The 51,971-nt window shown below is 37.0% G+C and overlaps 1 protein-coding gene and 1 long non-coding RNA gene across 3 annotated transcripts; one reads left to right on the forward strand and one right to left on the reverse strand.

Annotated features, from left to right (window-relative positions):
* Positions 1-13,740: 13,740 nt before the first annotated feature.
* On the reverse strand, positions 13,741-25,304 carry LOC130636146 (3'-5' ssDNA/RNA exonuclease TatD-like). Of its 2 annotated transcripts, XM_057445775.1 has the most exons (6): positions 25,145-25,292; positions 21,755-21,946; positions 16,060-16,519; positions 15,027-15,336; positions 14,512-14,710; positions 13,741-14,440 (listed from the first exon to the last, which is right to left on the reverse strand). In XM_057445775.1, the coding sequence occupies exons 1-6, from the start codon at positions 25,191-25,193 to the stop codon at positions 14,139-14,141; spliced, it is 1,512 nt and encodes a 503-aa protein (XP_057301758.1). In that variant the 5' UTR covers positions 25,194-25,292; the 3' UTR covers positions 13,741-14,138. The 2 variants fall into 2 exon arrangements, with proteins under 2 accessions (XP_057301758.1, XP_057301759.1); XM_057445776.1 differs by lacking the exon at positions 21,755-21,946 and having other exon boundaries at positions 25,145-25,304.
* Positions 22,284-23,982, forward strand: LOC130636148 (uncharacterized). Its single transcript, XR_008982223.1, has 2 exons — positions 22,284-23,164; positions 23,409-23,982. It is a non-coding gene; the product is annotated as an uncharacterized LOC130636148 (long non-coding RNA).
* Positions 25,305-51,971: the final 26,667 nt, after the last annotated feature.

Consider the following 51,971-nt stretch of genomic DNA (forward strand, 5'->3'; position numbering starts at 1 on the left):
TATAAGCAAATAAGCAAAAAAAGGCAAGGTAGACAGAATTTCTTAACCGTAACAAGATGAATGCAAACAGTCCACGTTGTTCGTGTTTATAACCAATCAACCAAAGATGGACGGTAGAGGTAGTGTGAACTTTTAGGTTTCTGGATGTCTTTTTTACTATTTCTTATGAATTTCAAGTACCCAGTGTATAGTTTATTCCCTAAGCTAAATTATCAGATTTTTTTTTGGCTTGAGAAAATTATTTTAAAGTAGCTAGCTAGCTAGCTAGGTTTCTCTGCAAAAATATCTATATATAGTGAATGAGATACTTATTTATTATTCACTATAGTAGCTGAGAATGTGTGTACACTAAGTTCTTTCACTGATCCTGTTCTGTATGAAACTTCTGGTGCTATATTTTTTCAACAAAATGAGTTTGTAGCTACTGCTTTGTCTTAATAATAAACAAATCAAAAGAAAAATACACTCAAAATAATTCTGAAGTGTTCATGTGGTGCTTTATTTGTTATTTTATACCTAGTAAGATACACTAGTGGTTGTATTTTGAGAGAATATTGAGTCAGTATGATGAGTAGAAACAGAGCTGTATTAAGGATGGAAAACGTATCCATCAATTTTCAAGCCAGGTCACCGTAGTGGTGGACCAAGACTACTTGACATATGTTATATAGCTATAACAATATGGACAGAAAAAATCTTACCAATCTTACTAATATTTTTTATTTCATAACTACCTTTCTATCTGATGTATTTTTTTGTTATGCAGTGTCAGTGGAGATGGTAACTCTCTTTACAGATCTATTTCTGTGTTGCTGATTTGCGATGAAACCCTGGCTTTAAGAATTTTGATCAACCGCTTGACAATATTTTTGTGCAATGTTTATCGGATGGTTGTGATGTGTATACAAAGACCAAGTCAAGAGAACTGGCCATAATTGAGTAAGCAAAATGTGTTTCAAAGTCCTTCATTTGGTCATCATTTAATGTGTGTTTTATCAATTTTTAATGTAGTTGAGGTATATTAATTTTACTAAATGCCTAAACTCCCGTGATCAAATGGTATGATGTTTATGATACAATTTCGTAAAAGGTTCAGGTTCGATTCCTGACAGGAGTAAACTATATGTGATGCAGGCAGTACCTTTAAAATTTGTGTCACTCTATATATTTTTTTAATTTTGTAGCATCCTATTAAAACCACCTATCAAAGCTTATGATATAAACAAATGGACAATTTATTCAACACAATTGTTGAGCCAAGGAGAGGTGTTGCTGGTGTTTCTGTGAAGGTATTTTGATTTAACTAGAAGGTTAAGTTTAAAGAATTCCTGCAATTGTTTGCGAGTGATATTTCGGCCCATAGTAACATGTGACTAGTTAGATATGTGGGGGATATTTTGGAAAAACTATCAAGGTGCTCTACCAACAGATATCACCTCTTCTTAAAACCACAAATAGGTACACATTTCCATCAATCTGTGAAGTTTTGAGAATTTTGGCTACAATTCCTGGAACCTCATGCACTTGTGAGAAAAGTATCTCTGCGAAACACAATGTTGGAGGAAAGGTTGAGCAGCCTAGCAGTTATCATGTTTAACAGGTCAATCACTGTGATCTCTAATGAAGTGATAGATGAGTTTGCTGAACAGAATAAGAGATAAAGGCTTTTTGAAATATATATACTTGCTGATTGATTTATACATAGTTTACATGTTTTATATATTTTAGCTATATATTTTTTATGTATATTGTTACTTATTGTACTTTTTAACGCTGGAAAAAGCCTGAACAAGGTGATAAATTTTGTTACTATTAGGTCCGCCCATTTGGCGTATTTTAACGCCCATTCTGGGCGGTAATCTCCCAAAAATTTTTTTTGCTTAGTTACATATAAAACCTCGATCCGACCCTGACACCCTAGAACAAGCTAGAACAACCTGGAACGATCTAGAACAAGCTAGAACAAGCTAGAACAACCTAGAACAATCTAAGAAATATACCAACCAAAAATATAAGACTCTAATCTCTGTATCGATTCTGTAAATAAATCTGGGTTTTTTACAAGAATATTTCCGCCATGTTTCCCGCTCGCTAAGTTATGGGAGATTCTCTTAGTTTAGTACAACAACAGCATAAACCGTCCCGGTATTTCTACCCCAAAAGTCCAATATCAGCATTTAGCTAGAACAATGGCTAGTTATTGCATTTCTTTATTATATTGAATTTCACCATTTTATGTGAACCCCCGGTCTTACGACGATACAGTTCGCTGCGTCAAGGAAATCGACTTCTTTTTGTCTTGCCACATTCGAAATGTTTGAAATGAATTAAAAGAAGGAAAAATATTATATTTTTTTCTTTATTTAAATCAGTTTTCAAAACACAGAGCGTTTACGCTATTCCGCACAGAATTCCCATTTCATTCGCTGCCGGTTCTCCGGTTGTTCTCTTCGTTTACTGTCGGCCCTCTGATTTTTCTGTGAAACTGGTGGTTATACCTGGTTTTGTCTTTGAGTAAAAAAACCTTCAAAAACGCCTGTCGTTTAAAAAAAACAACAATTAATGGAAACCAGGTCACCCATTTTGTAGCGAGATGTCGGAAATTTAACAAGCATCCAAGAAGGTTTTTTAAAACAGTTTTAGTTAAATGGCGTCTTCTAATGATGAAGATTTGAAGCCATTTCAAAGGTTTGTTTTTATTTTTACCGCTTCTTTTATCAAAGTTTCATTTTCTTTCTGTCTTATTCTTTCATTCGTGACTTTAACTCGGAAAAACTTTCGGCAGATTTTTTTTCAACCTCAAATGTTCTAATTTGTTTTTTCCACAAAAAAGGCGAATTTATGGTCAGATTTATGGATAATGATGAATACAGGATTGGCAGAAGTATGTCGAAGTTATTTAATTGTAAAAAATTATGTCTGGTACACTTTTTTTATAAGAACAATGAGGCCGAGATTTGCTGAAAAATAAGAACAAAATAAGAACAATGACAATGCTGAAATTATACTGATATTCTATTTTTCCCTGAAAAAACAGAAAACATGGGTAAATCTGTCAAAAAGCAGAAATTTTCACAAAATTTATTATTGTGACTATGCGAAACTTTTACTACTCAAAAAAGTGTAGTAGCTAAAAAGAAAAAATAATTTTTCCAAAATAGTAGTAGTTTTAGAAATTCTATACTCGCGTTACACTTTCTTTTTTTGTAAGAACCAGGAAATTTGGCTTCAGCCTGAAGTGTTTTTATTTTTTTCACTTATTCAACCTTGCTATACTCTTATTTTTCAGCAATTCTCAGTCTCATTGTTCTTATAAAATTGTTCTTATAATTTAAAAGGGAATTCAGGTTGAGTACGTTCTTAATATAATCTTAATTTTGCAAAATCGCAGCCTCGAACTTCTTATAAACTATAGGTTCTTATAAAAAGAACTTGTAGATCTTTTTAAGTAAGTTGATTGCTCTTTCATTCTTCAAGGTAAGTCATAAAAACGTTATATGCTCATTCTACATATGTCGTTTGTGCTAATTTTTTTATTTACTTATAGCCTTATTGCGCATGCAGCAATATTAGTAATTGACAGTGATGAAGAAAATCAAAATTGGTGTGACATGAAGGCTGCTCCCGATGCCATTAGTAATGGAGACCTCTCTGCTGAAACCATATAAACATTCTTTCAATTAATCCCCAGGATTATGAACCGAAAGAGCGACCACGTGGTATCCGCAAGAACTATGTATGCACACTAGATGTGAACAAAGTGTCAATTGCAGTTGCGAAGAGTGATAATAACGTAACTTATAATAAAAGAGGATCTCCAAAACGGTTGTATCATGTCAAGGTTACTGGTAACGAAATTTCATTCGCACAAGTAAAAATTTGCAATGATGATGCAAGGATTGCCCTAAGGCTGTGAAAAGGTGTTACAGCTGAAAGACTGAAGGTATATACGGACAAAAATGGGAAGAAAGTAGCATACTCAGGCAATGTTTATATTTATTGACTCACTAGTTGCTTGAAGGAGTATGATCAAAATTTTCGTTTGAAAGTTTTGACGTACCCGCAAGAACTTTAGTTTTATTGCCATCCAGTGCTGAGAAGAGTTTGAGGGACAAAGGTTGTAACATTGTTCATTAACGGAATTTTCACAGATGATTTTTTGGCGTTGAAAATTTCTTCCCTCTATTTTTAACGTATTTAATTTAATATACATTGTTTCCCGAATTAGTTTTCTTTGATGCTGCCGGATTTTTTTCTCAACTTGTTGAAAGAAAATGGATGTGAAACTTCCTTACCGGATAAAGTTGCAATTTTATACATTCATTATCAAAATCAAAATTCCAAAATTTTAAAAATCATCTAATTCGGGAAATGTAGAAAGAGAAAATTTATTTTTGTGTTTTTTTAATCGCTGATTTTTTGTTACCTGTTGTGTTCTAGTAGAAGACACTTCTGTTTAATTCTGATAAAGGATACATTTGGCAGAATTTTCGCGAGTCTTTAATTTCGTTAAAGCTTTTCGTGTTTTTAAGAATTTTAGATTGATAATTAGTACAGTTTTTTTAAACAAAATAGGGAGCAAAAGGCATACAAAATGTTGTTAAAAAGAAGGATTTTTTCGCAGTTTTTATTTTTGCAAAAATGCTAAAAAATCGCAAAATCTCGAAAACTTTTGCCTTTAGGGTATATTTAGGATTTAAGTCATATTTTTTTCGAAATCTGTTGGAAGGTGGCCTTGTGGAGTTTCCAGGAAAGGGGTTGGTAGTAACTCAATTTTTTTGTCAGACTTGCAAGCATTGGAGTACATAAAAAGTGCAGTAGTATTGGAGGAATATTAACAGCTGATATTCAGTTTGTATGCAAGCGTTGCAAAGGTGAGATTATGGAGAATGAAGTATTTCCAGCTTCAATGATGTACAACAGTGGCTCGTTAGAGATAGTTGCGAACTTCTGTTACTTCGGTGATATGTTGGGCAGTGAAGGGGGTGTTGGAAGAAATGTTACTTGCAGGATAGGTTCTGCTTGGAAAAAGTTCAGAGAGTTACTTCCTTTGTTGACTAGCAGAGTCTTGTCAATTGAGTTAAAAGGTAAGTTGTATGAGGCCTGTGTAAGAAGTGTTATGTTGTACGGTAGTGAGACATGGGCAGTGAAGCAGGAAGATCTTGACCGTTTAGAAAGGAATGATATAGAATGGTTAGGTGGATGTGTAACGCCAGTCTTAGAGACAGAAAGAGTTCAGATGAGCTAAGAAGCAGGCTAAGTCTCCGTAGAATTAAAGATGTTATCCAGATAAGAAGATAGAATTGGCTGGGGCACTTGGAAAGAATGGAGGGGGGTAATTGGGTAAGAAAGTGTATAGTCTTGATAGTTCCTGGGGCAAAGCCCAAAGGCAGAGCGAGAAAGACTTGGCAGGAGGTTATAAGGACAGACTTGATGCAGAGGAAGTTGAGTTTAGATCTAACACAGTCTAGATCAGATTGGAAGAGGGTCATTAATATACCCTGTCCAACCCATGCTGGCATGGAAAACGGACGTTAAGCCGAGAATGATGATGATGATGATGATGATGATGATGATGATGATGATATTACGTTGTTTATTGCCTATCTAATTTGCATTTGTTATGTAGCGATAAGGGTAATATGCAATATTATGCGATATTACTTTGCTTATGGCTTATCTACAGGGAAATATGCTTGTGTTGTGACGATGTCGGATAATGAGCGTTCATGTGTCAGGTCCATTTGGTTGGAGTAATTCAAAGAACGTTTGTGGGACTTTTTATTTCGATAGGGTATCAAGCGGTATTATGTTCACTTAGCCCGGTGCTAAATAAAGTCATTTTTAGCAGAAAGGTCAAATACACCCTCGTCCCCAGGGATATTTGCCTTTTTGATATGATAGAAGCTGCCAAACTTTCCCAGGGAGAAGAATGAGTCAAAAACACAAAAATTTTGCTCCGTACCAGAATTTTTGGTCGCATATGCGACCGGCGCTGTAATTGATCAGCACTGTAATTGCACTTATCTTTACTTTTAACGACATGTTTCGACAATTCTGATTGTCATTATCAGGTTGCAAAGTTTATAAAAGCTAGATAGATAATACTGAGATAATAAAAATCTAAAGGTCATACCTACAAATATCAAAGAAAAATAGTGTTAATTATAATAATTACAAAAATAATAAATATCTTTACAGTAAGATGGTAATATACACTAGAGGAGTGATGAAAGCAATAAACAGGTAAAAAGAAAGGGGAAAGATAAAAGGAAAGAAAAAAAAAATAAAACATAGAAACAACAATTAGAAGGTTAATGTTTTGTTAACATACTTTACCTGATTATTTAAGTTAGGGTTCTCATATCCTATGTGCAAACCTTCCTTAAGCTTTAGTTGCCATTTTGTTGAGACTATATCTAGAATAGAAAAACAGTTCTCGTTAGCTTGTTCCTAGCACATGGGTTTTCCATGGATATGTGAGATCTTTTGTCCTTCCTAAGGTGTTCCTTAAAATGTGATGATAACAATCAGAATTGTCGAATTATGTCGTTAAAATTTAAAAAATGTGTTTTATTGAGTTTTTACGGTGGCCCATACGGTGGCCTACGGTGGCCCACAAGTGTCACGGCGCAACAAAATGTTCACGGCGCAATCAAGAAGCTCACGGCGCACACAAGAAGCTCACGGCGCAAACAAGCAAATCAAAGAAGTAGTAATATTTCTCTGATCGCGTGGTTACTTTTGTTTGTATGTTGTCATTTGGTTTTAGCAAGGATTATCATTCTTATTCATTATGTTTGAAGGTCAGATTTGTTAATTTACACTTGGTATCCTGTTATATTTGTTATTATCATTATTTCGGTAGCAGCTTTAAGCGAATACGATATTAGTTTTGCTGTGGGGTAGCCACTCCTCCTCCGGATTTTTTGTTACATTTTTGTTTAATAACAGTTACAATAGTTAATGTAGTTATTACTCTCTTGTCTCCTTTAGTTCTTGATCAGACAAACTCAGTTGCAGAAGGTGACGATGAAATTGAAAGTGATGAGGCCTTGATAAAGTACTATTTTAGACAGGGATATGACATAGAAAACATTCTTATCGTTCTCGAAAAAAAACATGACCTCAAAATGAGCCGTAGCACCATATTACGGAGGTTGAAGGACAATGGGCTTGGGTGACGCGCGAAATTAAATTCTTCCATATTTAACAAAGCACTAGCAAGACAAAAAATCGAATTGTTTATTAACGGGCCTGGTTCTTCAAGTGGGTATCGTTCAATATGGCATACACTAAAACTTGAAGGAGTAAATGTTCCACGAAGCTTTGTCGAGGTGACACTTCGAGACCTAGATCCGAGTGGTTGCAGGGAAGAAGCATTGTTTAAAAAGACGCGAATACACTATTAGGGGCCCTAATCATTCCTGACACATGGATGGATATGATAAGTTAAAACCGTTTGGTTCCCCAATTCATGGAGCTATTGATGGGTTTAGTCGTAAAGTGCTCTGGCTCGAAGTTACACGATCTAATAATTCTCTTGCTAATATAGCAAAAATGTACACTGATTGCGTAGGAGAATTTAAAGGGTGTGCTATCCTGCTTATCACAGATCTCGGAACAGAAAATGGTTTTGCTGCATCTATTCAATGCTATTTCATGATTAGATGATATCAATGCTCACAGATATGTGCCCTCACCTAGAAATCAGCGCATCGAATCTTGGTGGTCCTACTTATTTAAAACTAGATGTGGATGGTGGAGAAACTTTTTTAAAGATATGGAATCTCAAGTTTTTCTTAACATGACATTGGAAACACAGAGAGAATGTCTTTGGTATTGTTTTTAAGAAATTCTACAAGAAGATTTAACCTTTGTAAAAGAACATTGGAATTCCCTTCGTATCAGGAAATCAGGATTTAATACAATGCGGGTAGACCAGATGTGTTATACGAAATACCTGAAAGGTATTGTGGAGAGAAAGACCTTATTCTTTCAATCTGGGGGATTTCAAGACATAAAGATTAATATTGTCCAAAAGAGTGAAGGTAGCGAATACAAAGCATACTTTAAATATTTACAGGATGAATTGATGATACCTACACCGAGAAACTGGACTGATGCTTTTAAAATGTATAAAAAGCTAATTATTCATGCTTAGACTTTTGTTAAGTTATTTTGTTAGAGATATATTAAAAGGAGAAAAAAAAAGAATAAACTTTTTTATTGATAAATGTGAAAACTTCTTTAAAAATTAACAAAAAGAAGAAAATTTTGAAACAAAATATAAACAAGAATCCCGATGGCTTTAAGATTTCTGCCATCAACAGAGATAATAAGTATGGCATTGAAATATGTCATATAGTGTGAGATTATTCTCAGAGAACAAAAACGCGATCCATGTTATCTGCAACTAAAAACAGAAAAAACAAAGTAAGCCCAACGTAAATATCTTTTGTTCTGAGGACGAAACAAAGTATATAAGAACATAAGTATAAAAATCTAAGGACATGTTAGGATTATTCTAAGGCTTTGTGAAGCTTGACTACAAATTTTTTTAATAAAGATATTAAAAAATATAAAAATTCCAAGTGCTACATTCTGTAGAAATTATCATCAAAGTATGGTAACACCGTAAATTACAGAATAATCACCCCCTTGCTGAGTAAGCACTACTACTTAATTAACTGCCCTGCCAATTAAGCGACCCCTGTAATGGGGGAAATTAAATAAGCTCCTCTCCACGTGCTTATTCATCATTTACGGTAAATTAAGAACATCTCAAGAATATTTATAGGCTGCATTTCAAACGTTAAAAACATTGCAAGGGCTTTCTTCCATATTCATGTTCTTAGAAAAAAAGAATGTCTATATATAAATAAAAAAAATTAAATATTTTACATATAGTATTCTCTAAAAAAATAAAAGCTTTAACTTGATGTCTTTGAAATTAATCTAGAAAATTTTGGACATTTTATGATATATACAAATTCTTTTATGTAACATTGAACTTTTGAATGTTTCAGAATTTAGGCGTTATTCTTACTCTCTCGCTCAATTTGAAAATGTCGACGGTGGATGTTTTGATAAAGGCTGATCTGAAAAAGAAAAACATTCAAAAAATGAGGAAAATAATACAATTGGATACTTTTCAATACACAATTATCCCTCATTTTTACCCCCCATCTAATTTTAAAACCATCAGGAAAGATAACTTATATACATGACAGATATATACATGATTTTATTCACAGTGTTCACAACATATTTCACATGTAAGAAAGACTAATACAAAAGTTATTATTAATTGTGATTGATTTTTTTAGTTATACTTCTTCAAAAATACAACATCGGTAAACCGCAATTTCAGTGAAATATCACCAGAAGGACGAAAAAACATTTTTTTTGCAAGTTTAAAGCTGCTTTCATTTTAATAGGGTCAGGTTTTTTATAGTAACTTCTAAATTTCAGCAGATTTTCCGCTTTTTCACCCTCAAGTATTCTTTAATTGTATTTTATAGCAATTGTAGACTCATAATTTTGTTCTTATAGTCTATGAAAGTATATAAACATTAGCCTTTCTAATTCAATTCATTTTATTTTCTAATTCAATTTATTTTATTTTCTAATTCAATTGATTGTATGCTCCTATACACAAATCGTAGTTACAATTAGAGAGAAATTTATAAGGAAATGAAAATAAAACTTACATATGTAAATTAAGTCACACCAACTGCAATGAAACTCGCGCGTATAACTTTTAGAAATCTTTACTTTTGTATGTCCCTTTATAATGTTAAAAAATGTTAACAAAAATAAGGTATATATCTTAATATCATGCTCTTGCAAATGACTGTCCTTTACAGAAACCTATGTACAGAGTTCTACAAAAACTTTCAGGACTTTTCATGTGAGCGACTGGAAGAGTTATTGACCGACTGCATGAGTGAAGAACAGGAAAACAAATCGTATCACCAACAGAATTCGAGAAACAGTCATGGTCAAAATATACTACGATTTTCAAATTGTATGGTCAATAGGTTTACGTTTTTGTCTAGTTAGCCAAAACAACATATTAGGAGAGATACTGTCTCCATACGTTTTGTATCAATTTCATAGAGAAAATGCTCAAACATATCTGCGATTGTTTCTTCAACTTGACGTCTAGTAGATTGTCAGGTAGCTGAGAGCATCGATTTACTGGAAAACTTTAGGACAATTTGAAATGCTGTTTAACGTGACGACTATGGACGTGTGTTGTTGAAAAAAGTTACCGGCATTGAAAATTATATTTATTGTGGCCTATTGAGACTTTAATTTATAATGATGACGTCACACAATAGGAAAATAAATGAAAATCATCAATTTTATTCTTCAAGTACATGAAACGATAGATTTTGTGTTGGAGAGCAAAAGTTAAAAAAACAGTGAATGGTAATTCGCTACACAAAACGAACAAACACCCTGTAAAGCTTAGTTAATGACGTCACATGTCTTAACAATGTTACGTCGTACAAAAACCTAAAGCACAACTATACCTACAGACAAGAAATAATTACATGGCTAAAATTAATTTTATTTAGAAAGAATCGGATCCTTCGTCAGAACAAGCAGAACTGTCTTCATAATTTACGTCAATGTTATCACAATCCACGCAACGACACAAGTCGGTGCAGCTTAAAGTATGCGATTTGCAAATACAAATTCTTGTTTTGTACTTTGATTTTTTACAGTTGCAAGATATAAGTTGCAGAACTCCTTCTGGTGCTGGAGGACGAATCATCCATTCAATTTCCAAAATACCATCTTGAAAGATCCAACCATGCCCGGTTGCGTTGGGAATCGTTTTTCAATCAATCAATCCAGGAATGTGCACGACGTATGGAACCGCCCATTCTCAAAACAATAAACCTTTTCAAATCCGTATGAGTGGAATTCATAAGAATTTCGGTTGCTTTAGCGTAGATAGCTTGATCCAGCATGACGTCAGTTTCTGTAAGAACAAGCGCCTCCGCTTTACACTTTGGTTGTAGAAGTAATATTTATCGCTGGTAGGTAAGTAACAGTATGAACGTTTTCCTCATTATCAGGATATGTCAAGTAATTAAACCCAGTCATTGGGTATGGAGTTGCAACTTTGCCGTAGTAATACCCAACGGAAGTCATAAGCTTTTGACATACTAAGATCTCCGTCGATTTTTGTTCTTGTATCTAGGTTTATATTTCTCAGATGAAGCGGCTTGGCTCTTTTTGTACCTGTGTAACGTGGCATGATAGTTGGCAAAGGCTTAAAAGTTTTTTTTCTCTCCCTGTAATCTATTCTTGGAATACGCTCAGACTCGCTCACATGAATGGTTCCTGTTTGAAGCTGGATTAATATGCCGTTTGTAACATGCATAGAAATACCTGACAGTGACTCGGGATTTATGTCATTATTATCCCAAACAAATGTTACAAATTGTGATGGCTGAAGTGATGTTGGACAATACGATGCAAGTGTTTGCATCGCAACTGCATGATTAGCCAGAGACGTTTCTACGTGGTTGACTTCATTGTACGATATCCCATGACCAAAACGATTAAGCCATTTTATCATATCTTTGGAACCCGTTTTACGTTTAGTACATAAGGATAACAACACATGTTTTGTACAACGCTGCCGCCCATTAGTTACGTTATAAATGATATCTTGACATATGGAATTTATTATCGATTTCTTTCTTTTTCCTATCCGCGATAAACTCTGCAAACTAGATAAGATGGAGGTTAGCAAACTTTGAAGCAATGGCGGTATAACAGTTTTCAGTGAAGCTTCTTAAAGGAAGGATGTTGCTGTATCTTCCGATATGAATTATACAATTATCACTATTATTTTTACTTTTTTTCTTTGGCGTTAATAACAGTTTGCGAGACATGTTTAATACTCATCTACATTTCAAACTATTCCCGGAAAGTCTACTTTTTCCGCTTAAGTTACGCCTCTTTTGTAATGTACAGGTAGAACGGGGGGGGTCCCTTTTTCTTTTAAATATATAGACAGTTTTTTAATGACTTTTATCTAAAATTTGAAACTATTTATTAATTTATACGAAATAAATAAATAATTTTTACGTATTGGGATATTTTGGTTTTAATTTTTGTTTAAAATCAATTACTTTTGAAAAGTATACACCCATTTACATTGGAATGCGTGTGTTCGATATCAAAATTCGAAATGCGTTAAATATGGCGTCTTAAAGTAGTGTAAAAAGTTTGTAAGAATTATTTATTATTTGTCCAATGAAATAAACTTATTGTGTCCGGTAGAGATTTTTTTGTTTATTCTTATCTATAGTTTAATTTTATGTAGGTTAGAAATTGTCCTAAAGTATTGCATAGTTTTCCATTTATTTATGCTCTCAGCTACCTGACTAAGACTCCTGCTCTGAATAATGTGGCAATGTATAGGTTCCATCCACATCTATATACTCAGTGTTATCAATGTCAAAAAAAGGTGCAAATAACTGTGGATAAGACTTTACATAAGTACTAACATCAAACACCTGAAGGCCTTTTCTGAATTCGTTAAAGTAGTAAAGACGACGTGTTACAATTCTAGCGAGTAGAGTTTTGATAATTTCACAAATATTTTTCTCATGAATCAAACCAGTATACCCATGTTAGATAATCAAATCAGTATATTCCATTGAATTTTCAGTTATTTCTTCCACAACCGGAGCAAAGTTTCGATTTATGAGGTATTTGCGCACCACAATGGTTGCAGAACATCAAGGTAGTTAGTCTGAGTCAAAAAGTGTGGTCATAAAACGTAAACAAAACGCAAATCGAAAAACGCTACCATTTTGGGGATGCCATTTGGAACGTAAAGATATATGGCGAGTCGAAACCTCTAAAGAAAGTTTTTAATTTGCCGTGGAAATTTTATTTCTCCGTAGAATTTTTAATTTGCCGTGGAAAAATATTAATTTGCCTTGACACTTGTGGGCCACCGTAAGTTTTATTTTATTGTTTTAATGAGTTTTTGTAAGAATAAACACTGAATATTGCGTTCTGATTGGTTTAAAATTTACAGCGAAATATTTTGCCGCTAAAAAATTGGATCTGTTTCTACTTTTTGGCGAAGGGATTTTTTCGAAGCAAAATAAAAAATACAAGAAACCGCGGTCGGTTTGAAATCACACATAACGAAAAAATCGTTTTAGTCTACGCGTTCCTGCAAAGAATATGTTGATTGATACGATACCGATCGAGATTTAACAAAAAAGCCGCTCGGCGTTTTGTTTTCTTTTGCTAACTTTGTTGAGCATAATTATTTGAAATTTTGTTTGCAAATCTAGCAATTTAAATGAAGCACCTGTTGTTTTTCAAGATGTTTTGATAGAAAAATAAAAAGAGAAAAACTTCATAATCCATTTAAAACACGTAGCTAGATTCCCTTAACTTCCTTAGTTAAGATGCTTTCGAATGACAAAAAAAAATGATGCGCATTTTAGCCACTGAAGAAAACGATACTTGTGTGTTCACCCAAATCTAAGATGAGCATAAATATTTTTTTAGCATAACTGTAAGAACCACTGTAAATGGATATTTACAGTGGTTCTTACATACAGTGATAAGAAGTTAAAACAAGAAACCCATTTCGTTTCATCTGAAAAATTTTTGATTTTAGTAAATCCAGTAAAGCTACAGTTAATTTCATGACCACATGTGTCGACAAGGAAAAAAATAACAGCTGTATCCATTTTGGTCTGTATTATATCACATCAATGACACAAATGCATATGTGTTCGATAAATTACAATATATAAAAACTGCTCACATTTTCAAGCAGTATTTAAGTATACCTTACTAATGTCAGTGCGATTACTGACATCAAAAAGGCGCCATTTAAAGCGGTTACATGTAAAATGATGCAGCAGCGCCAAATATGGAAATGTTATTACTACAAGCAAACATATAAAGAAGTCTAGAAGTAATACGGAACACAACTACTAGCACGAAAAAATTAGAAGTGAACTCGTTAAACAAATAAAAAACACCACACATTTTTTTTGCAAGCAACCTTAGCTTCTGATTCACATTTAGAATGGCTGCATCAGTTTGCCCTGCCACCTGCATTTCTTTAAGAATAAAAATTATTCAAAATTGTTCGCCTCGGTTTTCTGGAATCTGAAAACCTTCATAGCTGTTTCTGTGCACGCATCTGCGACATCACGTGGTTCTTGAGATAAACATTTCGCTATACATCGAATTATAATCGACAATGTGCAAGGCTCGTTGTCAACGTAACAATGTTCCAATAAAGTTTGGCTTACAGGATCGATCTCTTCGCGAGGTGTATTTGGTGTCATGTATGGAGCATTAGTTTGAACTATAATTCGACTAAGAGGCAGCGTACCATCTTTAATAGCTTGGCGTAGAGACTGTCCGTGTTTTTCTAAAAAAAAGGATGGCATACAAGCTTCTGAAAAAAGACATCACTGCGAATAAAACTTTTATAACGACTACCTTTACAAACGTATCCCGTTACACCAATGTAAAATCCTTTCTCTACATAAGTTGCAATTTCTTCAGGGGTGCCAGTGAAACAATGGATAATTACTGGTGGAAGTGACGATTCGAAATCTTTCAATACATTTAAGATACCTTCGTGGGAGTCACGTTCGTGGACCAATAAAGCCTTTTGGTAACGAACTGCAAGTTGAACCTGAAAACAATGCATATGTGGATGATACAGAATTTATAACTGAACGAATGATCTCAGAACTTACATAACTATATTACAATAACAAGAGAAATAAATATAGTTGAAATACACAACTGAATGGGTAAAAAACATGTACATATATCGAACACATAAGTAACGTAAGTTAATTTTTTAAAAATAAAAATTTATAGACAACGTTTAAGCTTTTCCATATGAAAGACATCAACTATTTTTTTGTGGAAAGGCAAGCTTGCACGTTTTGTAATTTAATGCTTTAAACCAACTCAACCTACACACTAAACAACTTATTCAGTACCTGCTTCTTAAAAGCTGTTTCTTGAATATCTCTGGGTGAGTAGTCTCTTTTAAAATCTAAACCACATTCGCCTACAGCAACGACCTCGGGCAGCTTAACCAATTCTTCTAATTGATCTAGAGATTTATCTGTCCAATCGTCTTTCACGAAATGAGGATGAATACCAGCAGCTGCATATAAAATGTTTGGGCGTGTCTTAGCCATCACAACGGCAGTTTTACTCCCGTTTAATTTTAAACCTGTGATCACCATCTTTTGCACACCTGCAGCCAGAGCACGAGCAATGACATAATCAGTGAAATTTCCAAACCTTGAAGTCAAAAGTAAATGTCATTTTATTGATGTCACAAGTCTTTAAAAAATACAAATTAAGACTTGCAACGTGATATTACTCTGTAGTAGGCAATGTGCTTTAGGCTTGTTAGAAACTTTAAATGACTTTGGTAAATATATGACCACATATGCCAACTTAAAACCCCTTTAACATCCTGGCTTACACTCCATTTATACATGTTTTTGCACTTGAGCCAAAACATCACTGCGTCATTGGAGTCAAATGGGGTGCAACGTTTACCTTATTGAGAAAAACAAATGTTACGTTAGCCAGGAAAATTAAAAATCGTTACCAATGACCCTTCTCCCTGAAGTTTGATCTTCTTGTTCACTCAAGTTCACTTTTTGCATACCACTCACCCCTTTCCACAAAACAAAATCCATAACACAAACAAAGTAATTTGCATTAACAAATACCTGAAATATTAATGCAAAATCAGGTGGTCATTATTTTTTTGAACCCAGTGATTTATAACTACTTACCCAAATTAACCAATGCAGATCACACAACCATATATAATTAATTAAAAGCATAATACCCTCCAGTTGTTGTAGCTTGGGATGTACTTGTCAATTTAGAATTAAATTTTGTGAGCCAATTTTTACTGCAAATTAGCAAATTAATTGTACGTTAAAGGGAAATCAACAATGATATGTTGATTTTCACTTTTTCTAAATTAAGCAGTAGATATCTTGTTACCTTAAATTGGTTAAATTTACTCCACAATCAACAAGATGAAACACTTGATCAGGTTCCAGTGTTGGCAACCAAAATCTGTTCTTTTGCTGACTAGGTGATCGATTTCCTCCTGGCCGATAGCCTCCACGCCTGTAATTACCACCACCACCACGTCTGTAGTTACCATTGTTATTATTATATCTTCGTCTCTCCTTATTCTCTTTCTCATCTCCATCATCTTCGTGCTTGTTTGTTTTTGCTTCTTCAATTACTATCATTTTTCCATAAAATTCTATACCATTTAATTTCATAAGTTCACTGTGTACATGCTCTGGTACATTAACAAAAGCAAAATTTTTCGATTTTCCAGTCTTTTCACATGTTGCTAATTCAACACTACAATTTTGTCTCAGGTAAGGTGTTGTTCCCAGGCCAAATAATTGAGTTAAATCTTCTGTAGTAACATTAGAGCCAAGATTGCCTGAAGAAAATAAACAGAAAGTACAAATAATTAGGTAAGTGCACTGCAAAACGTATTACAACAATTAAAATAATATTTTTCCATGGCAGTCATCACGACCACCAAGAATTTCATATGGCCAGTTCTGCCAATAACATAATGTATGTACTTAATTAAAATTTGCATCTACAAATTTTAAGCTGCAAATTATCTAGTTAAAAAGGTTATTTGCCATGTTATAGTGTCAAAATTTAATATTTATAATTTGCTACTAAATTTGAGAAGTTCGCAAATATTTGTGCTAAAATATAATTTTCTTAATGAAATATAAAATTTCATCCTTTGGCTACCCAATAATTTTATAGCTTTTTCTTAAATTTGTTTAATGATATCAACCTTTTATCAGGGATCTGTAATAAAAAAATGTAACTTTATAAAAAAGATTTATTTAAAAAAAAGAAGAAATGTTTAATTCAACCATTGGCGAGAAAAAAAACATACTAATTAAAAAAAATTTTTGTTTTAGAATTTAATGCACCCACAAGTGATATGAAACTGTTTTAAATGATCCAGTTGACGCTTGATGCCAATATTTATTGATTATTCGGTCAGTGTTTTGATAGTTATACACTTTATACTTGTACAGCTATGCTCTTGATAAACAATATTATTTTCGTTGCTTAAATTTCAGAAATATGTTTTTGCTTTAGGCACAATTAGTTGCCAGTCAATTTGACCATTTATTTTTGTATTCCGACAGTCAAATGTTTAAATTTTAACCGTCACTGACCGTTGACATGCCGTTAGTTTTACTTACTACAAACCATTTATCAATTATTTCTTAAGAAAATAAGAAATATATTGTAGGTCTTAAGGTAGCAGTATGGTAAATACTTTTTTTTACATTTTTTTTAAGGAACATTTTTTTAACACTGCTCTTTCCAATGAACTAATTCTTATTCCAAAATGTTTCCTCAAAATTGAAGGATTTAGTGTTACAAAATGTTCCACTCCATATGTCTTTGTTCTGGCTAGTTAGGATTCACATTTACTAAAAATGATATGACCTTCAGCATTGAGAATTTTCTTTTTACAAAGAATTTTTATATTCTTATTTTAACGAATATTTTTATTTCACAAAACAAAAATGAAAGTTGAACGAATCATTTTCTGGATTATTACATTTCTTGTTTTTTGAACATTCATATCCATATTTGACCCTGAAACCCCCTAACGCGAGAAAAAATATTATCATATTAGAAACAAATGCTTTGAGAATTATTTATTTTGCTTTATTATGAGAGGGCATTCTTATGCAAAAAAAATGTTGAATAAGAGTTCCACAAGTTCACTTTAAATAACTAATGAATAATTAAATATTCTCTTTTCAATTTCTTGTAAACAATCACAGGTCGAGAGAAAAAACTTCGTTAACGAATATCTCTGAATAATTTTTTCGTAAAATTTTTAGTTGCCTACTCTTCTAAGGGATCTGTCTCAAAAATACATTAGATGACGTCATTAAACTTTCGTTTTCGGCTTCACGAGTGTTTGATCTCTACTTGCGTGTCACATCTTAATTTTTGGTCAGCAGATTTGGATGCAAATGTGATTGAAAGAAAAAGGAAAAAATTAAGTGTTATTTTTATGATCTTATAGATGTTTTACGGCATATTTTCAAAACTATTATCAGACAAAGCTTGTAGAGACACAATGTTGTTTGTATATAAGCCAGAGGTAGAGGCGATCATGGCTTGTCTGGGGAGTGGTTGTTACCTTCAGAATCTTGATCCATGGTCCTATAGGTTCCAGGTGGCATAATAAATAGTGACAGACGTTTTCTCATCTTTTTGGAAGGACACACAGGAATGTCAAATCTTTAAAAGAAAATGTTTTCGTTGTTTTAAAAGAAAGTAAGGTGACTGGGAAGCTTCCTAAGTTCGTTTTTCATCATTTTAGAGCAAACTACAGGGATTTCCAGCGATTATTACGCATCTTGATAAAAAAATAAAAAAATTGTTTTGCTACATAAAATGTGATTAAACATATTTTATTCAAATCTATGTGAACAGGAACATGCGGCTTAAACCACACCATATTGTTCTAAATCATCAAAACGCGAATTTAAGGAGCCTAAACAATGCTTAGTTTGTTCTAAAACTACCAAATGCAATTGTATTAGGTTGTTTAATGCAAACTTTGTGGGCGAAAAAAAATGAAATATATTTTAATTTTTGTAGAACAATTTTAAAGTTCAATTCAAACCCTAATGCATCAATTTGGTTTTAGATCATAACATGGTCTTCCACCAGCATGGGGTTTGCTTCTTTGAATATTAAGACAACCTCTTAGAAATTGCCTTGTATTGTTAATTATCCTTATCAGACGCCGCTCAACTTTCCATAATTTAACTTACATTAAATATTGTTTATTCCACAATTTTAATTATTGACTTTATTCACAATTTTTTCGTACCTGGGTTTATATTTTTGACCATGAACTTTGATGGTAATTGCTCTTGGTACATTCCCTATGCAAAACAATACTCTATGGGATCAATTTTGGCGGGGATTATATTTAGCGGTTATGCTCTTCCACGAAATTTTAGCATTTCACGGGACTTATTTTCGCAGATAATGGAAGTTTAAATTTTTTTGCGGGAGCTTAATTTCGCGGATGAGGTCATAGTAGCAATTTTTGAAAAAATAAGTTGTCAATAGGATTCGGGGCCAAATGGCACTGTCTCATCGACCCTTGTTACACCTGTCATTTCTACACTGACCGAGACAAAATGTAGTTTTGCATTTTAGTTCAAATCTCTTTTAACACAACTATAACATCAGGTAGAACATTTCAACTATGGGTAGAATAAACACAACTAGATTAAAAACGAAATAATTGAATTCAAAAATGCTGATTTTTCATCCGTTACATCCACTGCAACTATTTTATTTTGTGGGGAATGTAAGGAACTTTCAATTGTTTATCTTTGAGGCTGGAAAGAGAACTCAAATTCGGTTGATCATCTACATTAGAAGCTAGGAGCAAAGGATCGATATCCTTGACAGGGTCAACTGATTCGAAACCTTTGTCAGTTTTCTCTTATCTTTTCATCTTCAGTACTCGGTTGAAAAATTAGGCCTACAAAAAGGAAGCCTCAGGGGCTTTGAAAACTGAGAAAAATTATCAAGCAATTTTTCAAAATTTTCGCGGGGACAAAAATCTGCGAAATGCATGAAATTTAATCCCCACAAAAATTTATCACAATAAAGTACTCTCTATGCAATGTAGAAGGGTAAAGCAGGGAATTCCATGAGTAGCATGCGATTGCACATGCATGCGTTCTCACACGCACATGCCCACAAACGCAAAACAGCTATCCAGGTGAGAGGTTAATCTTTACTCGCATAAAAAAAAAAAACAAACAAAAAAAATAACGAAAATATAAGAGGTTGATTTTCTAGAGCGTAGTTAATTTGCCACTTATGGCAATGCATAAAGCATTTAACTAATAAAAACAATATTTGAAAAATCAATTGTCTAACACTGTCAGTTTTAACTGTACCATAAAAAACAGTTAATAAAATATTTTAAAAACGTTAATTAAATGCTGTGTTTTTTTTCTGTGTGTGTTAAATTAAATGTGTGTTAAACATTTTATTTTAAAATTCTGAACTGTATAAAAGAAGATGGTCCTAATAAATAATGACCGCGATTTTACCATCGCTGCGAATAAAAGATAACCTATGGAGAAAATATAACCCTACGAACAAAATGGCAAACAAAATTTTTTCTAATATTTTAATTTTTATATCAGGTCACGACATATCGATCAAGGCAGTGGACACAAAATTGTTATCCAAATAGAACAAAATAAACCAGCAACCGATCGTATAGCAATAAAGGACTCTTCATTGGGAACATCAACCCAAAAAAATATAGTAAACATGTGCGAAACTAATTCAAGAGAAGGTTACAAAAAATTGTTTCGAACAGCCTATGATTGGCGAGGAATCCGACTTTACCCACGGCTCAATTTAAAACTTTAGTTAAATTTCAAAAGCAAAATGGAGTCAGATTAATTAAAGGTACATTCAAAGTGTATACATTTTTTGATAGCGAATGATTGGTAATTTAAACCCTCGTTGTTTTGCTTTTGTTCTTAGCGCGACTTTTTTAATTTTATCCTCAGATCCTTTTATACTGTTCTTAAAATATTTTCACTTATAAGTGATTCATTTGTTTTAGTTTTGAAGATTGATCTTTCTGTAAATATTTTGACACAACATACAACTTACTTTATGATGTCTTTTTTACCTTGTCTATTCCCAAATGTTTCTGAAATGGTAATGAAAAGCAGCAGAACAAGTCCTTGTTACGCACAAGGCTATTTTAGGTCTTCGCGAGTTTCATATTTTAAATATCTGTTTGCCCCACAAGTAATAACAAAGTTTAATTAACGAGTCTGCTTACGACTTCTTCGTATATGGGTTGAAATTCCTTGCCGTACATTGTTGGAACTTGCACTTTGTTTGTTCCTTACGCCAAAACAGCAGCCCCTGTGCGGTGTACAGGGGTAAAGGAAATGTTTTTGTAAAAAAATTTTTTTTTTGATCGCACGTACAGAATTTTGAGGCGTGTGATCTACCGCATGCCTGCCTAAAATCTTACAAAATGGCCTGTTATATGGTATTTACTTTTATAACTTACTCCCTACAACAAACCAAGGTGTTTTGTTAATATCTTCAGCACTTTTACACCACATACAGGACAGGAGTGAAATAAACCAAAATAAAAAAAACAAAAAAAACGCACACACAAATTCTCTAAAATAGATTTTCATGTGCGATGTGTAGCACACGGCTTCTTTTCTTCGTGGAATTTCCTGTAAAGGAATTTTTTACTTTTAATTTTTTATTGCCTGCCTAAAATCTTACAAAATGTATCTTGCTTGTGTGAGTGGCTATGGCTGTCTATGGCATAAAAGTCATGGGTCGTTTTACATTGTATTGTTTTACAGAGCGGGAAGGACCTTCTTTTTTTCTCCTTCGAACAAACTTTTTGGTCCCTCGCAAGGGACCAAACAATTTGTTCGAAATAGAGAACGTTCGAGATAACTATACACTATGTTGTTTGATACTCAAATTTTATTTTAGCAGACATTACCTTTAAATTTGGACCTGCTATGATTTGCAATTGTTTTGTCAAATAAAGAAATTATCTACAATTAAATCCATGATAAAATGTCTATTCCACCTGTAAGTGCATATTTGCAGACTTGCTTCATCAGTGCTCTGTCAGCGTTCACCTCTGCAATAGTTAAGAACCGTATGGCTGGATTTCTTGTGTAAGACCTGGTTACCAATGTGCGATTAGACGTGCGATTAATCACATGCCTGAAACGATTTAAGCGCGCACGTGCGATGCACGCCTCTCCTGAAAAAGATGCTAAATAAGGTATTAATTCTATTGTTTATCAGTTGTTCACTGGAATGAGCTGTTCTTAGGCGGACATCACAAATAACTGGTGTTAAGAGTCACCCGACCGACCCTAATTTTTGATTGAAATTTTTGATATACTGAGTGGGAAAAACTAAAATGAGTGACAAAAAAATATTATACGTTTGTTGTCTCACCACAGCCATTACCCACAATTATTGTTGTGCTTCGCTTTATAAATGTGAAAAGGGTTCTGAGAACTAGTTGAAAACAGCGCGATGAGAAACTCTATTTAAATATTGGCGATTTAATGGCGCGAGTTAATGGCTGAATGGTTGGATACAATTTTTTGAATTTTTGAGTTATCATTCATCGACCAACTGACTCTATTTTTGTGTTCAAATGACTCAACACCAGATATTTTTGACGTCTGCCTTACGGAGATACATTTGTGAGGCTAGCCATGTAAAATACGCACATCTAGCTATCTATCTATTTGATGACACGGCTGTTTCGCTACGGTCAAACCGCGGACAAAATTAAAATGGCTTCCACAATTTTTTTTGAAATTTTGTATTTTTATCATTTTTTAAGTTTTTGAAACTTTTTTTGTATTGTTTTAATTTTATTGAAATAAAAAGTATTAAAACGACCTACTTTTCTACTTTTTTAATATATAAATATGTTATACATGTGTGTTATGGATTTCGAGTTATTTCGTCGAATAAAACACACAAAATTAAAAAAAACATTATTTTTGGCGAAAGTATACCATCTTTCCAACCTCGTGGCAACGCCGCGCTACTAGCTACGGACTTGACAGTTGGTATGGGGGGCCTGGAAACAAGGTTCTATCGCCCAGTACCGTGCACCGTTCGTCTCACAAACTATAAACTACTTAAATTTTAAGTTAAAGTCTTCTTCAGGCGCTAAAAAAGAGAAGAAAAAGTTTCCAAAGTGGTGCACGGGAATTTGGTTAGTGTGATCCCTTTTCTGTCTAATTAAATAAGTATCTAAACTTCTAAGAGAGTCATAGCGATGCCATTTAATGTTTTGTTAGGTATGGTTTTTCTCAAAAAAATTACGGCGGCGTGGTGTTTACCTTGGACTTGATTGCTCGACCCGGGAATCCTGGTTCGAAACCGGAATTTTTCGAAAATGTTGGAATAAGCGAGACAACGGTGTCTTTGCAATTTTTTAGCTAGCTAAAGTTTGGCAGAGCACGAGGTAAGGGACAAAACAGGAAACTACTTTATTTTGCAGGGATTTTATTATTATTTTTGTGCTATTAGAGCATCCTTAAGTTTAAGAAATTGTTTTAAAGCTTGTAAAACTTTAAGCGTGGATAATTGTTATCTTTTTTAATCTTGCTTCTCCTGTTTTATATTTTTCTGTAAAGAGTAGCTATTTTTTGGTCCTACAGTTTTGCATTTTGTAGCTAAGTAACTTAATACTTTTTTTTTTTATTTAGTTAAGACTTTGGTGGGCTTTCTCAAGATGAAATTGTTGAATTCAAAGATGTTTTTAGCTACCTAGCTAGCTAATCTTGGCTTTAACACAAGATTGGGTGCTATTTTATACAGTTTATAAAGAAACACAAAATGATTGCTTTGTATATATATAATAAATAAAATATTTATGCACAACTTGAGGTATTTTCTTCTAGCATGATAAACTAAAATGTTGAAACCGTCGACTCTGAATGATGTTTTATTTAATATATAGATGTCACATATTTGGCCTGAAAAACCTTAGGACCAAAAGTGACCCTTTGGACAATTTCGGACAGTTTAATATTTCATCTACATCATCTTTAATGGCCTCAGAATCCAAAGTAATGTCTTTTATTTAGTTAATAAACAAACTTTAAGCATACATTAAGGCTCCATAGGCTGTTTTTCACATATTTCACACATTTGGCCCAAAAATAACCCTTTGGACAATTTCGGACAGACTAATATTTCATCTACATCATCCTTAATGGTCTTAGAATCCAAAGCAATGTTTTTTATTCAGTTAATAAATAAACTTTAAGCATATATTAAGGCTCTTAAGGCCGTTTTTCACATAGTTCTCACATTTGGCCCAAATATAACCCTTTGGACAATTTCGGACAGTAATAAAATTAAGTAATTTTCATTCCAGATATTTAACCTAACCTGTGGACCATAAAAAACATGTTTTTTTAACTTTATTCTAGAAATTTTGTGGAAGACATTTATCTAAATGATAATTTTTAAGTCATTTTTAGACATTTTGGCCTAAATTTACCAATTTCGGACAGGTGTCCAAAAAAAAATTTCTTTTAATAATATGGACAATTTATCTAAGATTATTATTCTTTTTACAGAATATAAAAATCTTATTTTGTTCTTGAGATATCCTATTTTAACTGAGAGGGTAAATCGAATTATTTTTTCGTAGCATTTTTGTCCGCTCCGAAACAGCTGTGATGAGTATAATCTTAAAAAAAATTTCTTGTATTATATATAAAAGATTATTTTGAAACCAATAAGTGGTGTTTTTAGGTCGTTGTAGATAATTTCTAGTTTCTTGTAGGTTGATGAAGATTGTTGTACGTGGTTTTAGGTTGTTGCAGATTGATTGTTTGTGGCGCCATAGATTAGTGGTTATAGCTCTCATACTCTGTGCGGGAGACAGGGGTTCGATTCCTCTTGACGGCGATTCAACATGGGCGAGTGAATGTTACTATAGCCCCGGGTTAACTCAAGCCATGTGAGGGAAATTGGGGAGATGGCACACTGTGTCGGCCGTTGTCGGGAGTTGTCCAGTAGAGCGCATGGCTCCTCCTGGAATTAATAGACAGGGTATATCCCTCGATATTTGTGAGGCTAGCCATGTAAAATATGCACGTCTATCTATCTATCTATCTATCTATCTATCTATCTATCTATCTATCTCTTAAGGTGATTTAAAGTCGTAGCAGGTGGTTCCTCACTTTAGTAAGTACTGATAGCTAGGTTTCTGGGCATTTTGTGGGACTGTTACTATTACACGTACCTACATAGTCAATTTAGAACAATAGTTCTGGTTACATACAATAAATTGAACTGAATATTTTATAATATGCCAGCTAGCTAGCTAGCTAGGTAGCGACACTTTTGTAAATGATTTCTAGTTAATTGCAAAAGCTAAAAACAACAGTTTCAATGAAAATAAAGAATAGGAAATAATTTGATATCTTACCGACGTATATTCTTTTTTTCGGAGGTTCCGCAGGAACGCCTGTAGACATGGCTACAAACAGAACAGAGCTCAGACGAAATGCAGATGGCAAGAGAGAAGAGAGTCAAGGCCCTACGAAGTTTATCACAGAAAACACACGTGCAAAACAAAGACCAGGAGAACTAGATCTAGGGTTGCAATTGGCTTATATACAATGTCTATGACGTCATGCACGTTGCATTGCAGCCGTATTTGCTTATTAGCTGCAAAACACTCCGCAAATAATCAGTTGAAGTATGGAGTTATATGTGGGACAATATTCGTGTATGGTTTTCGTCGCGTCGTAATGCTTTTCGTCGTGTCGTATCTTTCTTCGTCGTGCGGTTTTCTTCGCAGCGTAATGGTTTTCGTCGTGGCGTATTACTCATGTTGGTGTGATTTTATGTTTTATCGTGTCGTATGTCACTTCGTGGGGTATTTCAGTTTGAGGCGAAATAGTTATGCTTTTTTTACACGGAATTACTAATTTCGTGAAACTTTTACACAATATATTTCACTTTCTTTCTAGTTGCTATTATTTTTGTAATTTTCTTTTAATAAACGATACATTCTTGGCTATAGCTAGCTAGCTAGCTATACATTATAAGCATGCTACACTGTATAATCTATTATCTATTTTGTAGTTTAAATGGATTCTGATGAAAATATCAAAAATCAAGTAAACTAACTACATAAACATAAATTATTACATAAAACTCTTACACAACACATAGTATTTCTTCATAATCACAAATGTAAAACTAACTTAAAATAAAATATAATTTTTAGTACTAAACTGAAGGTTTTTTTATTTTACTGCACTTTATTCCTGTGACTTGGATTTCTTGTAAGCACTACACGAATTTAGTAATTTCGTGTTAAAAAAGCATGAAAATTTTCACTACGAAGTAAAATACGCCATAAAGTGAAATACGCCGCGAAGTGAAATACGCCACGACGAACACAAATGCGACTCGACGAAACGTTAAACCACTCCACAAAGAAAGATACGACGCGATAAAAACCACACCACGAAGAAAGATACGACACAACGAAAATTATTTACGACGCGACGAAAACCATACACGAATATTGTCCCATATATAACTCCATATTGAAGCACGTCGTTTCGTCCTGCCGTGGTCTTGTCTAAACGAAAAAGCAAAGAAAATGCCGTCATTTAAAATACCAACACCAGGTAATTTTTGCGATAAAAAATCTCTATACAATAAACCTATGTTCAGGTCCATATGCTCAATTTATTACGATGACCCCTATAGCTCACTTTTCTTCCAATTTAAAAGCACTTCTCTTCAAACTCGTTCCCGGCGTCTTTCTTTTTTTATTTTATATCGCCGTCCGATGAGAAAAGATAAAAGATGCCCGGTTGACGAGTTCAATAACTTCTGGATTGTTATTCGAATGTACTGCTCTGAGCCATATGATTATTCGGCTATATCCGTCAATGCAACCATGAATTTGGTAATCGATAAGGCTCTAACTTATCGTAACCATTTTCTACGTGCGAAATATCGTTCGGTCCTCGTACTTTATAACGCCTTCTCACTAATCTATGTTTCCCACGTTCTATGCAACTTTGGGGGTCAAGTTATTTCAGTTAAATCATTACAGCATCTCTTGAGCCAAATACATTTATTCTGATACTATTTCGTTTTTCAATCTTGTTATATTGTTTAATGGTCACAGGAATTTCAATCCAGGGGCCGGATCTAGGGTTAGGCAGCCTAGGCAATTGCCTAAGCCTAGTTTTGTGAACTAGAAAAAAAATTCTCTATAGATAGAATAATCTATAAAAAAAACTAAATTATTTTTATCAATTTATTTTTGGCATCCGCCGATTTCGACTATGACGATGCGCGGCGTGCGTGTTTTATTTTACTCAAATAAGCAAACCCGGGGCGATCTTAGGCAAAATGTCTATTCGCCTAAAACGTCCGCGGGTTTTAAAGTTCCGAATGAATGAAAATCACAGATGGAAGAAAAAACGCCTAAAACGTCCGCGGGTTTTCAAGTTCCAATGAATGAAATTCTGGAATGTGAAGAAAAAACGCCTAAAACGTCCGTGGGTTTTAAAGTTTAAACGCCTAAAACGACCACGGGTACGGTTACATGGAGTGGATGTTTCTTTTTCAACATGGTTTACCTGGATCAGGTCCAATTGCAGGGAGCACTTCAAATGTCTAGAATATTAAAGCAATTGTATGCCACCTAAGTTAAATAAAGAAGTTTTGAATTTGGAAACCTTTTCAGATATTGAAAGGATTGGAAATGCTGGAGAGAAGTATTTTGGCCACGTGTGCCGTGTTGTTGTCTCAAACCAAACCTTTATCTTCCTCTGCAAGAGACAATAAATTCAGTAATACTTGAAATATTTTAGTTTTAGCTGCTCCTGAATTTTAGGCACTTTTGTGTCAAGAACTATTCTTAAAAGTGGTAAACCACCAGATGTTCTTACAAAACGTGTAATTTAAATCTTTTTCTTATCAAAACAAAAGGTTTTAACTTGGCCTTGATCAAATGCATTGTTTATAAACATAAAAGCCCAATGCTAAACGAGATAGCTAACTGAGGCAATTTATGTCAACACTGTCTTGGCGGTCGAGAGATGTTTTGATGTGTATGTTAAATTCGGTATAGAGTATTACTAGCTACCTGTATGTGTATTAGTTGGAATTTTGTTAGTTTTTTTTCTTTAACGTCTTAAGGGTCACTGGCTTCGTGTAGGCTTTGTGTAGCCGTTTATGCAACTGTGTATCTTTGTTTCTGTTAGGGAGAGAATACATTCTTGTAAGATAACTAAGGGACAGCTCTTTCATGAACGCAAAAGTCCAAGCTAAATGTTAATAGATCTGCTGATCCCCTTTCCCTCCCCTAAACATCAAATCAGAAAAGGTAATCTTTGAATGTTGTCAGTCCTTGAAACCATAAGCACTCGGCCATGTGTCCCTGCTAAGCAGGTAGACACTAAAAGTTATTAATACTTTCTGTTCTCTAAGAAATCGATGTATACAGTATGAGATATAATTAAACGGCAAAGGATTCTACCTCGTCCCACCGCCAAATTTATACGCTTAGCATATACTTTTTTATTGTGATTGTCCCTAAGAACTTTGACTTTGTGGGAACTTTTAAACAGTGCATTTTATATGCAACATCCCACTGCTCATTTTAAAACTTTTAAGAACACGAGAAGATCTCTTTGACTTTCCCATGTTACTTTTAATTGTAATAAAATTGCTAAAAACAAAAGAATGAAGCAATACCTAATCTAAGAATAGTCCAAGTTTGTTTTATAATATTTCTTATTCTCATCTTGCTGAGCAATACAACGTATATAATTTTGTTTTAGGATAAGATATTTTGATGTCACCCTGGTACCTAAGATGAATATTCTTCTAACAACGAAAATCACCATCAATTAAAAGAACACAGATTTGTTAATCCTTATAATATTGGAAAACTGTAAACAATGGATATATATCTGGTATAATCCACAAAGTTGTGTTTCATAAGAGGAACTAAGAAGGTGAAAAAAATCAATCAAAATAACTTGTATTTTGATGTCACCCTGGTACCTATGATGAATATTCAAGTAAATAACACAGAAGATTTGTTCTGAATCCTTATAATATTGGAAAACTGTAAACAATAGATATATATCTGGTATAATCCACAAAGTTGTGTTTCATAAGAGGAACTAAGAAGGTGAAAAAAATCAATCAAAATAACTTGTATTTTGATGTCACCCTGGTACCTATGATGAATATTCAAGTAAATAACACAGAAGATTTGTTCTGAATCCTTATAATATTGGAAAACTGTAAACAATGGATATATATTTGGTATAATCCACAAAGTTGGTGAAAAAAATCAATCAAAATAGCTTGTGAATATTCAAGTAAATCATAGAAATGATTTTCACGTAAAACATATACAGATCGAAACAAGAATTGCATGTTAAAAAACGTTCTGTTACAGACTGTAAACTAACAAAATGTCATGTCAACTTATGGGTATGAGTAGGATTTGTATATATGTTGCTTTTTATATGAGAATCTTCATAATTGGCTTATAGTTACTAAAACTTTCTTAAAGATTTTACAGTATTAAAATATTTTTTAAACATAGTTGACAGGGACATGTAAGGGTAAATAATATGAGACATGTTAAATGTTTTGATGTTATTTTTCTAATTTCTAACTCTTTTCTGGCTTAATAAACTGCCTTTCTCTTGTGGGAATTTCATAGCATTAAAATTAATGCTTAATAGAAATTGGTGCAAAACTACACCAGTAACCCTAATGCTAAACTGTATTAACTTCTTGAAGAGGTGATTACTATATACTTTTTGTACACGTTTATTATATGTTGCGATCTTACACTGTAAGTCTAACTGGAAATCTTTCATTCTTTTATATGCTGGTTTTCTTTGTGCATTTGCAGGTTCTTAACACAGACTATAATTTTCCAAACAATATTTCTACGTTGCACTACTGTTGACTATCTATTCCTAAAATTGTCTTGTAATGTAATTTTTTGTTGTATTGTTAGTTATTAGACTTATTGCATGTTTTGAAATGAAGCAAATCCCCAACTTATTACTTGTTCTCGTGTTATGTGCGTAAAACGAAAAAAGATGCTAAGATACTTAATACCAGTATGTGATTCAAAGAAATTATGGAAACGCTAACCCTGTTTTAAATCGAATTTGCTAACCGGACGCATTTTCCATCCGCATGTTTTAACAAGGATAAAGTGGTAAAACTACGGGGGTTACTGTTATTTGTTTGGCTATAAAGAAACTTTCGTTTCTAATCTAGAAGGATTCTTAATAACTAAAAACCTTACTTTTGGGAAAATTTTAGTTCCTTTTACAGCAAAAACACAAAACGGTCGATTTACCTCGTACAACACCACAACCCTTGACATTACTTTGCCAAAAAATCTATGAAATTTTGCCTAACCAAAAAAAATTCCTAGATCCGCCCCTGCAATCCCAGAGTATTCTTCACTTTTCTTTATCCGCTGAGAATCTTTCTTCTGTTGGCTCATGTGTCTGATATCACCATCTAAAACGTTCATTCTCTTGGTTCATCATATTGATTAGTCCCTTTGAACTGTTTTTTAATTCTTCCGGTAGTTCGATATAACTGGAACCATGTAGTGGGTTATATTTGGTCAAGTCAAGATAATTTGCATCCACTGATTAAATAGTCCATCCAGATCCTTCAGAAATCCATTGGGCTATACTATTTCCTATTTGTTGGCAAGGTGAATTAACAGCATCATTAATCTCATTTTCATGAATTATTGTAATCACTTTATTGCTGAAGTATGCTGTTTTATATCATCATTACAAATGATATTTTTAATGTCCCCACATATTTGAAACCAGATCCGCCCACCCCCCCCCCCCCCCCCCCCCCCCCCCGCCACAATAACTTTTCATAGGCTTGTTCAATTGAATCAAATATGGCACAATATAGCACGTCACAAAAGGAACAAAATGGCGGCAATATATATTTTTGCTTGCGTCGGCACATTTTCTGTGACGTCATCAAAAGCTTGAAATTTGTTCAAAATGCCACAATCTGCTTAAAATTCAATTACTTTAGTTCTAGAGCGAATTTTAACATTCTGTTTAAAGTTTCTGAAAGCTACATAAAAGTTATTTAAAGTATCTTCCGTTTTTTACATAGATCGCATGAAAAGTTGCCAAAAATTGCCAGAAAATCCGTTTTTTCTGATTTTTGGGTAAAATCCGAAAAAATCGGGAAATCAAATCAATCACGTGTCCAAAACATGGAAAATGATTCTTCTTAATGAAACAAAGTTGTGTTGTAAGTTTCAAGTTCTAAGGATAATCGTAACAAGAGTAATTATATTTTTCCCATTATAAGGGTTTCATAGAGATTTTTAGGGGTTGTTTCGATTAATAGCCAATATCAAAGCCACTGAAAGGCATGGGACCTAAAAATTTGGCATACAGGTGTCTAAAGGTAAATATTGAAACTCGGTAAGTCAATTAGCCATGCAGCATAGCGTTTAGGAGTTCTTAACAAAAAACCCGTCAGAGGGGCGTAATCTGCCCCCCCCCCCCCCCGCCCCCTGGACCAAATAGGGTTAATCATTTATAAAAGACTTCTTTTCCTCTTGCCCAAAAAGCATTTTAATGAGTTCGGATTTACTAAGTTTTTGAAGATAGCTCTCGTTCATTAATATAGGTTTATAATTTATTTGATTTGTTTTATACTTTAATGAAGTATTATCTTTTTATGTATGTGGTCTTAAGTACTATACGGTTTTTTGTAAGTAGGTGCGTTTAAATATAAATATATATTTAAATATATGTATATCTTAGACATGGTTCCCTTTAATTTCAGCAATTCTTATTCTCAATAATCTTATAACATTTGCTCTACTTCTTTGATGATGTTTTAATATATTAAGATGTTGGCGTTTTTCATTTAATTTATAGTTTTTACCATTCTTACACATTTTACAATACCAATCAGTCATAGTAATAACTAATATTGGTATTTATTTAGATGTTTATGTATGTGTCCTAACTGGTTATCCAACGTTTCTGATGATTTGAATTTTCTAAAACAGTATCCACATCTGACTCTCACCCCATAAAAATAATGAATGATTTCCGTTATAATTTCATCATAATACCAGCAGCGAGAAAAGAAATTGTAAAGTATGGGTGCTTTGGTCTTGAGAAATCTTCATTCTCCTGGTTTCCGAAGTTAAACGGCAAAAAACGAGTTTAAAGTTGTTTTTTTTTTGGAAAATCATTCCCTGCGGATCGGGAAAAAGACTACGGCAGCAATATTTTAACCTGCAAAGCGCAAAACACCAAGTCTAAGTTTAATTGATGACAAGTAAACTCTGATGAGGGTGCAACATTAAGGCAGCTTTTTGACTGCTTGTTGAACACGACATTTAAAATTCAGAGCTGTCATATATCGTCTTAGGAGGCCCTAAAGTATCATCTAGCAATTGGAAAGCACTAAACATTGACGGAGGGCCAAAAAAACTGTCTAAAAATGCGAAAATGGTTGCTATGGTCGTTGCTATGCAGTTATATTTGCGGTTGGTTGGAAAACGTGCCAGATGGCGCAAAAAAAACCCGGAAATTTGTCATAAGCATTACTTGCCACGGTATTCTAAGATGAATTTGTTGTCTGAAAAACGGGTAAAACAAAATTATTGAAATTCGGCCATTTATTTCTATAGTAACCACCTTACACACACAACGCGTCATATAATTCTTGTCGCCGTCAACAATAGTTCAAAAAATTTTAAATCCAGCTTGTTGCCATCTACAAGGCAGATCTTCAGGACCAAATATTTTGCGACATTTTTATTAAGGAAGCAAATTTGCGAAAACTTTCAAACATTAAGCTTGTATTTACCTTTTTAAGATATTCAGGTTCCACACAAGAGAAGAGATAGGAAAATGTTCCTTCTGGCACAGTCGCGCATACGCGCACGCGCACGCTACAGTCAAGCACAACAAATCCCTGATAATCCAATACCATTCAGTACCATGCGGTGTTGAGTCATAGAATTCAAGGGTAAGTCCCTATAGAGTGATGACGTCATAAAAGTATGCTGCAAATGAGTAAATTTCTAGCAAAATTCCCCCAGTAGTCTACGCGCACATCAAGTCATACAAAAATAAGTAGAAAGGGGAATTTACTTCATGATAATCATCAAAAAATCAACGCATGCGCAATAAAGATGTGTAAAACGTCCAGCCTGTAGAGGTGAGAATATGTGAAAACGATGATAATAAGGATAAGTCGGTTCAAGACCCAAGAGATGTGCAACAAAGCCGTTCAGAATATGCCTTGGTCGCTCATGCATGTACCAGATCAATTCAAGACGCAGAAAATGTGCAATAAGGCTGTAGGAAAGATGCTTGACATGCTAGCTTGGGTACCATACCACTTCAAGACATGGGACATGTGCCTCAGGGCTTTTGAGAATGATCCCAACATATTCTGGTTTATTCCGGATCAATTTAAAACGCAGCACATGTGCAACAAGGCCGTTGAATATAATGCCTGTTTGCTAAGGCTTGTGCCAAGCAAGTTCAAAACACAGGACATGCGCGTCAACATGTGTCCAATATGTAGGTGAAATCCTTAGATGTTGTTGGAATATATATAAAATAGTACTCTGTTACTGGTGCTCTGTAGAACTGTGCTTTATCGTCAGGTACCCCATGAGATACAATCCGCCGCAGGTTAGTACAAAACATAAGACGGAATCTGGATTTTTTCATGTGATGGAAAGTACTCTGTTACTGGTACTCTATAGAACTGTGCGATATCGTCAGGTGCCCCATGAGATACAATCCGCCGCAGGTTAGTACAAAACATAAGACGGAATCTGGAATTTTTCATGTGATGGAAAGCATGGCTGCTCATATGGGCGAACATGACGACGACGGGTACATATACGAGGGCTACTTTTGTAGTAATGCGTGCTGCCTGGCCTACGTGGGGGAGCAAAAGTTGTATGACAGCGCGTACGAAATTTCGATGTGGTTGTTGAAAAGACGTTATAAAGGAAGACCTGCACCAGATTGGAGACGCTTCGAAAGATTTGGGGGCGCTTTGACACAAAATGAGTTCCTGGCATTAGTTGACAGTTAATAAAGATGTGTATCAACTGTCAATATGGTTTGAAAAATATGTTATTTATGACCTTCATTACCACCAGCGGTCTCTCCCTACCACTTATAACCCTGGCATGTGTACAAGAATCGTAGAAGGAGAAGCACAAGAATCAGAGAATTCAGGACCTAGAGGATCGTCTTGATGACTTGGAAATAAATGGATGAAGAACAATATAAGGACTGCGAACGTATACTGGATGAATATGACCGATGTAGATGTGGGAGAAGGTTTGAAGTGGGCTGTAAAATCTTATGCTGGCACTGCGATCAGGACTATATCACTTACAACGGGGGTGGCTGCGTATGTACAATGACATGCAATTCTCTGAAGTCGTTTGAACTAAAATAAAGCAATGCAATTTGAAAACGAACTTGTAGATAGCAAGACATTCCATTTCAATGCATCAACATTTACAAAAATACACGATATTAATATTAAAAACCTGACTGTGTCTAATCCAATCACGACCAGTGGCGGTAAAGATAGGTCATAGGTTATTATACACGGGACCTAGTTGTCCCACTGAGGGTAAAAACGCCATCTAAGATTTGGTCACCGAACGGCGTCACAAGATATAATGCCAGTGTCGTACCAGCAATGGGTCTCGATCTAGACAAGCATCCGGAATGGATTGTGAAGTACCGTCAGATCTGCTCCAGGATAGAGGAGCTAATTTCCCAGAAATTGACTACGGCTCCGATTAAAAAACCTTAATGCAAAGCTTAAATCTCATAAGGATGTTACAACAAAATTTCATGGTATGCCGGTGCCATACAACCTGCCATGCCATGCCACTGCAATTATTGGAATATTATCCATATACATGCAGGGTAATAATTATTATCCACAGGTGTATATACATGAATGTAAATATCGGCAGCACTCGGAAGGTGAGCCCCTGCTAGGTGAAGATGATTAAAAAAGTCCTCTATTTCATAGGCCTATAATGCCTATGAAATAAAATTAATTATATGGCCTATACTTTGGTGGAGGGTCTACATTACATAGCGCTTGCATACTGCGCATATTGTACGTTTTTTAAAAAATCCTCCCTACCCTCTTGCCTTCCCCTAGCAACTAGCTTGGCACGCTCCTGTTCATTGATGGAGTCAACAATGCGATTGAACCTCTGTCGCATTTGTTCCTTCAATACCATGTACTTCTGTTTCTCTTGCAACATATGACTGAACTCATATTTATCTATTTCCCCATTTTCAACACCCTTTGATATTAGATCAACGATAGAGTTCAGCTTTGCTTCCGCGATAAGTCTTATATTCTCATGCTTCTTAGACTTGACGCCCATTTTTTTCCCGGCAGTCTGAAGACCCGCCTGTCTTACCCGGACAGCCAGCGAAAGGCCACCCATTGCCACGGCTAGTGGTACACCCATTCCTGATAACAGGGCCCCGATCCCAATCCCGCACGTGATCACCCTTATACCCAACAGACCATGGTCACAGTATCGAATCCAGGTCCCATGCATTTTAAATTTCTTTGCCAATTTGTCCCGCTCCCTAATTTTACTTCGCAGATACTTCTCAATTTCACCAATCTCATCAAGTCTATACTTTTAGCTCTCCTTCTGCATATCGGCACTTTGTGCAGGTGCACTCGGTATATTCTGGTATAGTTTGCTGATATCGCTCATCTTTATTCTATTAATAGCTGCGTGGTTATCCCAGTGAACGAAACGTTTTTTACGTGGTGGAATTCATCTGTCAGCATAAATTCTAAACGATCTGTGGACCCCTTTAATGGAAGGTATATCGGAGTGTCAGTACTCCAGGTTAACATGTCTCCCCAAGCGTTTAATTCCTTAGTGGGTAATAGAGCGAGAATTTTCGACTTTTTACCGTTTAGCAGGCAGTCGTCTTCGTCCAACTGTGGACAAACGAGTCTCAACCTATGGTACACATCGGTTCTGTAATAGGCATCGTGGTCACCGCTCGTACAGTACCTTTTTGTGGGATCGTAGGGTAGGCCTAAAAGTTCCTGCAACGATCTGTTAATAACCATTGTATAGCCATCGCTGACACGGAGCCTGCAGAGTCCATTTTTCGGGACAAACAGTTTAATCTTATCTTCTGCTTGGCTGTTGACAATAGTCGCGATATCCTCTATTCTGTACAACCCATTCATAATTTCAATTCTTGTAACCCTCTGATCGGGCCCAACTTTGCGGATGGTAAAGTCGTTATTGCTGTACAGGTTCAGACATGCAGGTCTAATACTGATCGATTTCAAGGCTATCCTACTATCCTGCCCAAGGTAGTCTTCAAATATAGTAGGTTTTTCGATATCAGTAACGTATAGTTGCTTCATCTTTTTCTTGTTAGAAGAAAAGGATGAACATGTATTCGTACAACCACTAGGCAAAGTACAAAAGTAACAGGGGTGAATTGCCACTTGGTGTTACAAATTTGGAGCACCAGTTCCCTTTACGTGAGTACAGAGTCTTATATTTCCGTGGTATTCCCGGAGTTTACTAAATATGCCATAAAGGTCCCAACAACCTATCTTGATGACTCTGTTAATGTGAATTGGAAAGGGCAAGCGTTGGACTATTGAAATATCCAGGTTAATTTTGCCACCCATTGCGCAACTACGCTATTAGGCATATGTGCCAAACACATGACAGGCTCTGTACCACTCATCAACTCTATCTTCAAATTCCATATCTATTATCACATGCGTCGTATATTGGCAAGAATGAAAGTCACCATGCCCTATGGCGACGGCCTCTCGCAGTACAAAAACCCATATTCGAGTTCCGGATACGCCCAGGTATGCCGCGAATACGGTGCAGACGGCAATGCTTTGTACAAATTCAAAGCTGTCATGTCCTCCCTGACAAATGGTAGATGGTGGCCCCAAGTTGATGGAGATTGGGCCAAATTCAGCATTCCCACAAGTCAAGGCCTAACGTCGGAGGGCCTGACCAAGCTAAGTGAGAGTATCAGGGTTTACGTAGTCCTGTTGCTGGGGTCCCAAAGCATCTCTCATCTGATCCAATGCAGACAACTACACGGCAAGGCAGATTTTAATGCAGAAATTTGAAGCCATGGTAGAACGTCAGGAAATGTAAGCTATGACATTACCGAGTTCCAAAAAGTACTTCAATATACCCGAACGCCCGTAAATTTTGCTGTCATGCATCATGTGTACATGTTGCCCTCCAACATGAACCTGCGTGTAGGTAAAATTGTAGGGTATAACAACAACATTTTGATTGCCCCCGCAAGTTTGATGATTGGTATAAGGCTTGACTTAAATAACAAGTCTATTGCAAGACATGCGTCTGCCACACCCCTCAAGCATACTGCCAAAACATCCATACATACCCCAAAATATGACGCGGCCCCTATACCTTAAAAGCATGCCCCACCCCATATACCAGATCATACCATACAGGCCATACCATCCATACCTCCCGGGCCCACAACATCGTCTCCCATACCCGAACAACTTCAACCAAACCAACACGAGGATACCAAGGCCTCGATAATCACTATAGGGGTAGGGATTATTTTGGCATATATATGGTTGATAAAAAAAAAATAGGGCTTATTTAATGTATAGCACGACAAACCCGACAGCGGCGGCTGCCATGTACAAATGCTTTGCGGCATATGTAACGATAGTTGACGCCACTCTCAGAAAGAAGGATACTACGGTACCGATGATGCCGGGTAATGCAGCGCCCACCCTTCCTGCCAGCTATTTCAAGAAATTTCCTAATCTCTCGAGTTGCTTTTGTACAAAGCCTTTTTTACCTCCCGCTGCACTTCATCCCGCAGCACCCACCGCGACACCCTCTTCCGTAAAGGCAAGTACAATGGTGGAAACCAGTAGGCCTATAGCAGAGACAATACTGGCTATGGTGATCCCTTGCTCTTTGAAGAGTATTTTAAGCTTCTCCAGCAGAGACGTGTCCAGCAATTTTCATCAACGTTTCCTTGATGAGCCCCAGTTGACTGTAAATTTCCTTGGATAGTAATCCATTGGCATCTTGCGCGGCTTTTATCGGTTAAGTCCTCATTCCTAGCATTAATATTTTCTATTTTCCCATCAATTTTAACCTTTTCCTCCTCGGTTGCCCTGGCCTTTTTCTCCTCAAGTTTTTTTATATCATTATTTGCCTTGTCAATCTCGCTGTCGTATAGAATCATCTTGTTTTTCAAGCTTTTCAAATTACCTCTTATAGTTTGAAGTTCGAGGTTAAGCCCCCTTCTTTCGCGTTCGGTGATAACGTCATCGGTACCACCACCAAATGAAGTCGTCTCCTCTATAAATTTTCCGTAGTATCCACAAATTCCTTGATTGATTCTATCGATTGCATCGAAATGTTATCAGCACCCTTCCCCAATTCATCAACCCTTTGCCCAAGTGCCTGGGCCGCTACCTTACCCCTGTTGGGTGTAGTAACATAGTCGGGAAAGCCTAGCTGTCGCACGAGATCTGCCTTCAATTTCTTGATCATTTCACCGGCAGCTCGCAGCCCACCCTTATCTTTTGTAATTAATGTTGTAAGGTCTATCTCATTGAAAAAAGACGATTCCCCTTCAACCTAAACTTTTCTTAGGGTATCGCAAAAGGCTTCCCCAGCCTTTCCCCAAAACGTTCGTAGAGTTCGTTGACCTTATCCTCAAGCAGTTTTTCCCTTTTCTCTGAAAGGCCAGCCCCTGGGACGCCCTGTTGTTCTCCTAGAGGTGAAAGCTCCGGTGTTGATGGAAGTTTAGGCGGTGATGGGAGTTTTGACGTGGTATCATCGGGTTTATCATCCCTCTCACCTTCATCCGGAAGATCGTGATCAAATACAGGATTAGTTGGCATTTATTACAAGATTTCCCTATATAATAAATGAGTGGCTTTGGAACAACCCTAGACCCATACGCAGAGACTAAACAACTCTTCGGTATCAAAGGACGAAACAGCGAGTTCAAATCTCGCATATACCTTCAACCATCAATCAAAATGAGGACCTCTACGTTGATATACCCAATATGGAGCAGAACGATGTCATTTTTCCTGGCAGCCTCAAGCTTTTATTTGACCTGACGCTGACCGGGACCAATACGAAGCGTACCCAGCAACATAGTCAGCAACATAGGCAAAAGCCTGGTTAAAAATCAGCGAGTTACCCTGGATGGCAATGAGGTCCAGAATATATCAGATTACAATATCCTGGCAGTCTGCAGGGACCTCTGGCTACCTAAGTTTGATCGTGAAAACAACCTCATCCTAGAGGGAATCAACCCCAACGATGGGATCATCAGAGCCCTGCAGGTCAAGGCTACTGAGTATGTTGGGACAGATGAGGAGAAAGCCATCGCTGCGGCGTATAGCAAAACTTTCTGCATCCCATTGGGTAAAATGTTTGAATTAACCAGAGACTTACCATTTTATCAGGCAGAGCTACATGACAGATTACAGTTCGTTCTACATTTTGCACAGCACATCGATGTCATCAAGGATGGGGGTACGGCAGCCGTGGGATCTACTGCGGCAAAAGCTGCCGGTGCTGCCTATATCTTGTATTCCAATATCAAGTTGGAATACAAGATCACCCATGAGGGTCTCGCAAGTGCCATGATATCAAGGTATAACAGTAACAAGGTATAAACGAAAGGATCCTACGAAGCAAGGTTGTGACCATTAAGAAAGCTGATATAAACTACAACCTCCAAATCGATACTCCTGCCAAGAGTCTCAAAAGTGTACTGCTACTGTTTTTAGACCCTGGAAAAGTGAAGGCCTTTGCTGGTGTAAATGAAGCCTTCTATAATCCGAAAATTGAAAAAATATCCATCACGGTGGAAGGTGAACCTAACGGACTGTATAGCCATGCCATGCTTCCTAAGGACCATCTCGAACAGATTGTCAACCTCTTTGGTAGTCACGACTCGAATGTGACGATTGGCCAATTTTTCAATGAACGGTATGCATTATTCATCGATTTCAGAGCATCTCCCGATCATGCGCTACATGGTAGCGGGAGAGCTCTACAAAGGCTTAGTGATGGCATCACTTTCCATATGACCAAAAAAGCTGACGGAACCGGGGATATATGGTGTTATGTGTACCTGCTGATGGATGCTCAATTAAACATCCTAGGTGGGCGTTAGCATTCTGTGGAATATTAGTGACCACAATTTGTATTTGTCCTATGAGAATAAATACAAATCAATATCGAAGAAAACAAGAGATGTCAAAATTGTAAAAAAGTGTTGGCTTTGGATGCATTTAGGGTGTTGAAAAATGGTAAATCCACAAAGTCATGCATATGCTGTCTGAATAAAAGGAAACAGCGGCGTGCCAAAAACAAATGTCCTCATGGTAGGCGGATGGAGCAGTGTAAGGACTGTGGGGGAAATCAAATATGTCAACATGAAAGGGTGAGGGCCAAGGAATGTAAGAGGAGTCAGATTTGTCCCCATGAGAGACAGAGGGCTTCCTGCAAAGACTGCAAGGGCAGTCAGATATGCGAACATGAGAAATTTAGGTATCGCTGCAAGGAGTGCAAGAAGGGTAAACAATAAATGGCAACGTTTGCTGTACTGGTAGCAGGCGCTGCAATTAACGCATTAGCGTTCAGTGGATCAAACTATCTATTTAGTAAAGTTTCAGGGCATGGTGAAGCTGAACGGAAGAGGCACGATAAAGCCGTTGAAAAATTGAACGAGGCACAACCTCAATGGATCAGGGATAGACAAGCCAAACTAGGCTGGTTTGCGAAGGAAAAAGAGAAGCAACTTAGGGCGGGTAAGAGTTTGAGGGAGCTCGATGACTCTATGTATCGCTATTATATTGCCTCAAAGAAGGAGGCACCGCAATTGAAGGAATTCAAATTGAATTCAAAAACCCAACAGGATGGAGAATTGACGTTTATAGTAGGCTCATTATCACTACCAGGCTTCGTGGTCTGCAAGTATTTGTAAGAACGTTTTTAACATGTATAATAAACATGTCAAAAACGCACGTTGTTACGGAAGATGAGGCCGAAAAGCTTAGCCAAATTTACTATACCCCAGAGCATTTGTGGACCGGACGCAAAGCTATCAGACTGCTTGCGAAAGAGAGCGGTCTATCAAAAAAGAAGGTTACCCATTGGCTATCCAGGCAACTCCTATGGTTACGACACATCAGGGGGCGAAAACGTATTGATTATCCACACTTCACCATTACAACACCCAATGAAGTGCATCAGCTTGATTTGTTGTATATGCCACATGATCGGTTGTATGGCAATACGTACAAGTACATTCTCACGGGGGTTGACGTTGCATCTCGTTATAAGGTAGCAAAACCCTACGTACCAAAAAGGCCAGCGAGGTGGCGGATATGTTAAAGGACATTTATAAGGCAGGACCCCTTCATTACCCAAAACCTTTTAATGTGATAACGGTAGCGAGTTTAAATCTGATGTAACCAAGTTGCTGGAAGGTAAAGGTGTGGAAATTAAGAGGGCCACCACCAAATATCACCATACATTTACCGCATTTGTAGAGTCCTACAACAAGGTACTTGCCGAAAAAGCTCTTTAAGCTTCAGGATGCACAGGAGCTGGTATCCGGGGAGCCTAGTAGCATATGGGTCAAACACCTGTACACTATCGTCAAAAATCTCAATAATACCAAAACAGCCATGATTGGCTTAAAACCTAACAAGGCTATTTAACTCGAAGATGTACCACTTGCAAAAAGCCAGCAATATCCCAAAGAGAAACCCCTACCTCAGGATGGTCTTTATCTCTATCTGCTACAACCAGGAGAGGAGCATACTGACTCTAAAAGACGCGCCACCGACGCCTTTTACAGCAAACATACTTACAGGTTGGATAAAATAGTAACAAGTAGTCGTATTTTGTATTATTTGAAGGACGGCCCTGATCGTAGCTTCGTGTCAGAAGAACTCATGCTAATTCCTGAAGATGTTCAGGTACCTCCGGATGTTATCAAAGAGTGGTAATAACTCTTCATTCGTCATTATTCGGATCTCACAGATAATCCAAAGGATGTAGGGTAGAGAACGGGTATCCATAGACGATACCTTTGATGACATTGGGTTCATTTTCTAAATCAATATCGACTAGACGTCTATCTGGTATCGGAAAGTTGAGTATGTTGCCTATTGTTGTTATATCAGCCAAATCAGATAGCTTCAAATCCCTATCCTTAATAACCTGGTAACAGAGTGCACCATAGTTGTTCCCTTTAGCCGCAACGATATATAGAGCCCTAGGCGTTCAGCATCATCCTCTAAATCCTCATCAATCTCGCTTCTTACGAATGTACCCCATGCTTTTTCGCCTGACGCTACCTTGTTTAAAAGCTCTTCGTCGGTTTTATATTCAAACCCCTCGTAGTATACGCCATCTCGATATTTAAAATTTTCTAAGCAGGTAGGGCAATATCCAGCCACCGATCCTGCCTTGATACAACAATGTAGCACAGGTACCTGAATATTGTAGTTGATTGTAAATTGATTCCTTTGTAGATAGGCTTCCATATTTTTTGATATTTCAGTATCTTTTAACATACAGCTGAAAAGGTCAAAAATGATGATTTTAATAGGGAGGTCCCTCTTCCAAGGGGAGGGTGGCACCCACCTCGCTTTTGCATATAATTTTTACTACCCGCAAGAGTAGTGAAAATTAGTCCCCGCTTACGACATAGTCCCCCAGGTTAATTTCAACAAACACATAGCGATAAATCTTACTAATGACGCGAAAGATGGAAAAGTTGAGGGCATCGGGGTTATATCGTATAAAGGTGCATCCCAGGGCTTGCTAGATATGATTTTGTCTCTTTACCTCATAACCTATATGTCCAGATTCATCACATTCGATAGCCAATCTGTACCTCGGGAAGTACAGGTCGATCCTATATACATCAATATGATGCTGCATCACCATATCAAAAGCGGTGCGGATAGCGTTAAGGGTGCCCTCTTCCTTGGATAAAAGCTTTATATTTTGGATTTCCATACCACAACTCCCCGCAATTTTAATGGAATCCAAACTTTTGCATCGAACCAAGATTTCCATAACAGCCCCGGCGGAAATAAATACATCGTGCCCATTTTCCAGCTTCCTCGCATACCTAATCGGGATGAGGATAATTGGAAACGTTTATCCGTACGTTGTCCTTTAATATTTTTGTATGATGTTCCAATCGTTTCAATACTCAAAAGCCTACCAAGATCAGTCCTTTTGAACCATGAGGCCTCACAATCGTCGTATATGATTTCTACGTGCGGGGCAAGCACCGCAACAACATTTTGAGATGACATTTTTTTGTCATATCTTCGGGTAGATTATTCGTATGCTCAATCCAAAATTTTCCAACTCCTAGGGTGCTCTAGCCTTACGTATAGACAGACATGCGTGCTTAGACCTCTTCAATTCGGCTTTGATATCATCCCAGTTGTGGATGAGATTTGTCTCGTTATCTATGAGTTGCCGGTCAGAGCGCTCATGTGAGTACCTCAAAAACAGAGCTTTTTCTGTCTCCTCAATTTTTTAGGGAGAGCAGTGTACGACTGCGTGAGTATCCATAAGCTATGCTTCCTGTGTCTACCACAGATAGCCAATTCAAGTATTGGTTGTCGTTTTTTGTCGAGACTTTCGTCTGAGATGATATCGTCAATCACAAACAACGTTTCCTCGCATGCCAGCAGCGATAATAATTTTTGAATCCATTCAAACAACTGGTCCCTAGGGTCTATCAGGAACACATAAGGGTCCTTCTATAGTGAGACCCTCTCAAGGTATGTTGTATTCCACCGCGATGTGGGGCACAGGATGATGATATTTTGATAATGATTCTTATACTCCTGCTCGAGGAGGTCCAGGACACGCTGCGTTTTCCCGCATGACGTTGGACCTGTAAAGATTGCCGTATGTGATTCCCTCACGACGTTCATTTACTAATAAGTTAACCACTTCTGATAGCATACCTTTGAATATACCCTGGCACAGCTTAAACATATCAACACACCGCCGTGATTGTTCACCAAAGATCCCCGGCAGGCAGGGCAGAGCTTGGTATTCTGGGCCTTATATTCAAGTGGTAGTGGAGTATGTGTTAATTTTCCATCCAGGCATCTCAGTACCTTGCGATATATTTTAACAAGCAGTTCCTTTTCGTGGCTCCCAGGGGGTGCTTTAATGAGCTCGATTTACCGGAGTATGATGTTGTATGTCAACAAGGTATACAAAAGCAGGTAATTTTCATTCTGCTAAATATCTCTAGTTTTGCTATCAGTGGCAAAAATGTCTACCTTTTGTTCAATAACAAGGTCCTTGCATTTTATATACCGCCTAGCCTTAGCTTTATCGAGACAACCTATGCAGGGTTTGCACTTGCCCTGTGTAATGCTTTGGAAACATCTGCAAGTGTTGGGAACTTACCGGTTTCGAGATACCTATAAGGTATCTTATGTTGTAGAGCTCCCAGGTGTAGCCCTCTAAAAACTGGGCCTCCATATGGCCTCTACAAATATTCATTAACTCATATAGGGGCTGGGTCCCTATATGTTCACATTTTGTACAATGTTTGTTGCGTGATGTCTTGCTAATATCGAGACAACTTATGCACTGCTGATTTAACTGACCACAACTCTTAGCCCCGAGATTATCCAAGACATTTTTGCATTTTGAGCAGTTTTTTGTCTCTTCCATGTTGATTTATATCTCTCGTAGAAAGATATAAATTTTACTGGACGGTCTATTCTGTAATGTATCGGTTGCCTTTTGACATGTTCTCACTCGTCCACATAGGTTGCGTATTGGAATAGTGCAATCTTCTACCAACCTCAACAAGCGATGGAGCATCTCCATTTTCTTGATACTTGAGTGGTACCTTGTGATCAATGTTCCACTCTCCGTGGTTGTCCCTTGTCATTCCTTCGGAAAACCGGGCTTCAATATGGGCCCGCAGCGTAGCGATATCACAACATATTTACTCCCGAGAACTGAGCTCCTTGTTTATCCTCGGAGCATTGTGGGCTCGGCTGCTTACAACGCAAGCGAGATGTCCAGGAGGGTCACATATGGGGCAATGCGTCCTTTGTTTTTGATGCTCACAGATGCCTCTACCGCCGCACTCCTTGCACCTGGATCTTCGTCTGCCAAGCTCAATGCAGATGCTTTCACCCCCACAGTCGTTGCACTCTGATCTTCGCCAACCATGTTTGCAAATCTGGCTACCCCCACAGTACTTGCAATGGGATCTTATCCTACCACGTTTCCTGCAGATGCCTCCACCCCCACAGTCCCTATACTGTGATCTTATCCTACCATGCTCGCTGCATATTTCTACACCGCCACAGTCCTTGCAACGAGACATCTGCTTTTGATGCGGGCACTTTGTACGTTTCTGTGACGCTTTGGCTATGTTCAGGCATTTGATACACATTTTTTCTTAGTTGACCATTACGCTTTATTCTAAAATTGTCCATAGATAAAAGTGTTTACATCCCGAACACTTACATTTTCCTTCCATGTTGATTTATATTTGTCTCTACGACAAATATAAACCTTACCATACGCTCATTTTGGAGGTATCAATGATTTCTTATACCATCCCTGCTTGATCGCGTACTCGTCGAATAAGATCGCTGCCGTCATATAGCCGGCGAGCTTTAGGCCGTCCTCCAAGTCTATCTTTGCCCCAGGTCTGGAAACTCCTAGGGCCTTCTTCCCACCCATGGCTATGAGGTTTGTATATGATACCAGCCTGACTGATTCCCATAAGAAGTAAATAACCATTGTTTCCTTCGAACTAATGTTGCTTGCTGTCGTCATTTATTACTAGAGCATTTTAAAAAAATGAGGATGAGCATTGACCTTTTGTTGAGTTTCGGGGGTTGATTTGTGGGTTTCTCCACTTTTTTTGCCACCCCTGCCAAAATTATACCATACGTCGACCCTTATCGCAAGCACGGTAAGTGTACCGACGCCATAAATGTAAATATCCGTTGACCGTACGGAACTTACCCCAGAAGAGGCTTTGGTTGCAGGCTCTACAGTACCCTCTTCTTGTTTCATTTTCTCCTTTCTTTTCTTCATCAGTGCAGCCAACTTGTGTCCCTGGGCCACACGCCCCGGATGCTTTACTTGTTTTGTAATAACTCGCTCTTCTTCTTGTTTCTGCTGAATCTCTTCACTCATTTTATTATAGTACCGTCGTCTTAGGCTCTTCCTTATCCTCCATCCTTGTTTTTACCCATATGCCTCGCGGTATGTCCTGCTACAAGGAGTGGAGCTAAACACCTTTCAATTGTACAGTATACAAGGATCCCGAGACCTGTCATACTGTCCCTGATAATTGGGTCTTCTTCAATATCCCTCCGCAATTCATCAAAACTGTCAATATCAACTATACTTCCAATCATGCTAGCATAGAGGTTGATAACATGGGTAAACAGTGCCCTAGCTGTTTTCTCACCCTCTTCTTGGAGTTCTCGTTAAAGGTACGCGGTATGTACCTTGTCGATGACCTCATCTGGAGCCTTGTCGACAAAACTCTCGGTACATTTTTCGGGCAGGAGATGCCCCTTGCCTTTGCGTAGGTCCTCCTTTAAAATTTGACGCCTATCGATAGGTTTCTCTACATGATCATATTCCGCAGAGGCCGTGTCGAATACTTGTGCAATATCGAACGACATCTTTATTAGTAGTCGATATCGAAAAAATATGTAGGCAATCAGGGCATACGGTAGAATTACCGCAGTATACAAACAAATTTCCATTTTTACTCCCCTGTAGGCGCTGGGCGGTAATGGCCTCTGACAAGTGTTGTTATCTGGTCCGGTTGTACGATACGTTTATCGTCTGCCCTGTTGAGCGCCAACTTCAATACTTCCTGGGTACATACCTTATGTCCTTTATTTTGAATTAAGATCTGGCTTTTGTATATGTCAACGCCCTCCTCCAGACATCGTTGATAGTCATCGAAGTTTATCAAATTCTTGGTGACACACCTCTTGACGCCTTTCGCTTTTCGATCACCACCCTCCGGTGTAAGGCTCTTATATGCGTATGCCTTGGCCCTCAATGTAATGAACTCGGTCATGATTTTGCCACCCAGTTCATCCTTCATCAAGCCCACTTTCTTGTTTTTTCCTATAGGGAGTGGCCTTCTATCATCAAGATTATAGGCACTTGTATCAAAGCGTGCTTCAACGTCGTTGGCAATATCCTTGTAAAAATCATGTGTTTTGGTATGGTATACGAAGCTGTCTTTGTCCATGTAATAGAGCTGCAGCTTGCTACCGTACAGTGGCCGCATGTAATTGTAATGGAACTCATACATCACTATTTTTGACATGTCCAGGATGGCCTGACCTATATACCCAGGCTTGTTCATTTTGACCTCTGTTTTACCCATCTCTACACCCAGGAGGTGCATGCTAAACCGATTAACACCTTTGAAGTTCGGTTTCATTACAAGCTTCGTGTACTTCTCCTCATTGGTGACCAGTTACGGTGGTTCCTGATGTTTTCCATGGTCTTGCCAAACACTGAGAGGTTCATCAATTTGTAAAAGTCCTTCTCAAACTCGTTTTTGGCAGCCGTTCTAAGCCTTGTGTTATGATCGATATAGCCCTTTAGCCATGCCTTCTGGTTAAACCGGATCACCCTATGCACCTTCTTGAGCTCAAGTCCATGTTTTATAGCCTCATAGAGGGCTCTGATATGTACTACATATCGACGTTTATCACCCAGATTTGGGACCAGCTTCTCAACTTTACACACCATCTTGCGTTCGGGTAGGAACGGCAACTCGTTGTGTTTATCATGTAGCTCCCCTGGGTAGTCCATATCTACCTCTAATATATAACCATGCCTATTATCCTCAACGAGCTTCCCGATCCGCCTTTTGGTAAATGACTCAACATTCCAAACCCATTTGAATCCATCCGTTAGTAGATCCTGCCTCATTGCCCAGCCATACAAATTGTTGGCATCGAGGTATAGAATGTAGAAGGACTCCTCATTAGGATTATACTGCTCCCCCATATACTTATTATTTGCTTTGGCATATCGATGTATGGCCTGGACTATACCTCCTATTATACCCTTCTCGAACATAAGGAGCATGTCGGGATCGGTAAGGAGCTGTAACCTTATACCCGTATATTTCAGTGCTGCATTCCATGCCAAGCCGGGTGCGCTGTAGAAGTGTGCAGGATCAAGGCTGTAGTTGTCCAGGCAGACGCCTCGAAATGTCTCGAAGACGTCGCCTAATAGCAAGACGTCTATGGTCAGATAGATACAGTGATAACGTGGTAACATTATCTCCCTCTGCGGTAATGACATTCCATACCTCTTACATAGGTGTAGTCCCTGTCGCTTATATCCTTCATATTCAGCTTGCTGTAGAACGCCTGCTTTGGAGGTAGCTCTAATTCTTCGAATTTTCGCCAATCGTCCATATACTCATAGGGGTACACGCCTTTTCTCAGCATCAGCCTGAAGAAATCATCTTTGTCGATAAATTTGGCCATGGATGGTACATTTGCCTTTACCTCGTCCCGATTAAGCTGCTTGGTGGTATTCGAATCGCAATTTTTAAACCAAAAGCTTGCCTCATATTCCGCGTCCATGCTCTGGAATTCTAGACAGGTATCTGCACACTGTTGAAATTTCATACCAGCAGCGTTTGTTCCAATGAGATTGCCTGCCAACTTATGCAATGATGAGGTCATAAATCAACAACTATCGATAAACGTGATTTCGATTGTCTTGTACTTCTCACCATCACCATATCCCATACCTCCAAGGGGTACCTTAATTTTGACGTTGAAGCTGATATATTTCTCGGTATTCTCCGCTATGCAGCCGATGTCCTGGGTGTCGTACTTCTCACCCAATTCCCTTATAAACAGGTGAGCGTCATACCCTTAAAGGTTGTGGAAGATGACGGGGATGTGGCTGGGTACTTTGTATTTGAGGTTACAGCTGTTATGCGCAGCACCCCTATATAGCCCGCTATAGTGGCAATGATCCAGGACAATACGGTTATTCTTGCCGTCATCGAAGGGCTTCATGCAGATATGACATTTTGATGCCTCATCATGTTCTCTTTTTAGGACCTCTGTTAGAGGCAGCATGTCCTGCTGTGGATAGGTATTATATAGTCTTTTAACCTCATCCTCCAGATGGTTAACAAAGCGGGTAACGCAGTCCTTGCCTCTGTATACAGTTAAGGGGTCCGGCACATCCCCATATGCAAAGGTACTATACGTGCAACAGCCGGATGGTACGTGCTTGCTTAGCTTTTTAGTCTTGGTCTGCCTAACATCTTCTTCCATTGGTATTAATAAGCTTTCAAAGTCGGCATAGATGACAAAGGGTACCTTGAATTGTTTCTGGCCATCACTATAGAATAACCATTTTTCAGCCTCTGTTGGCATCGTAATTTTAGCCTCGTGATCGGTGCAATACCTATAATGCTTGTCCCTCGATTCAGTTGTGGGAAAACCCTGTAGACGGTTCAGGCAGAAGTGCATTGCATTCCTGTTATTTGAGATTTCTTTGCCCAGGAGCCATGATAGACTTTTGACAGCTGTATAGTGAGTCTTTTTGTCATCCGTAAGGAGCAGTAGATTCACCTGCTTGCCTCGCCCGCTATAATGTGATCGTCTCAGGATATTGATCTTCTTTCCCGTCACATAAGGACATTCACCGCAATACAGTGGTTATTCTCTTCAAACTTGTATATACTCTTAATGCTTGTGGGAAACTCTATACCCTGCCAATTATAGAGGTCCACGTAGGGTCTCATCTTAGATATTCTATTCAGGTTCGTTCCTATCTCCTCATGATGTAAGGATGTTATAACAGCCCACCTGAAACACTCCTCGTCCTCGTTTTTAGGGTTAATTAAAGCCTTTTTCGAGGCTACCCATTTGGGTAGTTCAATGTACGATGAACCCCTTGTTAGCCGTAGCTTATGGAAGTCTACACCAAGGTGTAAAATTCGACTGATCGTAAAGCCACTTTTAGGTAGGGCCGGATTTTCCCCACTGTTTTGATTTGGGCAAACATCATATCTAGCACATCGTCCACGTTGCTACCCTGGAAGACTGAGGCCATATTACTATGGAAGACCTTCTTCACCTCAATATACTCCTCTTCGTCGGCCCCATCTATATCTTCTTCCATATAATCCATAGTGACAGCTGTATCTTTGCCGACCCCATATCTTCTACCTGCCCCTCAACTAAGGTTTTCACGTTTGGTCGCACCATCCCTATATACCCGTCAACGTCGGCCTCTCCTATACTGGGAATGCGGAAACTTCGGAAGGTCCTGTGGTGGGCATGCTTATGTTCCTGGGGTGTAAAATCTTGTCCAGGCTGATTGTAGATATTTTGGATATCTTCAAGATAGTCTTTTCCAGCCTCTTTTTCCACCTCATCACGAAGCGTAGGTTTTATGTTGGCTGCCCCGTTATAGAGCCCCATCACCTTACGTTTAAAGGCTGCATAGGTCCTTTTAACCCCCTCCCTTATAGACCTTGGAACTGCGTACACTAATCAGTTGTACCATCCCCGCATCTTAGTTTTCACGATCGAACGTTTTTTCAACATTTCCTGTCCCTCAAAAATGTCCATGGTCTCTGGCGTTATAGGTTTAACTGGAACCCTCTTGGGTGTTCTCGGGACGTATTGTTGTACATCCCCCGAAACTGGAAGCCTTTTAGTTGGTCTCGGGGCGTATTGTGGTACATCCAATAAAGAAATCAATTCGGCCTTGCGTAGCTTGTAATACCCCCTAAGTCCACGGGTTTTTGTGATATCTCGTAATTGTTTCACAGTGTATGAATCCATTTCTTTATTGTATGATTTTTCGAATTACAGAGGATTTCATCTTACTCAAAACTAACACATCTTTATTGCGCATGCGTTGATTTTTTGATGATTATCATGAAGGAAAGAAGCTAGAAATTTACTCATTTGCAGCATACTTTTATGACGTCATCACTCTATAGGGACTTACCCTTGAATTCTATGACTCAACACCGTATGGTAAACCGGTTGGTTTTTCTTCTTCTCTTTCGTGTGGACCTGCATCTTAATTTCTCAAAGTTGAATGATCACGAGTTATGGTTACCACCGGCATATCGGAGTTAAATTGTTTTCTAAACGAGCCAAAAACGTGTTTTTACTAGGATTTTTAATTTTTGTTGCTATTTTAAACATGGAGCCTACTGAGTCGAATATTTTTTAATTCCAGTCAAATTGACTGAAGTACACTCTAAATCTTAGGACCCAGTATGAAATTGCATCAAAACTGACAAAAATATACCATTGCGTATGAAACAACTATATGTTTGTTTTAGTGTTACATGTTAGTTAGTGTTACAAAGCATGGTTAAAAACTAAAGCTTCAAACGAAATTATCATTTTGTTTACTGCAGTGTTAGAGAAAATACAAAAATAAGATTAATAAAAGTAGATATTGATTGAAATATCAAATGAAATGAGTCGACTTAATTATGTCAAATAAGAGATTTTCTGTTTTTGTTATGTTCAGCCAACCTCGATCCCAAGACTTTTTTCTCTTTCAGGTCACGTTATATTAAAAAGGAAAAAAATGCCCTTGGATCGAGGTTGATGTTCAGCTTGTTTGTTATGTTCAACTTTATGTTTCAACTGTTATCTTTCAGCGTATAATGTCTTTCTCATTTATGTCATATATTGTAACTTCTATTATTCAGGGTCATTAATACGGAAGTATTATTTTATTATAAAATAAAAAATTACACGAAGCCCACAATCGTTCCCTGAGAAGAGGTTGGTGTGGGTGTTCCCTGGAGAAGAGGTAGGCTGATGGGGATAATATCCGAGGGGGAGGGAGTGTACGGAGGGTTTCTTACTTTTCGTGTTGTGTAAACATGACTTCGTCAAAATGTAAAAAAGTACATTGGCGGATTCAACTGTGAAAGTAATGTGTCAAACTGTTTTCTGTCATGTTTATCCTTACTTTTATTAGTATAGTTAGCTATAGTTACCTATTATATGAAGTATGAGTGTATTTTAGATGATTGATTTTTCTAATTTTGAGCGTTTTTAACTGGCTT

This window comes from Hydractinia symbiolongicarpus, chromosome 3 (assembly GCF_029227915.1).
Source record: "Hydractinia symbiolongicarpus strain clone_291-10 chromosome 3, HSymV2.1, whole genome shotgun sequence".
NCBI lineage: Eukaryota > Metazoa > Cnidaria > Hydrozoa > Anthoathecata > Hydractiniidae > Hydractinia > Hydractinia symbiolongicarpus.

What these genes read in the sequence shown, in the direction of transcription:
- LOC130636146 (XM_057445775.1), bottom strand. Translation starts at nt 25,193, where the DNA reads ATGTCTACAGGCGTTCCTGCGGAACCTCCGAAAAAAAGAATATACGTC. An exon ending in GAAAAAAAGAATATACGTCG is followed by an intron (nt 21,947 to 25,144) that starts GTAAGATATCAA and finishes TACCTTATTTAG; the next exon opens with CATCTTTTTCAGGAGAGGCG. An exon ending in CTGCAAATATGCACTTACAG is followed by an intron (nt 16,520 to 21,754) that starts GTGGAATAGACA and finishes TATTTTCTTCAG; the next exon opens with GCAATCTTGGCTCTAATGTT.